This window comes from Mustela nivalis, assembly GCF_964662115.1.
Source record: "Mustela nivalis genome assembly, chromosome: 6".
Classification (NCBI taxonomy): Eukaryota; Metazoa; Chordata; class Mammalia; order Carnivora; family Mustelidae; genus Mustela; species Mustela nivalis.
Window position 1 is genome coordinate 71,508,105 of NC_139025.1, and position 70,980 is coordinate 71,579,084.

At 44.3% G+C, this 70,980-nt stretch overlaps 4 protein-coding genes and 1 pseudogene across 7 annotated transcripts; all 5 read left to right on the top strand.

Moving 5' to 3' along the window:
- The first annotated feature begins 5,680 nt into the window (after positions 1-5,680).
- LOC309866695 (granzyme B-like) lies at positions 5,681-9,110 on the top strand. Its single transcript, XM_082734479.1, has 5 exons — positions 5,681-6,058; positions 7,057-7,204; positions 7,653-7,788; positions 7,993-8,253; positions 8,834-9,110. The coding sequence occupies exons 1-5, from the start codon at positions 5,998-6,000 to the stop codon at positions 9,002-9,004; spliced, it is 777 nt and encodes a 258-aa protein (XP_082590605.1). The 5' UTR covers positions 5,681-5,997; the 3' UTR covers positions 9,005-9,110.
- A 15,457-nt stretch (positions 9,111-24,567) lies between these two features.
- Positions 24,568-26,031, top strand: LOC309868091 (cathepsin G-like; annotated as a pseudogene). Its single transcript has 4 exons — positions 24,568-24,662; positions 24,909-25,044; positions 25,435-25,500; positions 25,874-26,031. The product of its transcript is annotated as a cathepsin G-like (transcript).
- A 1,316-nt stretch (positions 26,032-27,347) lies between these two features.
- GZMH (granzyme H) lies at positions 27,348-30,920 on the top strand. Of its 3 annotated transcripts, none has more exons than XM_082734483.1 (5): positions 27,348-27,616; positions 28,949-29,096; positions 29,624-29,753; positions 29,956-30,213; positions 30,647-30,920. In XM_082734483.1, exons 1-5 carry the CDS (start codon positions 27,562-27,564, stop codon positions 30,788-30,790), a joined length of 735 nt encoding a protein of 244 aa, XP_082590609.1. In that variant the 5' UTR covers positions 27,348-27,561; the 3' UTR covers positions 30,791-30,920. The 3 variants fall into 3 exon arrangements, with proteins under 3 accessions (XP_082590609.1, XP_082590610.1, XP_082590611.1); XM_082734484.1 differs by having other exon boundaries at positions 29,956-30,036; XM_082734485.1 differs by having other exon boundaries at positions 29,956-30,021.
- An 8,229-nt stretch (positions 30,921-39,149) lies between these two features.
- Positions 39,150-42,072, top strand: LOC309866694 (cathepsin G-like). The gene is made up of 5 exons (XM_082734478.1): positions 39,150-39,330; positions 40,211-40,349; positions 40,834-40,969; positions 41,142-41,396; positions 41,813-42,072. The coding sequence occupies exons 1-5, from the start codon at positions 39,159-39,161 to the stop codon at positions 41,999-42,001; spliced, it is 891 nt and encodes a 296-aa protein (XP_082590604.1). The 5' UTR covers positions 39,150-39,158; the 3' UTR covers positions 42,002-42,072.
- A 22,147-nt stretch (positions 42,073-64,219) lies between these two features.
- Positions 64,220-66,780, top strand: CMA1 (chymase 1; the record flags this gene model as incomplete). The annotated part of the gene is given in 5 exon segments (XM_082737555.1): positions 64,220-64,274; positions 65,031-65,181; positions 66,005-66,132; positions 66,135-66,205; positions 66,685-66,780. Coding segments are annotated over 5 exon segments (501 nt in total).
- Positions 66,781-70,980: the final 4,200 nt, after the last annotated feature.

Below are 70,980 nucleotides of genomic sequence, written 5' to 3' on the forward strand. Positions count from 1 at the left end.
TATCTGCTTGCCCACAAAGATCTCTATAGCAGAATATCTTAATGATCTTGACCACTTTCATAATGAGGGGAAAATAGCTGACTTCAAACAGTTTCTGTTTGAATGCTAAAGATCCTTCCTCCTGAAACAAATATGTACAAAAATCATGCTCAGAAAGAAAAAAATAAAACAAAAACATACAGTATATATATATATATGTATGTATATACACACATGTATATACAACTATATACACAGGCACATATAAATATATCCTAGGCACTAAACCACCAGGGAAATGTAAGCATACATAAATGTTTATGTCCATACATATACATATATGAAGACATTTATAGAGCTCTGGATAAGATCACAGACTTTGGAATCAGATCCCAGCTATGTTAATGAGCACACATGTATAGAGGTGTAATTTGTGACAATAACAACATGGGGTGGGTGTTGAGCTGAATAGAAGTTAATAAAATGAATTCAACAAATTACAAGGTATAAGATCTGTTGTCTCTTTTTTGTATTTTCAATTTTTGTAAAAAACAATCTTTTTACTTTGAGGTAATTGTGGATTCACATGTAATTCACATGGAAAAAATAATACAGCAATATCTCATAGACACTTGATCTGGTTAAGCCAAGGGTAACATCTTGCACAACTATAGTACAATATCTTCACTGGGTTACTGATATGTAACACTAATGCAGGCAAAGCACAGAACAGTTCTATCATCACAAGGATTCCTCCAGTTGTATTTTTATAGCTACACCCACCTCCCTCCCTCACCCTCACATCCCTGACAAGGAGAAACCACTAAAATGTTCTCCATCACGATAATATTGATATTTCAAGAATGCCAAAACAATTCAGTTATGTTCATCTTAAACAGAAAGTAAGTCCATACAGGTTTTGAGAGATTTATATCACAGTATTTCTCTTTTCTTGAGCAGCTGTAAGTGGCATGGGGCTCAATCTCAGGACCCTGAGATCATGACCTGAGCCAAAATCAAAAGAGAGACAATCAACTGAGCCACTTAGGTGCCCCAGTGGAATTGTATTTTAAGCTTCAGTGCCAGATGTTCATTGAGACATAGCCTAAGAAAACTTGAGAAAGAATAAAAAATTGTTTCTATACACCAGCAATGAACAATCAATAAGGAAATTCTAAAAACAGTTCCACTTACAATAGAATCCAAAAAAATAAAATACCTAGAACTACATTTAACCAAGGAGGTGAACAAATTATACACTAAAAACTACAAAATGCCACTGAAAGTAGTTAAAGAAGAACTACTTAATGGAAATACATGCCATGTTCCTGGATTGGAAAGCCTATATTGTTAAGATAGCGATACTCCCCAGAGTCATCTACAGAGTCAATGCAATCTTTGTCCAAATCCCAGAGACCTTTTCTGCTGAAATGGAAGAGCCAATTCTAGAATTCACCTGGAATTGCAAGGCGTCCCATATAGCTAAAACAACATTAAAAAAGAAAAACTAAGTGGGAGGATCAGACTTCTTGGTTTCAGGACATATTATGAAGTTACAGCAATCAAAACTAGTGTGGTTCCAACTTAAGGACAGACATAGAGATGAATGGAATAGAACTGAGAGCCCAGAAATAAACCCAAACATCCATGGCCAATTGATTTTTGACAAGGGTGCCAAGACCGCACGGTGGAAAAAGAATGATATTTTCAATGAATGTTGCTGGGACAACCAGATAATGACATTAAAAGCATGTAGTTAAACCCCTACCTCATTCCATATATAATAATATACAAAATGGATCAACAGCCTAAATATAAAAGCTAAACCATAAAACTCTTAGAAGAAAACAGATGGCAAATCTTCATGACCTCTGATCGGACACTGGATTCTTACATTTGACACCAAAAACACCAACTACAAAAGATAAAATAGATAAATTGGACTTCATAAAAATTTTAAAATTCATACACTAAAGAATAGTATCAAAAAAGTGAAAATACAATCTACAGAATGATTGAAAGTATTTGTAAATTATGTATCTGGTAGAAGTGTAGTATCTGGGATAGACAAAGAACTCTTATAACTCAACAACAAAAAGATAAACAACTAGGGCATGTGGGTGGCTCTGTTGGTTAAGGATCTGCCTTCAGCGCAGGTCATGATCCCAGAGTCCTGGAATCGAGTCCCACATTGGGCTCCCTTCTCAGTAGAAAGACTGCTTCTTTCCCTTTCTCTGGCTCATTCTTTCTCTCCCTTTCTCTCTATCTCTTTCTCCTTCTCACTTTCTCAGAGAAATAAATAAAATCTTTAAAAAAAAAAAAAAAAGACAACTCAGTCAAGAAATGGGCAAAGGACTTGAATTGACATTCCTCCAAGGAAGAGATACAAATGACCAGCAAACATAGGTAAGGATGTTAAACATAGGGGTGCCTGGGTGTCTCCGTGGGTTAAAGCCTCTGTCTTCCGCTCAGGTCATGATCCCAGAGTCCTGGAATCAAGCCTTGCATTGGACTCTCTGCTCAGCAGGGAGCCTGCTTCCCTTCCTCCCTCTCTGCCTGCCTCTGCCTACTTGTGATCTCTGTCAAATAAATAAAATCTTTAAAAATTTTTTTAAATATGTTAAACATAATTAGTCATTAAAGAACTATAAATCAAAACCATAAGATACCTCTCCACACACTAGAATGGCTATAATAAAAAAATGAAAAATAACAAGTATTAACAAAGATGTGCAGGGGCGCCTGGGTGGTTCAGTGGGTTAAAGCCTCTGCCTTCAGCTCAGGTCATGATCTCAGGGTCCTGGGATCGTGCCCCACATTAGGCTCGCTGCTGAGCAGGGAGCCTGCTTCCCCCTCTCTCTCTCTGCCTGCTTCACTGCCTACTTGTGATCTCTGTCTGTCAAATAAATTTTAAAAATCTTAAAAAAAAAAAAAACAAGGATATGCAGAAATAGAAACCCTTGTATAGAAGCTGATACAACAGGCCACATATCTCATGATCCTTTTATATAAAATATTCAGAATGCAAATCCATAGAGACAGAAATAAGATTACTGGTTGCCAGTGGACAGAGCAGGGTTGGGGAATGGAGAAGTGAAAGTTATTAAGTACACATTAAGTTGTGGATGGAATGGATGGATGTCCTGGTGTAATGAAAAAGATTTGTAAGTAGAAAGAGGAGGTAGTCCCACAACACTTGGAATGTACAAAATGCCACTGGGCTGTACACTTTAATGAATTGTGAGTTATGTGAAATTCGCCTCAATTGTTATGTGGGTCATAGCCTTATGTTTAACATAATCCTCTTTTAATTTAAGTAAATGCAGATATATATGGGAGGAAAATATTTTAGATCACACTTCAAGTCATTAAAGATGACTATCAATGAATGATGAGAAATCATTTTTTTAGTAGGTTCCACACCCAGAGTGGAGCCCAATGTGGGGCTTAAACTCACAACTTTGAGATCAAGACCCTGGCTGACATTAAGCCACCTTAACTAATTGAGCCACCCAGGCGCCCCAGAAATCAGATAATTGTAGGGGCACTTGGGTGGCACAGTCAGTTAAACATTGGATTCTTGGTTTTGGCTCAGGTAGTGACCTGAGGGTTGTGAGATCAGGCCCCATACAGCTCGTACACAGCATGGAGTCTCTTTCCCTCTCCCTCTGCCCCTCCCCTCTGCTATCTCTCTAAAATAAAAATGAAATAAATCTTTTTTAAAAATATTTTATTTATTTATCTGACAGACAGAGATCACAAATAGGCAGAGAGGCAGGCAGAGAGAGAGAGAGAGAGGAGGAAGCAGGCTCCCCGCCAAACAGAGAGCCCGACGCGGGGCTCGATTCCAGAACCCCGGGACTATGACCCAAGCCGAAGGCAGAGGCTCTAACCCACTGAGCCACCCAGGTGCCCCTGAAATAAATCTTTTTATAAAAGGAAATCAGGTAATTTTAATTTTCTCTTTGCTTAAATTGTTTTTGAAATGTCCCAACAATTTTAGAAAATAATTGCTTGCTAAATTTTTTAATAACTAGGAAAGAGAAATTAATAGTCATTAATGGCATGACAAAAACACTTCAGTTATGGGATAAAGTGAGGATAAAACAAAACTATGTTGTATGTACAGTATGATTCCAGGTATTTAAAATGCATTGCTGGAGTTGCCTGGGTGGCTCAGTGGGTTAAGTCTCCGCCTTCAGCTCAGGTCATGGTCTCAGGGTCCTGGGATCGAGCCCCACATCGGCCTCCCTGCTCAGCAGGGAGCCTGCCTCCCCCCTCCTCCCCCGCCTGCCTCTCTGCCTACTTGTGATCTCTCTCTGTCAAGTTAAAACAAACAAACAAAAAACATTTAAAATGCATTGCTGGGACTCATGGGTGGCTCAGTTGGCTGAGCACTGGACTCTTAGTTTCAGCTCAAGTTGTAACCTTGGGGTCTTAGGATCAAGTCCCACCATGGGTTCCATGCTCAGCTTGGAGACTGCTTGGGATTCTTTCTCCCTCCCCATCTGCTCCTCCCCCTGCTTGGTTGCTTGCTCTCTCTCGCTCTCTCTCTCATAAATAAATAAATCTTTTTAAAAATAAATATATTGCTTAGATAACTGTTTGTAGGAGATAGGCAAATAAATGACATTTTTCCTTCCTACTTTCCAAATTTTCTCAATGGACATGTATTATCATTATAATCAGAAAGATACCTTTATTTTTTAAATGTCCACAACTGGGCAAGCTAGTTTCAAAAAATTAGAGGTTTGATAAATATACTTGATTTGAGAAGGAGAATATTTACACCAGAATTACATATTCTGATAGATAATATTCCTCACAGAAAAACTGTAAAGGACAGAAAATGTAGAGATGGAAACTTGTATCAACAGACTCTACCTACTTAGAGATACTTAGCTGTTCTTTAAACAGAACTGAGCTTAGCTTTTTAGAAACAATGGCCCCTCACATCCAATGGCAGTGAGATCAACAGCAGTTTGCTTAGTAAAAGTTGAGTCTATTATGTGACAAACCTGCTATCTCAGAAGTGTGGCTCTCTGGGCAGAGGCCAGAGAATGCTAAAAGGACAACTCTTGGTCTTTGCTTGCCCGGTGTACTTTCCCACTTCACATGGTATTGGCAATCTAGTAATTGGAACTTCTTTTGGGAACCAACCTTTCCCCAGGCTTAGTTCATGCGTTTTAGGTGGTTTAGACAGGACTGAGTCCAGTCTACCCAAAGGAGGAATGACCTAGGCTTCAGTCAACCAGTGGATTCAATGTCTAGGGTCAAGATGGTTCATTAACATAAGCTAAGTGTCAAATGCAAGGCATTTGTTAAAAGCATTGACAAAAGACGTGGACTCTGAGCATTTGTAATTTTAAAACAGATGTTAAAATCCCTAGAAAAGAAGCCAGGGTGATGAAGGGGTTGCCCTATGGATTTAGTAAATAGTGGTCACGCTCTCTTACTGTCTTGTGCCTCCCTCTACCATGGCCCTGACCATGCTGGACCCTGGTTGTTGCTATTTCTGTCTCCTCCACCGGACATGCTCTCTGAGAGACGGAGACACATCTCTGGTATGTTGGATCATTCAGATAAGGAGCCCAAATACACAGCTGCTAAAGAAATCATCCTGATGGACTCAGCACGGAGCTGAGGCAGTGGTGGCCCTATCACTGGGGACTCAGGTTTCTGGGTTCTAGAAACCCTCCAGGCTGATACCACATCCTCCAGTCCCCACCTTGTACACTCGCTGTCCTGTTCTGGGCTGGAACAAGTGGTCTACTCTGAGTCAATTTGTGTGGGTTCTGATGTGGTCACAGCAAAATTCTCACACAACCACCCCAAGAACGTCATCAGACAGAGGGGTGGGGGCAGGGAAGCTGTCATAGAAAGCCTTCTAGGATGAAACACCACAAACCAGAGAGGAGTTCAATGTCAGTGAGCCCATCTGCACCCGCGTCCTTTCCTGGGAGCTAAAAGCACAGAGGAAGCGCCAGTAGCCCCGACCTGGGCAGCCTCCTGGGAAAGATGCAGCCACTCCTGCTCCTGTTCCTGCTGGCCTTTCGCCTGCCTTCTGGGGCCCAGGCAGGTAAGTGACCACCCCACCCTCAAAGGCCCAACCCCCTCCCAGTGGGCACAGCCCTCCTGGCCCTTCTGCACACCCCTGATCCACCTATCCACCAGGAACATTCTGCACCCTGTTGTCATCTTGCCTCCCACTCTCAAGTAGGGTGCTGGGTAAGCCACCAGCAGAAACGACAGAGCAGAAGACTAGTTTCTAGAAAAGCCAGTGGGTACTGTCCCCTCCCCAGGCTCTGCCTTTGCCATCTGGAAATGGAGATTTCCTAGAAGTACATAGCAGAGGGTGAGAAACTGGAAAAGAGAACATCATAAATCCCCCTGCAGAGGACAGAGCAGACCTGGCTTCCCTGTGGGATGAGCCAGGTACTTCCCTCAGCATCTGCTTGGGAGAGAAGCCCAGGCTCAGCAGACCCCACTGTGGGATGGACCATGGTCCCCAGAAGACTGCTGTTAACTTGGCTCTATCCCAAGGCTCTTCATCCTTCTCTCCAACTCTGCTTTTCTTCCCAGGCTGTTAGCGGCTCCCCTTTTTCAAACAGGACCTTGGCAGACATAAACTTCTCTGCTTTCCAGAATCCTAGCAGCACTGGCTCTATCAGCCTTCATCTGGAGGCTCCCTGGGGAGGCTTGCCCTCACACAGCCAAACAACACTTACCCTAGGTATTTACTACATGTCCCATGGAAACAGGCCTTGTGAGACAATACCTATATAACTAAACTTGGACCCTAAACACAGGATGATGGGGGCCTTAGAAACTCGCTAGAAACAAAGCAAAGTCAAGAGAGGGACTGCTCAGGATCCCCTAGGATGTCTCTGTCCCTACGACAGGTATGCTCCTCTCTGATCATGTGTAGAAGAAAGATTCACACACAGACCGAGACACAGTCTTTTTCCCACTCCCAGGGGAGGGAGTGGAGGCCCCTCCCACGCTCTCCCAAATTCGGGCTGTGCCGGCCTGGTGCATTCAGTGGGTACACAGGAACAGAACAGAATTTTCCCTTAGGAGAGATCATCGGGGGACATGAGGCCAAGCCCCATTCCCGGCCTTACATGGCATATCTTCGTATCAAGAATCAGAATAAGGGGAGAAAGTGTGGTGGGTTTCTGGTACACAAGAAGTTCGTGCTGACGGCCGCTCACTGCTATGGGAGGTAAGGAGCGACCATGAGCCTGTACCGCCCTGAAAACCCTGGCATGGAGCCCTGCCTTCTGCCCTGGGCACTCTGAGGAATGCATGAGCCGGGGGACTCCTGAAAGTGGGTGAGGGAGGTCAGGTAGGTGGTGGGGAGAGGGGAGGCCGGAACCAGGTGCATTGCTGGAGTAAGAGAAGAGCTGGGACCTGCTTTGGCATCAGAATGCAATCTCATCTCATTCACATGTTTCTCTGGGTAACTGACCCCAGTCACCTATGGCTCCAGAATCCTACCTCAGCCACTGAGAAGCAGAAGGCACAGACAGCTCAAACCTGGGAATCTCCTGTTGCCTCAGTTACCCCATCACCTCCAGCGCTGCCCACCCCAACTGCCACCTGCCCTTCACAGCCCCTGGGCTATATCCTGTGATTCCACACTCCCACACCCCACTCTGCCCTCTGTGTAGCTCCATCCAGGTCACCCTGGGGGCCCACAACATCATGAAACCAGAAACGACCCAGCAGGTTATCCCCGTGAAAACAGCCATCCCTCACCCAAACTATGATCCCAAGAGCTACTCCAACGACATCATGTTACTGCTGGTAAGGAAACCTCTTTGCTGCCCTTGTTTTCCTGGGTCCACACTGGTTCTTCCTCCCACTGGGACCTGTCCCCTCCCTCCTTCCATCCTGGCTTCCTGGCCAGTGTCCCTAGCTCAGGGCAGAGAGAAGACAGTACAGCCTCATCGGGGCATCCAGGCCCCAAGGCCACTAGCTGAGCTGGACTCTCTTGCCTCTTCCCAACAGCTGGAGAGAGAGGCCAAGCAGACTGTAGCTGTGAAGCCCCTCCGCCTGCCCAGGGACAAGAACCGGGTGAGGCCAAGACAGGTGTGCACAGTGGCCGGCTGGGGGAAGATGGCCAAGATAGGCATGTACCCAGACACTCTGCAGGAGGTGAGGCTGGAAGTGCAGGACGATGGCAAGTGCAAATCCCGCTATCCCAAGCATTACGACCGCACCATTGAGCTGTGCGTGGGGAACCCAGATGAAAAGAAGTCTTCCTTTCAGGTGAGATTGGGTGTCTGCTTAGCATGGGTCTAGGGGCAGGGGTGTTTGGGGAAGACCTGGGATCTGGAGACCCAAGCAGTGATCTTTCTCGTGAGGAAAGGAGGGGGAACAGCTAGAGATAGGGGGAACCCAGACCCTCTGCGAGTCTGCTGAGGGTATAGGATGTATTCAAATGAGGTGCTCCTACAGGTTGAATTTGCCACACTCTGCCCCATGTCGGGCCACCAATGCTAGAAACCTCTGCTCCTTGGGCATGCAGGAGTGAAAACCAGGTGGCACCTCAGAGCTGGTCCCCACCTGGGTTACCAGGCTTGGCCTCTATGCTGAGTGTCAGCCCTGCCCACCAGCTTCTGGGTACCTAAAGAGGAGAGTGCAGCCTGCAGTCTTTCAGCACAGGACCTGGGACCCAGGGAAGGAGAGGGAGCTGCCACCTGGGGTGAAGTGAAGCACTGACAAGGTCCGGCCCTGTCCTGTCCTCCCATCTCCTATGGGGTTCACACAAGGCAGCCTTCTCAGAGGGGCTGGGGAGAATGGGGGCAGCAGGAGAACTGATTCACTCCTTCCCTATCTCTGTCCACAGGGGGACTCTGGAGGCCCTCTCGTGTGTAACAATGTGGCCCAGGGCATTGTGTCCTATGGACAAAATGATGGGACACCTCCCCGGGTCTACACCAAAATCTCACCTTTCCTGCCTTGGATAAAGAAAACCATGAGAAGCCCCTACTTACAGGAGCCAGACCATTTGCTCTAGAGCTGATCCAGAATCACACTCGAGAGGGTGGCAGGGAAGGCAACAGCAATGGAATAAATGTGTCTTACCTGAATGTCAGCCATCAAATAAAGGTCTCTTAACTGAATGTGAAGGGCTGGTTTCTTGTTTATTCATTGACCTTCATTCCCTGGCATCAAATCTGTTCTTACAAGGCCAATTACACAATTCTGCTATTTTCTGCTTTCTCTTCTTCATCCTCCACCCCTTTCCCCCAACCCCATACAAAGTTCTTTCCAGCTTCTGCTTACCTGCACCTGTCTCTCAGACCCTGCCCTTCTGCCAGCGCCAAAGCTGAGTACCACCAGGAGAAACCATGAACCTCTCTACGCCTGGGGCTCAGGGTGAACTTCTTACATCCTTCCTCTGTGTTCTCTGGAAGGGAGGAAGGAAACACTGTGGGCCTTGGACACCAAGCTGGCCCAGGCTAGGACACCAAGCTGGCCCAGGGTAGGACAACAGCTCAAGGATGTAGCCCTATGAGAGGAGTATCACAGTCACAAGGCCTGAGAGCACCAGACAGCCTCCATGGAGAACAGGGCTGGTCAGGTGGCTCTACAGAACTCTTGGTCCCATCTGTCACCTGGCCAGGCCAGCTCAACCCCTTCCATGTGTCAGGGTCTACTAGCTGCCGGGTCACTCAGTAGCTTAAGTCCCTCTCAACCTGTCCCTCTTGTCACTGCCAACCTCTAGGCTGAGATTCCCTGTTGGTCACCTTGGGCTAAATCAGCCTTTGATTTAAAAAGAGCTCCTCTGTTCAGTAGGACTGAAAAGGACAAATTTTTTCCATCAACCAACCAGCAAATGCTAACTAAGCACCTGCTAAGTGCCAGGTATTGAGTGGACAGAATGCAAGCTCTATCACCTGAGTCCAGGTGAACCTGATACTGTTGAATTTCACCTAAACCAACTAAACCCTTCTCCCTCCTCCACACAAGCCCATGTGACCTACGTCTCTGTGGGAAATGCACAGGAATCAAGTATTTATAGTTATTTTTATTATAGGCTGTATCAATGTTATCACATGTGACTCTAGAACAGCAGTGTATGGGATTTGGAAATAGCAGTGTATGGGACTTTAGTCATTTAGTTCCTAGATATGAAGTTACTAAACTTTGTTTCCTAGAGCATGCTCTTCACCTAAGGGACAGGGCAGCCTTATTTTCATTTGCTTCAAAAGTAACAGGTATAAGGGACACCTAGGTGGTTCAGTCTGTTAAGCATCTGCCTTCTGCTTAAGTCTTGATCTCCAGATCCTGAGATCAAGCCAGTGGGGAGTCTAGTTCTCCCTTTCCATCTGCCCCTATTCCCCCACCCACATTCACTCACAAATGTGACTCTCTCTCTCACACACAAATAAATACATAAAACTTTTTTTTAATAAAAATAAATAAAATAGAGAAAGGAGCAAGATGGCAGACAGTAGGAGGCCCAAATATCATCATGTCCCAGGAGCGTATCTAGATAGTTACCAAAACATTTTGAACAGCTACAAACTGAAGAGGAAAGAGAAGAGAGGAAGAGCAGCAATTCTAGGAACAAAAAATTGACCACTTTCTGGAAAGTGGGACGCCCAGAGAAGTGAATCCAAAGTGACAGAAAGATAGACCTCAGGGGAGGGGCCAGCTCCAGGGAAGTGAGAGAGCAGCGGAGCACAAAATTGGAACTTTTAGAGGTCTGCTCCACTGCAGGATGTCACTCTAGAGGCTATGCAGGATGTGAAGCCCTCGTGGAGACAGTGTGGTCTCAGGACCTGCAGGGTAACAAAAAGACCAGGGGTGTCTGAGTAGCAGAGCTCCCAGGTATCAGAGTGGGAAGCCGGCTGCAAAGACAGAGCCAAGGAGTGAGCTCTCAGCTCAGGGTTACCTTACACCATGATCCAAGTCACAACCAGGCCACTGCTCTTCAAACAAAGACCCCATGAGTGGACGAACCCGGGAGACTCATCTTCCTCCTTAGGGAGAATTCCAGGGAGGAGCAGCACAGGAGTGAGGCAGGAATCTGCTAGGTTTGGAGACTCCAAATGGGGCTGTGCACCAGAAATAGAAACAGTTGGTCACAGGCCAGGTGAGCTCGGAGAACAGCTGGAGACCAGGGAGACTGGGAGTGATTGACCTCTTTTCTCTGAGGAGTGGGGCCCCAAGCTCTTGTCTCCTCTGGGCTGGAGACTGGGAGGCTTCCATTTTCATCCCCATTCTCCAGAGCTCTACGAAAGAGTTCAGGGAACAAAAGCTCCCGAGCACAAAACCAAGCAGACTGCTTAGCCTGGCCCCTGGCAACAGGCCTCTCCCTGAGGAGATCAGCAACAACATCAAGTCAAGACCAACTTCACCGATCAATGAGAACTGTGAAACTCCACAGCTAGGGGAAAGCAATGCATAGAATTCATGGCTTTTTCCCCCATGATCCTTTAGTCTTGCAAAATTAAATCTTTTTAATTTTTTTTCTTATTTTTTTATTTTTCTCTTTCCTATTATAACATTTTTATTTTTTTAAGATGTTTTATTTATTTATTTGACAAACAGAGATCACCAGTAGGCAGAGAGGCAGGCAGAGAGAGAGGAGGAAGCAGGTACCCTGCTGAGCAGAGAGCCCAATGTGGGGCCCAATCCCAGGACCCTAGGTCATGACCCGAGCTGAAGGCAGAGGCTTTAACCCACTGAGCCACCCAGGCACTCCCTTATTATAACATTTTTAAACTATTTTAACCCCACTGAGCCACCCAGGCACTCCCTTATTATAACATTTTTAAATTATTTTATCTTATCAATACTTTTTTTAAATCTTTTTTAAGTTTTCACTGTCATAATCCTTTTTGTTTTTCTTTTCTTTTTCCAAACAACTTATCAATTCCCTTTTTAGAATCTTATTTAAGTTTCATCTTTACAGTCATAGTCGATCCCTTCATCATGTTTACCTTTATTTTTGTACATATAAGTTTTTCTTTCTTTAAAATTTTGGAGTGGAGTCTTTTGGGTTTTCCACATTGGGGAGGGTATGTGCTTTGGTGAGTGCTGTGAAGTGTGTAAACCTGGTGATTCACAGACCTGTACCCCTGGGGATAAAAATATATGTTTATATTTGCAAAAAATAAATAAATAAATAAATGTAAAAGTAAAAAAAAAAAAAAAATTGGGGAAGTAGTTTCTTCTAACACACCAAAATATACATAAAATCAAGTGTGTGTCTCTGTTCTATACACCACTTTAATATACATATATATTTTTCTCTTTCCCCCCTTTCTTGTCTCCTTGGTTTCAGGTATTTTCTGATTTAGTTTATGTATATTTTTCTGGGGTCACTGCTACCCTTTTAGTATTTTTCTCTCTCATTCAACTATTCCTATATGGATAAAATGACAATGCAGAAAAATTCACCACAAAAAAAAAAAAAAAACAAGGAGCAGTACCAATAGCTAGGGACCTAATCAATATGTACATTAGTTATATGTCAAAACTAGAGTTCAGAATAATGATTATCAAGATGCTAGCTGGGCTTGAAAAAAAAGCATGGAAGATACTAGAGAATCACTTTCTGGAGAAATAAAAATCCCTTTCTGGGGAAATAACTAAAATCTAATCAAGTTGAAATAAACAAAAGCTATTAAGGAGGTACAATAAAAAATGGAGGCTCTTACTGCTAGCATAAATGAGACAGAAGAGAAAATTAGTGATATAGAAGATCGAATGATGGAGAATAAAGAAGCTGAGCAAAGGAGAAACAAACAACTACTGGACCACAAGGGGAGAATTCAAGAGATAACTGATAGCATAAGACAAAACAATATAGATTAACTGGGGTCCTGGAAGAAGAAGAAAGAGAAGGGGCAGAAGGTATATTGGAGCAAATTATAGCCGAGAATTTCCCTAACTTGGCAAGGGGAACAAGCATCAAAATCCAGGAGGCACAAAGAACCCATTTTCAAAATCAATAAAAATAGGCCCACACCCCATCATCTAGTAGTAAAACATACAAGTCTCAGAGACCTGGCAGGCTAGAAAGGACTGGTATGATATACTCAGATCACTAAACAAGAAAAATATGCAGCCAAGAATACTATATCCAACTACACTGTCATTGAAAATAGAAGGAGAGAGGGGTCTGGATGGCTCAGTGGGTTAAAGCCTCTGCCTTCAGCTCAGGCCATGATCTCAGGGTTCTGGGATCAAGCCCTGCATAGGGCTCTCTGCTTGGCAGGGAGCCTGCTTCTTCCCTTCTCTCTCTGCCTGCCTCTCTGCCTACTTGTGATCTCTGTCTGTAAAGTAAATAAATAAAATCTTTAAAAAAAAAAAAAAGAAAGAAAGAAAGAAAATAGAAGGAGAGAAAGGTCTGGGTGGTTCAGTAGGTTAAAGCCTCTGCCTTTGGCACAGGTCATGATACCAGGGTCCTGGGATCGAGCCCCGCATCAGGCTCTCTGCTTCCTCCTTTCTCTCTGCCTGCCTCTCTGTCTACTTGTGATCTCTGTCTGTCAAATAAATAAATAAAACCTTTTTTAAAAAAGAAAATAGAAGGAGAGATAAAAAGCTTCCAAGAAAAACAAAAAGTAAAAGAATTGCAAACACTTAGCTAGCCCTACAGGAAATATTAAAAGGGGTCCTCTAAGAAAAGAGAGAGCCTAAACGGAACAGACCAGAAAGGAACAGAGACAATATACAATAATAGTCACCTTATAGGCAATCTGATGACACTAAATTCATATCTTTCAGTAGCTACCCTGAATGTAAATGGGTTGAGTGCCCCAATCAAAAGACACATGTTATCAGAATAGATAAAAAAAAAGACCCAATGATATGCTGTCTACAAGAAACTGATTTTAGACCCCAAAACACCTCCAGATTTAAAGTGAGGGGATGAAAAACAATTTATCCTGCTAATAGACATCAAAAGAAAGCTGGGGTGGTAATCCTTATATCAGAGAAATTAGATTTTAAGCCAAAGACCATAAAAGATGAGGAAATTCTGTGTCAGAATTAAAGGGTCTATCCAACAAGATCTAACAATTTTAAATATCTATGCCCCTAACACAGGAGCAGCCAATTATATAAACCAATTAATTAAAAAAATCAAAGAAACACATCAAAAATAATACAATAATAGTAGGGAACTTTAACATCCCACTCAATGAAATGGACAGATCATCTAACCAAAAGATCAAAAAGGAAATAAAGGCTTTAAATGACAACTGGACCAGATGGACATCACAGATATATTTAGAACATTCCATCCCCAAACAACAGAATACACATTCTTCTCTAGTGCACATGGAACATTCTCCAGAAGAGATCACATCCTGGGTCACAAATTAGGTCTCAACTGGTCCCAAAAGATTGGAATCATTCCCTGTATATTTTCAGACCACAGTGCTTTAAAGCTAGAACTCAACCACAAGTAGAAAGTTGGAAAGAACTCAAATACATGGAGGCTAAAGAGCATCCTACTAAAGAATGAGTGGGTCAGCCAGGAAATTAAAGAAGAATTTTTAAAATTCATGGAAACAAATGATAATGAAAACACAACTGTTCAAAATCTTTGGGACACAATAAAGGAAGTCCTGAGAGGAGAGTATATAGCAATACAAGCCTTTCTCAAGAAACAAGAAAGGTCACAAGTACATAATCCAACCCTATACCTAAAGGAGCTGGAGAAAAAAATGCAAAGAAAACCAAAACTCAGAAGGAGAAGAGAAATAATAAAGATCAGAGCAGAAGTCAACGATATAGAAACCAAAAGAACAGCAGAACAAATCAACGAAACTGGGAGCTGGTTCATTGAAAGAATTAATAAGATTGAGAAATCCCTGGCCAGACTTAAGAAAAGAGAAAGGACCCAAATTAATAAAATCATGAATGAAAAAGCAATCACAATCAACACCAAAGAAATACAAACATTTATAAGAACATATTATGAGCAAATATACACCAGAAAATTTGACAATCTGGAAGAAATGAATGCATTCCTAGAGACATATAAACTACCACAACTGAACCAGGAAGAAACAGAAAACCTGAACAGACCTATAACCAGTAAGGAGATTGAAGCAGTCATCAACATATCCCAACAAACAAGAGCCCAGGGCTAGACAGCTTCCCAGGGGAATTTTACCAATATTTAAGAGGAATTAATACCTATTCTCCTGAAACTGTTCCAAAAAATAGAAATGGAAGGAAAACTTCCAAACTCATTTTATGAGGCCAGCATTACCTTGATCCCAAAACCAGACAAAGACCCCATCAAAAGGAGAATTACAGACCAATATTCTTGATGAACACAGATGCAAAAATTCTCACCAAATATTAGCCAATAGGATCCAACAGTAATTAAAAGGATTATTCACCACGACCAAGCATGATTTATTCCCGAGCTGCAAGTTTGGTTCAACATTGGCAAATCAATCGATGTGATACAATACATTAATAAAGGATTATCCTACCTGACGATACAATACATTAATAAAGGAAAGAACAAGAACCATATGATACTCCCAATAGTTGCTGAAAAAGCATTTGACAAACACAGCATCTTTCTTGATCAAAATTCTTCACAGTGTAGGCATTGAGGAAACCTATCTCAATATCAGCAAAGCCATCTATGAAAAGCCCACAGTGAATATCATCCTCAAAGGGGAAAAACTGAAAGCTTTTCCCCTAAGGTCAGGAACACACCAGGGCTGTCCACTATCACCACTGCTATTCAACATAGTACTAGAAATCCTAGCTTCAGCAATAAGACAACAAAAAGAAATTAAAAGCACCTGAATCAGCAAAGAAAAAGTCAAATCTGACTCTTTGCAGATGATGTGATACTTTATGTGGAAAACACAAAAGACTCCACCCCCAAACTCCTAGAACTCATATAGGAATTCAGTAAAGGGTCAGAATATAAAATCAATGCACAGAAATCAGTTGCATTTCTATACACCAACAGCAAAACAGAAGAAAGATAAATTAAGGAGTTGATCCCAATTACAATTGCAGCCAAAACAATAAGATACCTAGGAATAAATCTAACCAAACAGGCAAAGAATCTGTACTCAGAAAACTACAAAGTAGTCATGAAAGAAGTTGAGGAAGACACAAAGAAATGGAAAAAAATGTTCCATGCTCATGGATTGGAAGAACAAATACTGTGAAAATGTCTATGCTACCTAAAGCAATATATCCATTTAACACAATCCCTATCAAAATACCATCCATATAGAACAAATAATCCTAAAATTTATATGGAACCAGGAAAGACCCTGAATAGCCAGAGGAATGTTGAAAATGAAAACCAAAGTTGGAGGCACCAAAATTCCAGACTTCAAGCTCTATTACAAAGCTGTAATCATCAAAACAATGCAGTACTGACACAAAAACAGACACGTAACTCAATGGAACAAAATACAAAGTCCAGAAATGGAACTCCAATTCTATGGTCAACTAATCTGCAACAAAGCAGGAAAGAATGTCCAGTGGGAAAAAATTTCTTCAATAAATGGTGTTGGGAAAATTGGACAGCCCCAAGCAGAGGAATGATACTGGACCATTTCCTTACACCGCACATAAAAATAGACTCAAAATGGATGAAAGACCTCACTGTGAGACAGGAATCCATCAAAATCCTTGAGGGGAACACAGGCAGCAACCTCTTCAACCTCAGCTGCAGCAACTTCTTCCTACAAATATTGCCAAAAGCAAGGAAATCAAGGGCAAAAATGAACTATTGGGACTTCATCAAGATCAAAAGCTTCTGCACAGCAAAGGAAACAGTCAACAAAACCAAAAGACACCCACAAGAATGGGAGAAGATATTTGCAAATGACATACCAGATGAAAGGCTAGTACCCAAAATCTATAAAGAACTTATCAAATTCAACACCCAAACAACAAACAATCCTATCAAGAAATGGGCAGAAGACATGAACAGATATTTCTGCAAGGAAGACATCCAAATGGCCAAAAGACACATGAAAAAGTGCTCAACATCACTCGGCATCAGGGAAATACAAATCAAGACCACAGTGAGATACCACCTCACACCAGTCAGAATGGCTAAAATTAATAAGTCAGGAAATGACAGATATTGGCAAGGATGTGAAGAAAGAGAAACCCTCCTACACTGCTGGTAGGAATGCAAGCAGGTGCAGCCACTCTGGAAAACAGCATGGAGATTCCTCAAAAAGTTGAAAACAGAGTTACCCTATGACCCAGCAATTGCACTCCTGGGTATCTACCCTAAAGATACAAATGTAATGATCCGAAGGAGTACATGCACCCCAATGTTTATAGCAGCAATGTCCACAATACCCAATCTATGGAAAGAACCTAGATGTCCATTAACAGATGAATGGATAAAGATTTGATATATAGACATATATATATATACATATACATATACATATAGATATATAGACATATATATGTCAATCTCTCTCTCTCTCTCTCTCTCTCTCTCTCTCTATATATATATATATATATATATATATATGGGATACTATGCAGCCATCAAAAAACAGAAATCTTGCTGTTTGCAATGACAAGGATGGAACTAAAGGGTATCATGCTAAGCAAAATAAGACAATCAGAGAAAGACAATTATCATATGATCTCTCTGATATAAAGAATTTGAGAGGCAGCGTAGGGGGTCATGGAAGGTAGGGAGGGAAAAAATGAAACGAAATGGGACCAGGAGGGAGACAAACCATGAGAGACTCTTAATCTCATGAAACAAACTGAGGGTTGCTGGAGGTTGGGGGTAGGGATAGGGTGGCTGGGTTATGGACAATGGGGAGGGTATGTGCTATGGTGAGTGCTATGAATTGTGTAAGCCTGATGATTCACAACTGCACCTCTGGGGCAAATAATACATTATATGTTAATATTTTAAATTTTTAAAAAATAAATAAATAAATAAATAAATGGAACATATTTTATGATGTAGCAGATTAGAATGTCATTGCACAGATTCTAATGGTATGAATAATCACAATATTCAATTGTCCAAAGGCAATGGGTGACTCTAAACACACACCCAGTTCTACAAGCCAGAGACAATCTCTGTCATGACTGCAAGCTCCCACCTATGCAGACTCAAACTAAAACCAGAGAGGTTCACATCGTCTGGAAAAATGGAGAATCACCTCTTCTCTTCAGGCCACCATGGCTCCTGCTGCATCCACAAAGCCCAAGACTTTCTAGACTCTTCAACATTCAGAAATTGCTGGCTTGGAGGCCACACATAGAAGATGTGATTTCTTGCTAAACAAGGATTTCCTTGTGTTGAGCTTGCCTCACAAGATGCTTCCAGCAGCCATACCTCTAAGGTTTTGCCATTAGTGTGGGCACTGCCTGAAAGCTGAGCCTAAGTTCCAGCCCTCAACTAATGCCCCACTGCACCAAATATACACAACACCACCCCCTTCTGTGACATGGGGTAAATACTCTGCGGTCATGTAACCCTCAAAGCCATGCCCCTTCACATATTGTGAGCAAACCCTGAAGAAACACCATCTCTTAAAGGCCTTGGGCACTTTTACAAGGGAAGAGCAATGAGGTCCCCTAACTTCTGAGCTGGAGCTGAAAAAAAAAAATCTGGGTATTTAAGGCATACTAAATTCTTTCGTTAAAAAAGTTCTTTTTCCCTTGATTAAAAGTTTTCTTGATTAAAAAAGACAAAAAGGAAAATGCAGAAAACAAAATTTAAAATACTATTTTTTAAAGTTACCCAGCCACACTCATATTTAGCTTACATATAACCTTTACTTCAAGGAAATGGTTCTGTGGTTTAAAACAAGTTTGAGAACACTCGCCGCTGTCTCTTATCCTCCTTGGAAAGATGGGAGATAGACAAAGTCCCAGGAAGGCATACAAACTGATTGAAGGTACCAGAGTCAGGACAGAGCCTGGACTGAGACCAGATCTCTTTAACAGCCAGGCCAGCAAGAATCCTTACATATGCCACTCTGTAATGAGCTTCTGCTCAGACACCTCCCTGCAGGGAAAACCTCTAGGCTCCTGTGACAGTGTTTCTGTGACAAGTATTCAAAATATCTTCCTTGTTGAGCTGAAGTCTACTCATGGGCACAACTGGATTGGGGTAGGGAGCACCTTAAACATGCCAATTTCTTCAAATCTCCTTTGTCTGGGGAAATATCCCCCTACTCCCAGCTTTGAGGAAACAATTCTTCTCTTGCTTAACAATCTCTGTCATGAAAATTAAGAAATGAAACAAAATAAAATAGTTCAGTAGTGACCTCAAGGAAATGGTTCTCTCTTCCCCCCAAGATCTGCTGCCACGATACCTCCTTCCCCACAGACTCACTGGAAGAGTCAGGTCACAGTGTGACTGGAGAGAGAGATGCAAAGCCAGCTTCTGGTGGGGATAGACCTGAAGGAAGGCCACATCTTCTTCATTTGTTCTTAGGAACATGTTATGGGATGTCTCTGCCTTCCAGTACCACACTTCATGGACTTAGAGAACTGTCAGGGTTTGTTACCTATCTGTACCCCACATGACACTGCTTTGACCATGAAAGATGTGCAGCTCTAAGTTCCTTTTTTTCATAGGCTTATTGCTAGATGACGTTTCTCATCCCCAGCAAGTGAGCCTCGGGTAGGACAAGGAAAGCCACATCTAATCACACAAGAGTCAAACTGGTATTTGATAAAGACAAAAAGGTGAAAGTAGATGGAAAAGAAGAGACATTACTTTAGGGGAAACAGCAATAAGAGTAACAACAACAAAAAAAAAAGAATAACAATGAGGGGAAGTGTTTGACTATTAAAAAAATAATAATAATAACAAGCTTCCCACCAGAAACAACAAAATTCAGAAGACAGTCAAATGACATTCTCATTTTTTTAAAAGATATGTTTATTTATTTTAGAGAGAAGAGAGTATACAAGAAAGGGGAGGAGCAGAGGGAGAGAGAGAATCTTCAAGCAGACTCCCTGATGAGCACAAAGCCCCATGCAGTGCTCAATCCCAGGACCCAGAGATCATGACCTGAGCCCTTAACTGACTGAGTCTGCCAAGTGCCCCTTAAATTACATTTTTAAACAGTTGAAAGAAAAAAAGGAATAGGCAACCTATTTCTGGTTTTCAGCTTAGAATTCTCCATCCAGTGAAAATATCGTTTTAAAGGAAGGCAAAATGAAGACATTTTCAGAAAAACCAAGATAAGAGAATTGTAGCCATCAGAACTACCTTGTAAAAAATACTAAATGCAGTTCTTTAGGCTAAAGAGAAATGATCCCTGTTGAAAGCAGGAAGGGAAAAAGAGAAATAAATGTATAAAATGTGACTAAATATAAAAGATTTTATATGTAAATTTTGTTCAAAGATTACTGATTATTTAGGGCAAAAAATTCTTTAGGAATAATGGTATACAGGGGCGCCTGGGTGGCTCAGTGGTTTGGGCTGCTGCCTTCGGCTCGGGTCATGATCTCAGGGTCCTGGGATCGAGCCCCGCATCGGGCTCCCTGCTCTGCAGGGAGCCTGCTTCCCTCTCTCTCTCTCTCTCTCTCTCTCTCTCTGCCTGCCTCTCTGCCTACTTGTGATCTCTGTCTGTCAAATAAAAAAAAAAAAGGAATAATGGTATACAGTAAAATGTATGACAAAAATAATTCAAAAGGTCGGGGGGAAGTTATATGGAAAGACATCATGACAAGTTTCCTATGGGAAGTGGTATAACATTAATTCAAAGTACACTGTGATATGTGAAGAATCATACTACAGTCCTAGAGTAAATGCTAAGATAATATATACAGGTATAAATAAAAGCCAACAAAGAGACAAAACGGGTGCCTGGGGGGCTCAGTCACTAAGTGTCTGCCTTCAGCTCAGGTCATGATGCCAGGATCCCGGGATCAAATCCTGTGTCCAGCTCCCTGCTCAGCAGGAAGCCTGTTTCTCCTTCTCCCACTCCCCCTGCTTGTGTTCCCTGTCTCACTGTATCTCTGTCAAGTATATAAATGAAATTTTTTTTTTTAAAGACAAAATGGAAAACAACAAAATAGGGCAGGAAAAGAAGGACAAAGGAACAAAGAAGAAATCACACAAATACAAATCAAATCCCAATAAGACATTCTTCAATCAATTCTATCAGCAGCTCTATTAAATGTAAACAGATTAAACTCTAATTAAAGGGCAGAGATTATTAATCTAGATAAGAAATGCAAGACTGAATTTTGTGCTGTTTACAAGAGAGACATCTTAAATTTAAAGACATAGATAAGATGTAAGTAAAATTATAATGTAAAATAAGTATACCCTGCAACACCAATCTAAAAAAAAAAAAAGACCTGCCCATGGAGAATTCTGTTTAAATTTAAAAACAGTCTTTTTGTGCCAATGTCTACCTCACCCTCCTCAACCTGCTCTGATGAATTGCACCAGACTGCCAACTCAGTGGAGGCTCCGTCTCCCTGCTTGAGCTCCAATACCAGCCAGTAGCCCAGCCCCTGATATGAACATCCACCTCACACCACTTGGGTGTCCGCTTCCTGAACTGGGCTGCCCTTCTCACCTCACATTTATTCTGCCATCCTAAATTGGGCTGCCCAGTGCAGGGCATCCAAGCCCATGTGGGATAAGGAGAGTGTCCACATAGGAGGCCTGCTGTAGGCACCTTCCTCACCTCACACAGGTTTGCGTCGCCACCCTCCAGTTCACTGTGACTCCCCACCCTGCCAGAGTCGATATTGGCTTCATTGCTTCTTAAGACAGTGCGGATCAAGATGTTCAGAAGGGACAATATTTTCACATGACTCCCATCTTTATCTATTGCAGGGAGACTATCAGAATAACTTGTTTAGGAAATGGTACAGGGATATGAGAAATATAGTTCCCCAGACAGTGGTGTGAGGATATTGTTCTAGCTCCCTGGCCTCCATTCCCACTTCACATGGTATCTGTAGCTCATTAATGAGAGTAACTTTTGAGAGACAGTTAAACCTCTTCCATTCTCAATATGTTTGGTCATAACAGAGCAAACCTCACCCTATCCACAGGCTATGACCTCAGTTTAAACCAGTCACTGGTTTCAAGTCCTCTGACCAACTCTACCTACAGCTAAAGCAGTATGGCAGATTGTCCTCTGCTGTGGTTGCCACTATATGTCTCCCATCCCACAGGCTCTTCCCACATGACTGAAACACTTCTCCCACTCAGAAGTGGGGTCAAGGCCCCTTCCTTTTTAACCTGGATGGAGGTTTTTGATTGCTCCAAGCAATGGAATATAATAGAATGCAATGCCATATGACTTCAAAGACTAGGTAATAAAAAGAACACAGCTTCTGTCTGGCTTGATTTGGGGGATACGCTCACTCTGGGGAAGCCAACCATCATGTTATGAGGAAGATTAAACAATCCCATGCAAGGACTGCATGAGAGGACCTCACAAAGAGGAAATGATGGGCCCAGAAGACGAGCATCAACCACTGCGCATGGGTGAGTGAGACTTCAGGTGATTCCAGTCTCCAGGCTTCAAGTCTTCCCTGACACCAAGAGGAGCAGAGGAGAGCTATCCACAACTTGCAGATTCGTGGGAAAGATAAATGGTCATGGTGGTGGTGGTGGTGGTGGTATCATTGCTGTTGTTTTAAACCACTCAATTCTTCAGTAAGTGAAGCAAGCCCTCTTCAACATTACTCCCACACCATTCATTCAATCCATCCCTCCAACTGTGGCCCTCACCATCCTTATCAGATCGTTGGTGATTTTGACTCCTCCACCAGAAGCAAAGGATCTCACCTCCAATACCCCCGAGTCTCAAGAAAAGGCAACTCAATGAAGAATTATCCTGATAGTCTACAGAGAGCCCAGGAATAGAAAATGTTCTTGGGTGTATCATCAAGAGGCTCAGATTACTGCAACTCAGGGCCCTACTACACACGGATGCGACATCTTTAACCACCCCACCCATAGTCTGTGGTTCCTATTCTCTGCTGGTGTGGTCAAAAGCTGCCAGCGCTGATGTGGTGACTGATAAATTGTTTCACTCGGGCCTGGACTTGATCAGACAGCGATAGGAGGCACTCAGACAGAGCCTTATGTGATAAAGACTACAACACCAGAGAGGAACACAGTGGTTAGAGGACTAGGAGGAAGTACTGCAGCTCCAACCTGGGCAGCCTTCCTGGGAAAATGCAGCTGCTTCTACTCCTTGTGGCCTTTCTTCTGGCTCCCAAGGTTGAGGCAGGTGAGTGACTGTCTGCCCCCCGCCCCCCTCAACAGAGGCCCAGCCTCATCCAACTGTGGCACAGCCCTGCTCAGATGCTCCACTCAGGCACATCCTGGTCCTGCTGATTTTTGATCCCACATCAGATCTGCCAACCTCCCTCCAAGATGGGCAAATCTGAAGCAGGATAAACACTCAGCATGAATGACAGGTCAGAACTCCATTCCCCGGAGGGCGGGGGCAGGGAGACTGTAGGTCCTACCCTTGTCATCTGGAAATTGGGTTCATATACAAAGGCATCTAGAAGAGTTGGAAGGTAGGAATGAGAAATAATTAATCCCCCAGGAACAGGTATTTTGGAGAAAGGGGCTGGCTTCTGTAATCAAAGCTAGTCCCACTAACTTTCTTTTTTGTTTTGTTTTTTGAGAGAGAGAGCATGTTGATGGGAGCGAGGGGCAGAGGAGAGAGAAACTTAATCAGACTCCACACTGAGCGCAGGGCCCCATTTGGGCCTTGATGTCACCACCCTGAGATCATGACCTGAGCTGAAACCAAGGGTCCAAACCAAGAGTCCTTTGCTTAAGTAGGCCCACTAACTTTCTAACTCAATGTCTTAAAATCTATCTTCAATCTCCACCCACTTCTCCAAGTTTTGTCATTCTTATGCTGCCCAAGGAAGGAGCCAAGGACCCAGCTGGTCTCAGAGATGGTGGCATCCTGGTCCCCTTAATACTTAGGTTTGGTAATTTTTCAGCCACAGTGGGTACAATGGCTTTGGCAGGCCCCATATTTACTGGTACTTGGAACCACAACCGGCACTCCCTCAAAGGCTGATTGGGAGTCATTCTTTCATGCAGCTAAGACACTTCCTGGCCAGCTAATACGTGTCAGGCTCTCATGAAGATCAAACACAACTCAAAACATAAACATGAGCATTTTGAGTTCATGTTCCAAACATTACAAATAAGGAGCAGCTCAGTAAAGTCTGGGAAACAAAAGGGGATAGTGGACCCAGATATCAGAGAAAGGATTTTCTGGGATATATGGGGACTTCACTGTTTCTTCCAAATGCAAATTCCATCTGCCACCATATGTGTCCACTGCAGGAATTAAGAAACAAGAACTGCTCTTCTCTTTGTTAGAGGGAGAATCTGAGTCTTGTGGGTCATTTGGTAAGCCAGGAATGCTGCCTGAGGAACCCTTCTCGGTTGCTGTTGCCTACTACAGACCCTACTCTCAGCAACCCCAACTCCTTCCCACCTGTTTTAGTTCATACCCATCTCTCCTTCTCCAGCCTTTGGCCCCATGAGCACAGCAGGCAGGCTAAACGATTTCTTTCAGGGAAAATAATCGGAGCCATGAAGCCAAACCTCATTCTCATCCCTTCATGGCATTTCTCCAGATCCAGAATCCAAATAAAACCTGTGGGGGGTTCCTGGGACATGAGGACTTTATGCTAACAGCAGCTCACTGCAAGGGGAGGTAAGAAGCAGTGCCTGGAAGCCCACCCTTTAGTTAACTCCATATAAGGATCCCTCTTCCAAGAACTGCCACCCAGCCTAGGCTGTCAAGAAGCAGGGGGTTCACAAATGCTCAGCCCTGGGGCCCCATCAAATAGAATTCCTCTCCATCCCCGTCTTGCCCTGCCCTGAGCTGTCCCATTTCATCCATGGCCTTTGGGCTATACTTCCTGTGATCCCCCCCACCACCTACTCACTCTCTGTACAGCTCCATCAGGGTCATCCTGGGGTCCCACAACATCAAGGAGCAGGAGAGAACCCAGCAGGTCATTCCAGTGAGAAAAGCCATCCACCACTCAGACTATAATCCTAAATATGTCTTCAACGACATCATGTTACTGCAGGTAGGGCCCTTGATCCACTGTTTCTTGCACTCTTTATTCCTGGGGATTTTGCATCCCCTGTGATGTCATTCCTGTCCCTCATTCCCAGTATGACATTTTCACTTGTCCTGGGGCTATGAGAAGGGCTGCCCCATGACTGTCCCTGGAGTCTTTGTGAGCCATTGGTAGATTAGAATTCCTTTCCTCTGCATTCAGCTGGAAAAGGCCCACCTGACTGCCCATGTTAGCCCCCTCCCAGGCTGCCCAAAAGGAGTGCACAGGTGTGGCCAGGGATGGTGTGCAGTGTGGCTGGCTGGGGACACCTCAGCATGAACAGCACCTCAGGGCCTGGAAACTGCATGAGGTAGAGCTTGAAGTCCAGAGGAACAAGCAATGCATCTCATGCTATAAAAACTCTACAACGGCACAACCCAAATGTGTGTGGGGAACCCAAAAAAGAAGAAGTCTTCTTTTAAGGTGAGATCCCCAGCACTATCCATGCCCAGCCCTGGGACAGCCAAGTTTTGAGGAGAAGGCACAGTGATAACTAGCTTTATTTCTATGTCCTCAGCATTTCTATCCAATCCAGTCTCTGGTCCTATCTCCCTGGGGGGTAGGGGGTGGTGAGAGATAGTCCCACAGCTACTTATGGGCAGAGGCTTTCTGAGGGAGAAAAGGGAGGGGAGTATCAGGGCCAGGCTGGAGCCCAAGGACCAAGGGAGGCCACAAGGCCTCCCCTGGCCCTGATCTCACCCACAGTCCCCTAACAGAAACCACCTACCTCCAGGGGTGGCAAGGAGGACAGGACCGAGAGAAAGTCCAACTCAGTCCTTTCTCCCTCTCCCTACAGGGAGACTCCGGGGGCCCCCTCGTGTGTAACGTGGCCAGGGCATTGTCTCCTTTAGAAAAACAGATGGGGAACCTCCACGTGTCCACACCAGGATCTCAAGCTTTTTGCACGGGATAGAAAGAACAGTGAGATGCTTCAACCTGCAGGGACCAGACTGAGATACACCCAGGATCAATCTGTCTATCTTCTCTGGGGCAGAGGCCAGAATTGCACTGGGAAAGGGGGTGGAGAGGAGGTTGCCAAGGCTTCATAAACTTCCATCTCCCCCACTCAAATTAAATCCTCTTCTTTTATTCACCATAACATTTGTTAGTTACCTACTGCGTGTCCAGCCACCATCTGTTCGCATTTCTCTAGAACAAAAAGTCATGTTGCTTTGGTATGCAGCTCCTTCCAAATACACCTCCCAGGACCACTTTCCCCTGCCAGGCTGAATGTAAGCTCCATCAGGAAAAAGGAGACACTGCCCCAAGAAAAATGACCCTCTCCTAGAGGATGCTCCTATCTCATCCATATTGCCTTCCTACCTTATCCCACACCTACACCCCCACCCCATCCTACCCCAATATGGCAACATAAAGGAATCTACATGTGGAAGGACCACCTAAGAAGCTCTGGGATAGGGGGCCACTTCATCCTAATAGAAATGGGTGGGAAGATTCTGGAAAGCTGTAATTCACCCCATGCAGCACTCCCTCCCCCAGAGTGGCCACTTGGGAGCTTGGAAGAGTTTCTCAGGAGGGCCTTTCAGTACTCCCAGGCCTAGCCCAAGTGCCAGTCACAGCCTTGCCGTGGTCCCAGAGTCCAGCACAGCATCTGGTGTCCTTACGCCCATCTTCCCACAGTCCTAAACAACATTGAAAGTACTCTTCCATCTTGGTCTGATCCAGCCTCTTCCCACCCCATGCTCTTTCTCTCTCTCTCTCTCTCTCTCTCTGTGTGTGTGTGTGTGTGTGTGTGTGTGTGTGTGAATGTGTATGTTCATTACAATAAAAAGTTGTGTTTAAAAGGTATCTTATGGTTTCAAAGGTGTCCTATAGCCTATAGTTAATTGAGTAAATTTTTTCTTCCATTTTTCAACCTCTAAGTCTCTTCCAAAAGAATGTATTCAGAAAAAATAATCTCATTTTTAAAACATCCACCTCAGAAAAGGCAGGCTGAAAAGAAAAAGTGGTTGGCTGAATGCCTGCCATTGATGAGTGTGTTTTGACTGTGGGAAAATGTACACTTACCACAGATTCTTAGTCTGCTCCAAACGACCATTGGTACCTCAAGCTCTCTGGTATACCCAGACCTAGCTAGCTCAGTAATTATTCCTGATTTCCTCAGAAATGGAAAAAGGGCCAAGAGATGAGAAATGGAAATATGCTTGAGTCAGTCACTGAGGGGCTTCTGAGGTACCAGCCCTCCTGCTGGCAAGAGCCACAGCCTTCACTTTCTTGTTCTTTCTTCTTGCTGTCACCTTATGACTCAGCTGTGGCAGTGCAAGTGTGATAGCTGCACCATTCTCACCTAACCCAAGCCAGAGAACTTCAACAAACCACCTTAAATGATGACACCCAGCCGTAGAGACACAGAAGTTGAAGAGGCTTAAATCAGTGAGCCACCCTTCTAACACTCCCCTAAGGGCTCTGTATCTGGAAGGAAGAAAGATCAGCAGCTCTGAGGTGGGCAGACCTTCAGGGAAGATGCAGCCTCTCCTGCTTTTGTTGGCCCTTCTTCTGCCCCTTGGGACTGGGACAGGTGAGTGACCATACCCATTCCAGAAACCTGAACCCATCCCACAAAACCCCCTGTACTCTTGACCCTTCTGCCCAGCACAGTCAGGGATTGTCCTCAATTTGAGTCTAGAACCTTTCTGAACCCCAGCTCCTACCCCGAACTCAGACCTACAGGTCCGATGCTAGACCGACGCTCAACAAAGATGGCCGGCAGAAAGGGTGCTCACTAAAAGGGTTAGTAGGGGTTAGCCTCCTTCTTAACACTTGGAAAGTGAGTTGTTTAGAGAAAGGCATTTGGCAGAAGATATGAAGCTACAAAAGACAGGCAATTAAAAGCCCTGAATCTAAGCCAGGAAAGGTAAGCTCACACAAACCGGCTACAGTAGTGGGAGGTGTCACTGGACCCAGCTTAAAGAACCAGTTAAATTTCCCAGTGCTCTCCACCCTCTCACTCCTGCCTGGGAGAGGGGCCTGGGTACAGTCGATCTCAGCAACAGCTAGATGATTATACCCAAAGCTCTACCCCAGGCCTGTGGAGCCCACTGTCAGCACCACTTCCTCCTGCCTGTGCAGGGCCCTCAGCTGCTTCACTGTCTTTGGCTGTGCCCTCCCTGACTCCTGTGGCCTCGCATTCCAACAGCACTAACTCCACCCAACCTCAGCCAAAAGGTCACTGATAGCCATTCCCTTGTGCAACCTAAAAATGTCTACTGAGACCATGTGCTAGCCCCTAGGACATAAGGATTTTAGAAAATACAACTCCACAAACTCATAGGTAGTTTATTAGAAAATGACACCCTGGGATGTTAGCAGAGGCTCAGAAAGACCCAGGAGATTCACTGAGAAGCAAGGTATCAGGGGAGTCCTGTCCATGATCTTTTGGGACTCCATCATTTTGAAGATAGATCTTTTTATTTTTTAAGATTTTATTTATTTATTTAACAGAGAGACAGAGAGAAAGCATGAGAGGAGAGAAGGTCAGAGGGAGAAAAAGGTTCCCTGCTGAGCAGGGAGCCCGAGGCAGGACTCCATCCTGGGACTCCAGGATCATGACCTGAGCCAAAGGCAGTCGCTTAACCAACTGAGCCACCCAGGTGCACCTTGAAGATTGATCTTATCTCCTCCATACATGTATCTGAAGTGGAATGTGGAGAACAAGTAATGATCCCTTCTCAGGGGTGTTCTGAGGCTCGAGGTTCAAGAAAGAACATCCTGTTACATGAACCTGGGAGGACTGCCCATCCTGGGGTCCACAAGGGTGCTGTAGCCCCCACCCTCGATCACTACCTTCCTAAACCTTCCCTCCTGACCACAGCCACCCCCAGACACCGCATCTTCCAGCCTTTTCTTTCAGAGGAGATCATCGGGGGCCATGAGGTTAAGCCCCACTCCCGGCCCTACATGGCATTTCTTCAGTTTCTGGATAACGGCAAGAAGAGGAGGTGTGGCAGTGTCCTCGTGCACAAGTACTTTGTTCTAACGGCTGCTCACTGCCGGGGAAGGTGAGGGGCAGCAGCCAGCCTACACATCTGAGATCCCAACAGGGACTCCTTGTCCTATCCCCAGTGGTTGCAGCCCAGGGAAGCACCCGGGGCTCCTGGTAACTCAAGCCCATGAGAGCTCATCAGAGGAGCCAGCTGAAAGCATGGCTGGGGTGATGAAAGCCTGAGAAGTAGGACAGGTAAGCTTTGGGGTCAGAGGGTCCAATGCGAGAGTAAGTGGCACAGCTGAGAAGAGAGGGACCACACCAGGCAAAAAAAAAAAAGCAGCCATGGAGGATGGAAATATCCACTAGAGCCAAAATGCAAACTCAGTGTAATTTCATGATATTGCCTGAAGGCTAAAGAAACCTCGAAGAAGCCCTACCTTCAGTGTCGTTGAAAAAACGTGGATCCAGGACCCATTTGTCACCTCGATTTCCCCCCTTGGCTTCAGCCCTGCCTTGCCCTGGCTGCCACCTGCCCTTCACAGCCCCTGGTCTGTATCCTACGACTCCATACCCCCACACCCCACTCTGCTGTCTGTGCAGCTCCATGAGGGTCATTCTGGGGGCCCACAACATCGAGAAAAAGGAGAGGACCCAGCAGGTCATCCCCGTGAAAAGAGCCATCCCCCACCCAGACTATAAGAACTTCTCCAATGACATCATGTTACTGAAAGTAAGGAAACCTCCCTGCTGCCCTTGCTCTCCTGGGTCCACTGGTTCCTCCTCTCCCTGGGACCTGTCCCCTCCCTCCTTCTATCCTGGCCACCTGACCAGTCCCTGGGACTCACGGCAGAGAGAAGACAGTGCAGCCTCATCAGGGCATCCAGACCCCAAGGCCATTTTCTAAGCTGGACTGTCTCGCCTCTTCCCATCAGCTGGAGAGAAAGGCCAAGCAGACTGCAGCCGTGAAGCCCCTCCGCCTGCCCAAGAGCAAGAACCCGGTGAGGCCTGGACAGGTGTGCAGTGTGGCCGGCTGGGGGCGGGTCTCGATGACCACCCTAGCAACCACTCTGCAGGAGGTGTCACTGGAAGTACAGAAGGATGCGACATGTGCATCTCTCTTCCCTCGCTATTACAGCGGGGCCACCCAGATTTGTGTAGGAGACCCGGAGGAGATGAAGACCGCCTTCAAGGTCAGGCTTCCAGCATCTATCCAGACAGGCCCCAGGAGAGAGAAATTTAGGGCAGACTGGGGTGTGGGAGTGGCCCTATCTTCCTGACTCAGCCTGAGAGCCCGGGCAGCAGGGTCCACAAATCCAGTCTTCGGTGTCCCCTCTAAGTGGGTCAGGATGGAGGGGAGGAAGGACTCATCATCCAGTAGTAGAATCACCCCCCCCACACACACACACACACACATTCAAGGTTCCCTTAGGACTAGAGAGAAAAGTTTGACCCTGGAAAGAACAGTCAATACCAGGCTAGAGCCCAAGGACTGAGAGAGGGGACAAGGCCTGCCCTGGGCCCAATATCCCATGCAGCCCCTAACACAGACCCCCCATCCCCAGGGCAGTGAAGAGGGCAGGTCCACTGGGAAGCCAGCTCAGTCCTTCCTCTCTCTGCCCACAGGGGGACTCCGGGGACCCCCTCGTGTGTAACAACATGGTCCAGGGGATTTTCTCCTATGGAAAACAGAACGGGACCCCTCCAGGGATCTTCATGAAGGTCTCCCACTTCCTGCCCTGGATAAAGAGAACAATGAAGCGCCTCTAACAGCAAGCATGAGATTGACTCCCCTCTGTGCTCGGCCATCTTTTCTGGGTCAGAGGCAAGAATCCCTTGGGACTGAGGGAGATGGGGAGGAGGGATGGCAGGCCCATAATAAATGGATCTCTAAAGCGAATACGACTGAGGTCTTACTTATTCACTGAACCACTTCGGGTATGAAGCAGCACTGCCCAGGCTGTCTTCTGTTGCCAACTCCAGGCTTTGCTGCCTCCTTTCTCCCCCCACCCCCACCCTCCCTAACCCCTATGCTGCCTAGTTTCTCATCAATTTCCCAGTAAGACCTCTTTGGTGCTATGGTCTCTGCAAAGGTTCAGCCTAAACTCTTATTATAGAAAAGTTTCTCTCCCCGAAAAGTATCCTCTCTGGGCCTTAGAAATTTCTTAAATTCTCTAAGCCAACCACCATCACCAACCCAACAATTTGGTCAGTAGAAAGAGAGTAACTCCAAGCAGCCAGGGGACCATGCCATAGGCAACCCATTTCCTGTTTCAAGGGGCTCTCTCTCTCTCTCTGCGGGGGAGGGGAGTGGAGGACAGGAAAGCAGGTTTCTCCTACAGCAAGGACTGTGTGCAGCTCCCCCAGCCTCACCCAGGTTCCCTTCCATGCCTTGCCCAGCACTGAATTTAGTCAACCTTCCTCCCTAGTTGCCCATCCCACACAGCCTCTGTTTTCCATCCTGACACCTGTGTTGCCAGCCCACCGATGCCCATCAGAGGGACCCACCTTCCAAAGGGTAGGACTGGCTGAGTCCCTCCCTCCAAACCAGCATCCCATCCCCCAGGGGCTTAACCTCTCTGGCCAGTGGAGTCACTCTACAACCTCAGCCCCTTTCAGCCTAGCCTGATCTCAGAACTCCAGCTCCCTCTGCTGGCAACCTGGGTTATGGCAGCTTTGTGAGCCAGAGCACTGCAGGCTGCAGACCATCAGTAGATCAAAAGTTGATCTCTCTGTTTGTGCCAGGCACTTGACGGGCTCTGTGCCTGCCATGGGGAAACATAGTGAGAAATGTCTCCTAAATTCCCCTTCCACCTCCTTCCACCAAGAAGTTCAGGTTTGGCACAAATGGATCTGTATTTAGAATTCGTGAGATGTACTATATGTTGGCTAACTGAACATAATAGAAGGGAAGGGAAGGGGAGGGGAGAAAAAGGAAGGGAAGAAGAGGGAATGGAAGGGAAGAGAAGGAAGGGAAAGCAAGGAAAAGAAGGGAACAGAAGTATCCATGAGAAAGCCTGTCTTGAAAATAACTGAAATCCCTGAATTTTATCTGTAATGCACATTACACTTCCACATGCATGACTTTGGTTCCAGAAGGGCAATCTTAAATGGGAAGAAGTTTCTAATCTATGCATGGTAGAGGCCACATCCTGAGGTGAGGAAGGGAGGGACAGCCTTATTTTTATTTCCCATGTAGAAGAGATGAAGTGCAGTCCACAAACCCTTGAAATGCCACATTTCAGGTGCAACATAGTTAACTATTACCAGATAAACTTATTTGAGGGTCCTGTATCCTTTTTTTTTTTTTAATAGTTATGAGTGGGGCAGTGGTGGGGCTGGGAGGACGGGGAAAGAGAGAGACGGAGAGAATCTCAAGCAGACTCCCTGTGGAGCTCAGAGCCTGACCCTGGGATCATGACCTGAGCCAAAATCAAAAGTCAGATGCTTAAATGACTGAGGCCCCCAGGTACCTGGAGTCCTATATCCTTCAAACGACACCAGTAGTGAGTCGGACATGACAGAACACAGTAAATTCACAATAGCTGGACAACCAGTCAAACACTGACTCAAGTGGGACCACCATCAAAAAGGGAAAGAATTTCACTGAAAAGGATAACAAATAAATCACATGGATGTGAAAAAGCAAAATCCAGTCCCTTGAAAAATAAGGTGAAAAGCATATAAAAGCCAATTTTTCTCACATGATTGTGTGTCCATCCATCTGCCAAGTCTTCCCTGGAGCTCAGAGCACCAACAGCAGCACAGGGTAGATTAAGACTGAATGCACGTGTGGAGGTGAGCAAACGAAGAGTTGGGGGAGCATGAGCCAAGGGACAACTTTGGGCCCAGCAGTAAAAACAGCACCCTTAGGAGAACCCAGCACACCAAAGAATTGTAGAGACCTCCAAAAGGCACCTTGAAGAGCTCCATGGAGCTCCAGGGTATGTGCCTGAGCCAGTGACAGAGTGGCCAAGGACATCCACACCAGAGGCAGAGGTGTGTAGCCTTGAAGGATAGAGCCTGATGAGTCAGTGTTTGCCTCACACCTGATACATGCACTTGATGGAGTATAATACACACTAGGAAGAAAAACTACCACCTTACAATGACCGTAGGAGCGTCATGAAGACTGGGCTGCTGTGGATATTTCCTCAAAATGATTTCCAAGTCAGTTCACACCTGTTTCTGTCTCTTGATTTTGTGAGTTTTATTTCCAGAACTTCATTCTATATAAGGTTTAAGTGTGTGTGTGTGTGTGTGTGTGTGTGTGTGTGTGTGTGTGTGTGTGTGCAGGGAAGTTATTCAACAGGTGTTCATTCATCACACCATTCTTTAACAATAAACCTCCGACTGGAATAGGTTTGAATGGCCAAAATAGGAAAATTGTGAGGGATGCCTGGGTGGTTCAGTGGTTAAGCATCTGCCTTCAGCTCAGGTCGTGATCCCAGGGTCCTGGAATCAAGTCCCACGGCAGGCTCGAGTCCCACTGCTGAGCAGGGAGCCTGCTTCTCTCTGCCTGTTGCTCCCCCTGCTCACACTCACTCTGCCTCTCCCTCTCCTCTCTGACAAATAAATAAATAAAATCTTTAAAAAAACGAGGGAGGGGCAGCTGGGTGGTTCAGTAGGTTAAGCCTCTTCCTTCAACTCAGTTCATGGTCTCAGGGTTCTGGGATCGAGCCCACAACGGGCTCTCTGCTTGGCAGGGAGCCTGCTTTCCCCCCGCCTCTGCCTGCCTCTCTGCCTACTTGTGATTTCTCTCTCTCTCTGTGTCAAATAAATAAATATTTTAAAAAATTTAAAAATATAAAAAGAAAAAAATTTAAATAAAATAAAAAACGAGGGAAATGGTAAAGTGTGGCACATTTACATGAATATGCTATGCAACTGTTGACATTTACATTATCCACTGCTCTAGAAAACTAGGCTAAGGAGATGAAAGAAAGCAAACTAAGCTTAGAACATTAATAGGAAAGTTATAAAAAAATAATATTTGGAAAAAAGTAAAAGCTCACTCGTGCAAATCAAAAGAATAAATTTTTGCTTCTATGAGAAAAATTCACAACAACTGAGATTCTGTATGGACATGGAGAAGATGGCATTTTCACACCTTATACACAAAGTTTCTTGAAAAAAAAAACAAAAAGAAGAACAAACGAGTCGTTGACCTACCTATCAACTGCATGGAGAAAACTGGGCAAGGTCAATCCTTATAGATTTATTACAAGTCAAATCTTAGAAACAACACCAGTGTACAGGACTAATGTGGGTATTTGTCATTTTTTTAATTATTTTTATTAACATATAATGTAATACTTGCCCCAGGGGTATAGGTCTATGAATCATCAGGCTTACACATTTCACAGCACTCACCATAGCCCATACCCTCCCAGGGATTCGTTTTTTAAAAATTATTTACTATTGTACACTATGGAAACTTGAAAGTTATGAAATAGAATTATATTTTGCCCCATGGAAGAATGTTCCCAGGTATACCTAAATCAGAAGTACATGGGAGCAGTATATGCTATTCTCCAAAAAAAAAAAAAAAATCAAATTTTTGCTTATACATATATTTTCCTTTTAGGCTTTAATTGTTCTTCCTATATATCCATTTTCCTAATTTTTCTGCAACTTTATATATTATTTAAATAACTTAGGGGCGCCTGGGTGGCTCAGTGGGTTAAGCCTCTGCCTTCGGCTCAGGTCATGATCCCAGGGTCCTGGGATCTGGCCCCGCGTCAGAGCTTCTGCTTGGCAGGAGGCCTGCTTCCTCCTCTGTCTCTGCCTGCCTCTCTGACTACTTGTAATCTATGTCAAATAAATAAATAAAATCTTTTTTAAAAATAACTTAAAAACCTGTTTATTAAATACAAATGAGATTTTAAAACAATATTCATTAACAGATATTTAATTAATTCATTAACAGATATTCACTAACAGAGGGAGATGTCTGTTGGATAAAAACTAAAGGATTCAAAACTAAATATATTATAATCATACCTCCATAAATATTGAAAAAATACAGGTGGAACTACATCTGTTAACAGTGGTCAACTGGGGGGAGGGGGGTGGGGGGGCTGGGTGAGCCTGGTGGTGGGTATTATGAGGGCACGTATTGCATGGAGTACTGGTGTGGTCCATTAATAATGAATTCTGGAACACTGAAAAGAAATTTAAAAAATAAATAAAAATCTTTAAAAAACAGTGGTCAATTGAGTGGTAGGATTAAAGCTGACTTTTTTTCCTTCCTATTTTGTAATGTATCCAGTTATTACATTTTATAATTAATAAAACAATTTTGGGGTACCTGGGTGGCTCAGTCGATAAAGTAAGTCATGATCCCGGTGCCCCAGAATGGAGCCCCATGTTGGGCTCCCTGCTCAGCGGGGTGTCTACTTCTCCCTCTGACCCTCCCTTCTCTCATGCTCTCTCTCTCTCTCACACACTCTCTCTCTCAAATGTCAGGAAAAGGTAGGCTTAAGCAAGTTGGTACATGTGTTAATTAAGATAACCTTAACTGTTCCACCAAATAAAATAGCAGTTCAGTGACTAACAAACAACAGAAACCTATTTCTTGCTCACAAATAGTCCAAAATGGATGTTCCTGGTGAGTAGTGCCTCCTATTATTCTCAAGTGTCCCAGATGGGACCATAAATTACATGTGTGCCCATGACTGAGGAGTCCACACTCGGGCTCCTAAAGATGGCTTCCAAGCTCCCTGCATTTATCTGCGTCAAATCTAGGCAGGGGAAGAACCTGAATGGTCAGACATGGGAGCACGTGATAGGCCACGTCTGGAAAGTACCCACAACATCTCCACTCATATCCCGTTTGCTACAACAGTCACATAGTCACACCTACCATCAAGTAAGCCTGCACAAAGGTGTGCACCCAGGTCCTCCGGAAGAAAAGGAAATTCTTTTGCTAAACCACTAGCCTGCCTCTACCACAATTCTTACAGTGTTTGCTGTTTGTACAGATCACGGGCCCAAAATTTTGTTCTGCCTATAAAACTAAAGCAAGGCCATTATAGAAAAAAAAAATGGCTAATATAAAAGGGAAAATAAGGGGCACCTGGGTGGCTCAGAGGGTTAAGCCTCTGCCTTTGGCTCAGGTCATGGCCTCAGGGTCCTGGGATCGAGCCCCGCATCGGACTCTCTGTTCAGCAGGGAGCCTGCTTCTTCCTCTCTCTCTGCCTGCCTCTCTGCCTACTTGTGATCTCTGTCTGTGTCAAATGGATAAATGAAATCTTTAAGAAAATAAAAAAATTAAAGGGAAAATAAGAGTCATAAAATGATTGCTATGGCTGTTGCTCCTTTTTAACAGAATCAGTATCAAACTGTATACACCATTTCACGTTCTACTTTTTCCACTTAATATCAGATGGTGCAAAGTGCTCCGTGCCACCAAGCAGTCTTTAAAACATGATGCTATTTAATGTCTGAATAGCATCTCACCCGTGAATATATCAGAATCGGCATTACTGATCTCTTGTTGTTAAAGAGTTGGAGGGTCCAAGCATTGGGGGAAGAGAGTCTCAGGGACATGTCCACCTAGAATTTCCTTTGTCACTTGTTCTTTCCTGCTGGAGCACGGACAGGCCAATTCTTGGCAAGAAAGGTTCTCACTCCCAGCAGACATGTGCACGTGGGAAGACAACAATGCAGACATCACTTCCCCTCACACTGGCACTCCACAGAACAATCACAAGTTCATCAGCAGAAACTTCCCAAGGAGCTTCCACTGTGTCCTTCTCGACGAGATACTAAGGGGGCCCTGAGAACGTCCAGAATGCCTCAGTAGTACAATGGTCTCCCACAATGCCAAGAGCAACCAGATTGGTTTCTGACCAGAGTGGCATCAAAGGGATGGAGAGGGAAGTGGCCTGGTCTCAGCAGGCAACGGCTGGCCCAGAGGTTTTGCACTTGGGTGGAATACGGGGCCTGGGAGGAGGTAGGAAACATCCTACTTTAATGTCCCAACATCCCAGAGGAGAAGACTATTGTAACTGACGGAAATGTAATAAAACAGTCAAAAGTAGATGTAACCAGCTAGGAATATTGTGAAATGTATCGCAGTCTTCCTTGTTCCAATATCACAATTTTTATTAAAATAGAAAATAAAAACATTAAAAACATATGTGCCCCTGTTTGTTCTCCCACATTCCATTCCCATCTCCCACAGAGACTGTCCAAATGCTCTCTCTAATCCCCAGCCCTGGCAAACAGACTTTTCAAAAATTTTTATTGCAAAATAGACACACATGAAAAGTACTCAAAACTTAAACAACAAGGCCAAATTTCAGAAACCCCACATGTGTCTCTTCCCTGTAAAAATGCCCTCTCTGCCCTCCAACCCCAGAATTAACTTACCACTGTGACTTTTTTTTTTTTAAGTTTTATTTATTTTTGAGAGAGAAAGCCTATACAGGTGCTGCAGGGAGAGACAGAGAGAGGGAGAGAAAAATTTTAGCAGACTCTGTACTGAGCCCCTCCATCTCGCCCTCCCCCCCACTCCTACTTACACTGTCTCTCAAATAAATAAAATCTTTTTAAAAAAGTTAGTTAAGACTAATGGTTTTAAAACAAAGTGTTGAAAAAGTTAAGTAACAATAAATTAAAATTACCCCAATGCTAAGGCACTAAAAAAACCATTATATTATTTTCTCTTTTTTCTACATATTACCTTTCAGACGCATAAAGAAATTTCATGAGGTTGCCATCATTAAACATGTATCAGAGAAGGGATTAAGTTCTTTGCAGCTGTGAAAATCATGCATCTCTCTATACAAGGAGAGGGGTCTTCATTTCCATAAGATTTTCAAATGGGGCTCTCATAGCCGTAAAAGTTTAAGAATTGTATTACTTTTTAATTCTGACATTTTTGAAAAAAGTATACCATATTACAATGTTTTTTCTGTGCACCCACAGAGTCTTCTAAGTATTTCTGAGGGTGTCTGTGTTACTCTACAGCGATCTGTGATGTCTTAATCTCCACGTGGTGTGCATGTCCTTTATGTATTATAGGTGGTTCTTTATGGATTATAGACAGCCCAGCAAGCGTGCATTTCCTTCTCAGAAGCCCCTGGGGCAGAGAATGGGGATTGGACTCATATCATGGATAAAAAGGATCTTAGCTGCTTTTCCTTTAGCCACGGTCTTTTCTGTGCGCAGGGAACCTTCTGGGACACAAAAGCCCTCATCTTGAGTAGCAAGCAGGAAAATAGGGCCGCCTGGGTGGCTCAGTCGTTAAGCGCCTACCTTCGGATCCAGTCATGATCCCAAGACAGGTCATGATCCTAGGGTCCCGGGATCGAACCCCATATCTGGCTCCCTGCCCAGCGGGAAGCCTGCTTCTCCCTCTCCCACTCCCCCTACTTGTGTCCCCTCTCACTGTGTCTCTCTCTGTCAAATAAATAAATAAAATCTTTTAAATTTAAAAAAAAAAAGAAGCAGGAAAATAGAAATCTTCAACTGTGTCATAATTTTCACTGAGTGTTTGTTGGGGGCTCAATTGTCCTGTGAAAGTAATTATCAGCAGCAGAATCTTGTTCTTCCCTTTTTCCTTCCCTGGCAATGCCCTGCACCCACTCAGAAGAGCTGCTCAATCTGCCTTCACAACTTCTAGAAAGAACTGAGAGCAGCTAAGGTATCAGCAGGGGGCCAGAGGGTCAAGACAGGCAGGCTTCTTCCTCCCTCTTTTGCCTCCTCCGACGTATTCCTGGTGTCCTCAACACATCCCACCCTCACCGCACACCTGTCTTTCATTCACCCATGTCCATCCCTCACTAAGGTATAAATTAAATAAGCAATCTAGGAAACGTGTCTTTATTTAGAGGAACTCTGAAGATCCAAAGGATTGAGGCTCTACCCTGGAGAGGTTGGAAATGGGGGAGACGGGCAGCTACCAGCTTTCACGCATTGTTGGGGTATTATCGAATTTGGTGGGTTTAGGGTTCTGAGACCGGGCACCCCAAGCCCCTTCCCAATTACCCCAGGTTCCCACTTAGGCTGCCAGCACCGACTCAGCTACGGCGTTGGCTCAGACTACTCTCTTCCCCCCAGATCACTGGCAGTTGGTGGGCAAGCCTCCTGGGCAGCCTTGGGTGATGAAACCTATCATGCCAGCAGAAGCATGGAACTGTTCTCAAGCCCTCCTCCCGCCCCCCAGACTTCCTTCCTCTCTTGGGGGCTACAAGTCAGGCAGGAGGGAGCACCCGCAACACCTGCCTGGGGCAGCCTTCCCAAGAAGATGCCACTGCTCCTGCTCCTGATGGCCTTTCTCCTACCCCCTGGGACTGGGGCAGGTGAGTGACTGTCCCCTTTCCTAGGACCCTGGAGCCAGACCACCTAGACACCTCCTCACTCTGTATCGTCGGGCAAGTTATTTGAATTCACAGCTGCCCAGATTCCTCATTTATAAATTAGGAATGATACCAATGCATACCTCCTAGAGTTCTACAAGACTTAAGTTAGTATACTTTCTAAAACTCTTGGGGGGCGCCTGGGGGGCTCAGTGGGTTAAAGCCTCTACAGGTTATGATCTCATGGTCCTGGGATCGAGTCCCACATCCGGCTCTCTGCTCGGTGGGGAAACTGCTTCCCCCTCTCTCTCTCTGCCTGCCTCTGTACCTACTTGCAATATCTGTCTGCCAAATAAATAAGTAAAATATTTTTTTAAAGTTTTTTAAAATGTATAAATAAATAAAACCCTTGGAATTGCCCCAGCACATAGTACATGTGAGATCAACGTGCTCTCTAAATTCATCCTGCTGCCCACCACTCCGAGCCTAACCAATAGCACAGGAACTACCATCAGCTCTTGTCTAGATTCTGGAAAAACAGACCCATGCTGGTCTTGAGCGGGCCCTGAGCAGGCCTCGGAAGGACCTGAGACTCTCCCCGAGGAAAAATGTCTCAGGGAACTTCGGAAGAGAGTGGTGCTGCTCTCTGGGGAGCTGGAAGGGCACTAAGGTCTGGGACGGGAAGCCAGCCGTGCTTCCTGCAGAATGCAAGAGGCTTCTCCAAAGTGTGGTGCCCTGGAGACCCAGCTCTCACCCCCAGCTCCTCCTTGCCCTGCATCATCTCTCCCCTTTCCCATCAGCCAGCCTTTCTGCAGCCACCACCCTGGTGCCCACAGTATGGGTTCCGCAAGTGCAGAGGTAAGTGCCAAATGCTTCCTTCCAGCGGAGATCATCGGAGGCCGAGAGGCCAGGCCTCATTCCCACCCCTACATGGCATATCTCCAGATCGATGGGCTCAAAGTTTGCGGGGGTTTCCTGGTGAGAAATGACTTCGTGCTGACAGCAGCTCACTGCTGGGGAAGGTAAGCAGCTGGGGGCAGGGGCGGGGGGTGGGGGGCAGACAGCCAGGACTGTGGACCCATGGGAGCCACAGGCCAGCCGTGGGAAAGCAGGGCTCCAGCCATGAAGGAGTGAAAAAGAGACCAGTGGGACTTTGGGGGCGGAGAACAGGCCGGGGTGAATGCAGAGAAAAGGAGGACATGATCAAAAAGACCAGGAGGAGATAAAGGCACATGCTGGGGTTCAAAATAGTTATTTCGGCTATTTCTCAACTTATTCCAGGGGAAGCAAAATGCAGTCACTGGGTGCTCCCACCACCCCAAGCTCAGGGCTGAGGAGAAGCACAGAGGGCTGGGGCCCTGAAAACTGCTCCCCCGCCCCCATCCCCATCCACTCAACTCCCTCAGCTACAGTTTTACCACCTTGGGGGGTCCACCTGCCCTGCAGAACCTGGGGTCCAGAGCTCCTGAGGCTCACACTTACCTCTAGGCTACCTCTCCTTTGCAGAACTATCACTGTCACCCTGGGGGCCCACAACATCCAGAGACAGGAACGGACCCAGCAGCGCACGGGGACTCTCAGAGCCATCCGCCACCCTAACTATGATCCCCAGACCAACAGGAATGACATCATGTTACTGCAGGTACCGCCCACCCCACCCTCTGGTTCTCCTGCCCAGCCAGTCGGCACCCAGTGCTGGGAGCTTCGCCATCCTGGGATTCTGGGGAGGAAGCAGGGGCCGAGTCCCAGGATGGGGATAGACTGTGGGCCTAGGAGCACAAACAGTCCCTGAGCGGCTGCCCTCCTCCCCGCAGCTGGCAAGGAGAATGAGACGGACGTCTGCTGTGCGGTCAGTGACTCTGCCTCGTGCGAGGGCCAGGGTGAGACCCGGGGCCAGGTGCACTGTGGCAGGCTGGGGCCTGCTGGGCCTGAACAGGGGAACAAACAGACTTCACGAGGTGCAGCTAACCGTGCAGAGCGATTCAAGGTGCTCCAATCGCTTCACTTTCTACGACAGCCAAACACAAATTTGTGTGGGCAACCCAATGCAGAGGAAGTCCGCCTTCTTGGTAAGGCCATGGGCATCTGCCAACACTGCCTGTCACCGGGGTCTGGGCAGGCTGGGCAGTAGGAACAAGCTACAGCCCCACTAACCCCACACCCCCTGCCCCGTCTGGTGTGTCAGAGCAGAATGAGGCAGGGGCTTCTCCCATCAATCAGGTGGGGGCGGGGGTGGCGACGGGAGGAGCACCGGGTACACAACATATGTATGTGCAGGGTTTTCCTGCAGAAGGGGAAGGTACGTTGACATGGGCTGAGTGAGAAGCCCATGTTGACATGGGCTGAGTGAGAGTGAGAAGGCCTGAAGCCCAGCCATGGAATGATCCAGAAGGCTAACTTCCATACCTCCACTGCCCTCCCTCTGAGAGCCAGAGGGAGCAGCAGGGAGGCCCTGCTTAGGGTCTCTTTCTCTTTGTGTCCACAGGGTGACTCCGGAGGCCCCCTGGTGTGTAACGGTGTAGCCCAGGGCATTGTCTCCTATGGAGATAGGAGAGGGTCTCCTCCAGCTGTCTTCACCAGGATTGCAAGCTTCATGCCCTGGGTTAACAGAACAATGAGACGCCTCAAACAGCAGTGCCAGACCAGCCCCTCAGACCAGCCCCCCACGCTTTGAGTGACTCTGCCCTGGGGTGGCTCCAGGGAGGGTGTCAGAGCCTTAATAAATGTCCATGTCTAGAGTGGAAAGAACGGATTTCTCTTGTGTTCATTGAATGTCCTTCGGAGCACAAAAAAACACGTGCCAGAAAAGTCTAAGCTTCTCCAGGAAAATGAGGTTCTTCCCCAGGACCAATTAACCCCTCCCACAACATCATGGGGACCCAAGGAGCTTCTTCCCTTCTCCAAGCCATCCAGTCCCCCATTTCTCCTCCCCCCACCGCCTTGGAGAAGGATGGAAAGACATCTCTCTGGGCAAAGCTCTCTACCCTCCACCCTAAAGGAGAGTCCCCTACTAGATATTAAAATAAACTCTGAAATCGTATCCCGGTGCTATGTACAGGACAGGCAGACCGAAGGGACAAAATTGAAGTTGCATACAAAGCTCAATTTAATATTTGATAAAGGTGGCAAATCGCTGGGAAACAATGAACTTTTAATAGATGGTATTAAAACAACCAGATTGTTACGGGGGGGGGGGGGCGGTTAGAGATAAAATTAGACCTATTCCTCACACTAAAAGCCAAAACAAACCTCAAATACATAAGATACCTACATTCAAAACACTGGGTGCCTTGGTGGCTCAGTCGGTGGTTAAATGGCTGCCTTCAGCTTGGGTCATGATCTCAAAGTGTTAGGATAGAGCCCCGGGCCCTGAACCCCTGCGTTCCTGCTCAGCGGGGAATCTGCTTCTCCCTCTCCCTCTGGCCATCCCCCTGGTCCATCTCTCTCTCTCCCTCTCAAATAAATATAATCGTTTTATAAATAAACAAATAAATGCAAAAAAATGAAACTATACACGTAAAAAAAATTAAGATTTGCTTGCTTAAAAATAGCTACCAAACACTCACATTCATGGCATCACTATTTACAATGGCCAAGAGATGCAGGCAAGCCAAGCGCTTACCCAGAGCCAGTGTTCTTCTCTTAAACCCTAAAGCCACACCAACCCCCACCAGAGTACAGACCGCTGCTCTCATTTTCTTATTTTTGATTAGACTCTAAAGTTATACAAAACTCCACACAAAGTGTTGACTAAAATGACTTGTACCCTAAAAATTAGCCCATGACTATTATATCAATATTATATTCAAATAAAAGATTATACTAAAGTCACAAAATTTAAACCATACTTTAAACACCTTCTTAAGATAACTGTACAGAATCATCTGGGAGGGTTTTTTACATCCATCGAAATGCTAATTACTTCTTACAGTGTGATGTATACCATCCGAAACTTTTGCAGTTTCCATAATCTTAAATGGAATAGTCATTGAACACATATTTTACCAAGTCTAACTGGCTATATATAAAAACACTTCAGTAAATGTAATCATTATTGTATGGCTATTTTTTTATCAGAAAGTCATTTGCCTATGATATTCCGTGTAAGCCGTGTATCAACAAACTTTTAATCAATGTTACGTCTTTGACAATACTTAGGCACTCCCTACACTTGCTACCATCTACCCATAGGAATTACCTATTCTTTGCCTGCTCTGGGGATAACAGTCTTATTATTAAGTGTTTGAGTTGGCAAATAGGAAGAATACTTGGTGGTGGAGAAGGGGGAGGGGAGAGCGATGGAAGAGTCCATTCAGCCCTTCCTCTCTGCCACATTTACTTAGAGCCCCACAGCACCACTCTGGACTCAGTGCCAAGGAAACATCAGGGCAGACCCAACTCACCTCCAGGTCTTTTTCACCAGTCAGCACTTCCAAGGGAGCCCTTCACTTTGCCTCCAGCTGCCCTGCTGGGAAGATTTCTACAGAACTCACAGTGTTCACCTCCAGAAGACAATTCCCAATGAGCCAATGAGGGAGCCATCCCCCACCCCCCTATAAGTCCATACTCTTCCCTATTAAGTAAACCTCAGCAGCAGAACTTTGGTAAGAAAGTATTTTTCACACTGAAAACTAGTGCAAAAGGACTCAGTTCCTCCCACTTTCCTTCTCCAGGTGCAGACTCAGTATTACAGGCCCTCCTGACTTAACCAAAAAGCCATAAAATGATGAGGAGCTCGGACAGAAACCTAACCAGGAACTTCTCTCCCAAACCAATAGCTCCTGCAGACTTGCTGCCTACAGAAACCTGTTGCCTCCACTCCCAGGGCAGAACATAAGAGTCAGGAGAAACTAGACCCTGGCAATTCACTAACTATAACTGGACACTAACTACAGCAGAGTTGCAGAGGGGAGGGCTGGTGACTCTGATAATGACGTCTGAGTGCATCTGGGGAAAGGAGGATGCCCCAAGAGAAAGTTGGACAGGTACAGAAAGTTAGACGGAGAATAGGGATATTGTTGAGAGGATGTTTAGGCTGACGAGACTGGGATTCTTCGAGAAGCGACTTCTCTCACCGCTGCTGTCAACAGGGATGCTGAAGAAACGGGATCAGAATGCAAAGGACCTGGGACCTCCCAGCCTGGACAGAAAGTGCAACTCACCTCCAGACAGCTGGTCCAAAGAGCACGGGTGCCGAGAGGGAGAGGACACTGAAGATGTGGGCACTACGGTCACCCCATCTCTGTCCACCGAAGCCACGCGATTTGCATTTACACTTCTTCCCTCCCAGGACGATGAGCTCCGCATCCATCCCTGTCAACACAGTCTTGGGAGAAACACTATGCTGCCCCTGCAAACAAGTTCAGAAGGTCAAAATTCACCCCAGTGTATTTCTCCCAGTACCAGGACACTAATTTGTAGAGTGCTACCCGGGTTCTTAGCCAAAGTAGATAACAAAAAGTAAAACATGATAATATAATGTGTAACAAATAATCACACATACCTAAGTTTTTTTTTTAAGACTGTTTACCTAGATGTTTTGAAATTTTATTTTGTTCTTTATTATTTCATTTTCTCTTATTGTATGCTATTTTTAACTACTCCACAATAAGATTATTTACTGTGGTCATTAGCAACTAACTGTAAGACTAATTAAACAACATGTATGGAAAGAGTATACTATCTTATTTTTCTGCCACTTAAACAGCAATTTTTTTCATCTTTTTTTAGGAGTTACATTTTGTTGGCTATCTTACTGTGTTGTTTTAGTATACAAAAAACTGTATGTCATTAAGTACATTATTATATCAAAAGACAGTATCAAATACATGAAGTTTAAGTAGACAGTGTCCACATAAAATTAATATAGCAATGCCATGTTATCTCTGCCTTATGACAGAGCAAAATCTTGTTGCATTTCTTTTTTCCTCTTAAAATGATATTAGGTGATCTGCTCGCCTCTAGAGAACACCCTTCTCTCTTTTGGGTAGGAACAGAATGAGCTACATTCAGACATCATATTCACTTTGACTTGGAGCTCTGCTCTTACCAAGTCCACATTACACTGATTCCCAGTCTCATCAACCTAACATCCTCTCAACAAACACACTTGAGCGTGCAGTCCTGAGGATTTTACTTCTTAGCAACAACAGTCAACTTGACTTGCAGGCATGAGTTTCCAGTTCTCCCAATAGAGCTCAACCATGCATCTGCAGGATTGCTCTGGTGGACAACCTGCCAGTCAATCAGAGTCCTTCATGTCACGTAATGTTCAAATTACCCTCCTGTATGAAAGGGGAGAAGAAGAAAGGGACCAGGCCCCGCCCCACAACACTTAATCAGAGCTATTCATTGGTGTGTTCATTTTTTTTTTAAGGTTTTATTTTATTTGTTTGAGAGAGAGAAAGAGAACATGAGTGTGGCTGGGGAGGGGGCAGAGGGAGAGGAAGAGCAAGAAGCAGACTCCCCAGTGAGCAGGGAGCCCTGCACAGGGCTGATCCCAGGATGTGAAATTGTGACCTGAGCTGAAGGCAGATGCTTAACTGAGAACCACTCAGGCATCCTTGCTCATTGGTTTTAAACATTTGAATACTAAGCATGGGTTCAAATTTTACTTAGGGAAAATATTCATGTCTTAAGAAAGTCACAGTCTCAAAGTACACTGATAGGTATTTAACCAGCTCCATTAAAATAGGAGACCTAGAAAGGAAAGGGGCCAGCACAGCCCTGGGATGAGTTCTCTTAAATCTTTGTGCTGTCAGGAAGAGAAATGTTAGCTTTATCTGGACAACCTGGGACCAGACCAAGAACTCAGGTGTGTTCGTCTATCAAAACCCTCCTCTCAAACTCTCCTACTCTGTCATTACCTTATCTTCTCCCTACTCTTGTCAACACCCCATCTCCACTTCGTTCCCATCCTCAGCCCCAGCCCCAACATTTAGCAGTTTTGCCTGAAACTACCCAGAAGTTGATGGACAACTAGGCTCTTGCCTAGTATGTTTTAGGAGAGAGAGACTGGTGCTTGGTACTCTTGCATTTATACCAAAAAACAAACAAACAAACAAAAACAACTCCAACCTTCAAAAAATAAAGTTCTACAAAGAGTAGGTTTGGGTAGATGTATGCTATGTTGGGAAGTATACACCTACCGACTCACAAATACAAGGCATGAGATGTCAAACTGATCCTCCCTCTTAAAGGATCTGACTTAGGGGAAAGGGATACCAATTCTGGCTAATATCAAAGCCCCCTCCACCACTCAGAGTCTCCTGGTGAATGTGGTCATGCTATCAACAGAAAATGTGGTTCCTGCAAAAACCTCACCACAAAGACCTTTCTGTAAAGGTTCATCTCTAGAGAATCAATAGAACCAAGAGGAAACTGTTGATCACTGAGCTTGCCCCTTCTACTTCACTTCTAGATTGAAAAGCCTGGAAAAAGAAAACACACACCATTTCAGAGCCATTCAGCCTTTTGAGAAGATGTTGCTGCTCCTGTTCTTGTTGGCCGATCCTCTTCTGGTAACCCTCTAAGAGGTAAGTGACCATCCTGTTAAAAAGAAAACCATAGGGGCACCTGGGTGGCTCAGTGGGTTAAAGCCTCTGCCTTCAGCTCGGGTCATGATCCCAGGGTCCTGGGATCGAGCCCCACATCAAGCCCCACATTGAGCCCCACATCAGCCTCTCTGCTCAGAGGGGAGCCTGCTTCCTCCTCTCTCTCTCTGCCTGCCTCTCTGCCTACTTGTGATCTCTGTCTGTCAAATAAATAAATAAAATCTTTAAAAAGAAAGAAAACCAGAAGCTCAAAATGTCTTCACCTAGATCAAGTCCCCAAACTAGGGCTTGATACCTAATCTAACTATAATTTCAAACTTACCCAAAAAAAAGTAGTCTTAAATAGTCAGTCAGGAATTTTTTAGTCAGTGCCAATTAATCTGCTACGTGGGCCCTCCCCATGCCCCTAAGGAAGACGAGGTAACCTGGATGATAAGACCCTTTGCTCGTTCTGTAAGAAAAAGCCACACTGCCTGAAACAATCCTCTTCTTTTGCTTTCTTGCCCTATTCTCCTTCTAGAAAAACCCTCCATTTTGTGCACCTCCTCAGAGAGACCCTCTGTTTTCTAGATGGGGTGTTGCCTGATTCATGAATCATTTAGTCAAGCCAATTAGATCTTTAAAATGTATTCTGCTGAATGTTACGTAACAAATATCCTCAGAGGCCTGGCTTATTCCAGCACTGACATTTCCACAGCGTCCCAGTGAGGCTATCTTGTATGATCCTTCCTTGCCTCAGTCTACCCCCAAAATGCACCAAACCCCAGATGCATTGCTGGATATACAGAGTACAGAAATTACAGGGCAGAAAAGTGCTCCCAAAGTGACCTGATGGGTCCTCTCCTTCCCATGGGGCACACCCTGTCACCAAAAAGTGACTTATTATTAGGCTGACACAGGATCCTGATGGCAGAGAAAGCTGAAAATTAGGGCTGGACTTCCCATTCTCCAAAACTGAAAGTGGTTATCTATTCCAGAATTATCAGAAATCCCTTGAATTGGAAATAAATAACCCAAAAACCTCATAAAATCTTGGAAACAAAAATGGTTTTGGCAATATGAATGTGGTCAAATAAGGATCATTTGGACATGGGGCCACAAAACCCTAGGGTCTACCAGCATTGATCTGGCAACATCTAATCCATCTAATCACAACCAGCCTAAAGTTAAGAGTCCCTGAGAAGATCCTCCCAGAGTGGTTCTCAGCCCCGCTACACATCGTAACTACCTGAGAAACTTATAAAACTCCCCATGTTGGGGCTTCCAGCTGCCAGTCCTGCATGTAAGGAGTGTGGAAGCTGACAAACCATCCAAACGACAAGTAAAAAAGCTGAACAGACTAAAAAAATCAACTCTTCTTGGGACCATAAGAGATAGAGGGACACAGGGCCAACCACTACCCCATAACTGGGGAGACTGACAGGCAAATACAGGGAGTCATGACTTCCTGGAACAAAGCAGAAACCACTGTGGGAACCAGTGCTGGTGCAGGTAAACCCAAGCTATAATTGACAAATTGCTGGAGGCTCAGTGTAGACAGTCTGAGAATTAAAAACTCCAGAAGACTGCTCATAGGGGGACCCCACACTTTTTTCGCAGTAAATACTGAAGAAAAACCTCCTCATGCTTCTGGCAGAGAGAGGAGGAAAAGGACCATTCTGAAATAAAACAGAACACTCTGGGGGCGCCCGGGTGGCTCAGTGGGTTAAAGCCTCTGCCTTTGGTTCAGGTCATGGACTCAGGGTCCTGGGATCAAGCCCCGCATCAGGCTCTCTGCTCAGCAGGGAGGCTGCTTCCCCCCTCTCTCTTTCTGCCTGCCTCTCTGCCTACTTGTTATCTCTGTCTGTCAGATAAAAAAAAAAAAAAAAAAAAAAAACCCACTCTGTTCTTCTTAAGAAGGTCTGCTCTCTGTGAGGACACCTGGGCAGCTCAGTCTGTTAAGCATCTGCCTTTCACTCAGAGCTTGATCTCAGAGTCCTGGGATCAAGCCCCCATTTTGGGCTCCCTGCTCAGAGGGGAGTCTGCTTCTCCCTCTCCCTCTGCCCCTCCCCCTGCTTGTGTGCTTGCTCACTTGCTCTCTGTCTCAAATAAATAAATAAAATCTTAAAAAATAAATAATAGGGATGCCTGGCTGGCTCAGTTGGTTGAGCGGCTGCCTTCAGCTCAGGTCATGATTCCAGCGTCCTGGGATTGAGTCCCACATCGGGCTCCTTGCTTGGCAGGGAGCCTGCTTCTCCCTCTGCCTCTGCCTTTCACTCTGTCTGCCTGTGCTCGCTCTCTTGCTCTCTGACAAATAAATAAAATCTTTAAAAATAAATAAATAAATAAATAAATAATAGTGAATTGATGGTGGAAAATATACTACAGTAATACTAATCAAAAGAAATACTAATCTTATATTAATTTCAGGAGACCAGACTGCAAAGCAAGGAAAGTTATCAGGGATAATGAAGGGATTACATAATGATAAATGGGTTAATTCTCCATGAAGATACAATAGTCCTTAAGATGCATGTGCCTGTCCATGGGAGCATCATACTTATGAGGCAAAAACTAATAGAATTGCAAAAAGAAAGAGGTGAATCCACCATCATAGCTGTTCACCTCAATACCTCTCAGAAATGGACAGATCCAGAGGTAGAAAATCAGTAAGGACATAGCTGAACTAAGCAAAACCATCAGTCAACTTGATACAATAAAAATCTTTAGTCTCCTTCATTCAACAGCAGCAGAATGCATATTCTTCTCATGATCACATGGAACATTCACAACATAAACCACATTCTGGGCGTAAAACACACCTTAGCAAATTTGGAAGAATAGGAATCACACAGTATCTGCTCTTGCACCACAACAGAATTCAACTAGAAATCAATAATACAAAGTAAATGAAAAACATTATAAAATATATGGAGATTAATTAATGCATGGGTCAAAGAAGAAATCTTGAGAAAATTGTTAAAATATTTTGAACTAAATAAAAACATGACTTATCTAAAATTAGTGAGATGCAACAAAAGCAGTGTTTAAAGGGAAGTTTATAGCAGCCAATGCCTGTATTATTATAAAAGAAGCTATCTCTAAAATCAGTCATCTAAGTTCCCAACTTAGGAAACTAGGAAAAGAAGAAAAATTTAATCCAAAGTAAGCAGAAGAAAAGAAATAATAGAATTAGAGCAAAGAGAAGAAATTGAAAACAGGAAATCAATAGAGAAAAGTCAATTAAACCAAAAAGCTGGCTCTTTGAAAATATCAATAAAATTAATAAGCATCCAGCTAACTAGGGAAAAAAAGAGGACATAGGTCATGAATACCAAAATTAAAAGAGGGGCATCACTACAAATCTCATGGACATTAAAAGAATAATCAAGAAATTCTTTGAGAGACATTTGGGTGACTCAGTGGCTGGCTCCTGATTTCATCTCAGGGTTGTAAACTGAGCCCCTTGGCATGCTCCACACTCAGCTTGGAATCTGCTTAAGATTCTCTCTCTCTGTCCCCCTTTGTTCCTCCCCCTGCTCCCCTCCCCATACTCTCTCTAATTAAATAAATAAAATCTTTATTTTTAAAAAGGAATTCTTTGGGGCACCTGGGTGGCTCAGTTGGTTAAGTAACTCCCTTCAGCTCAGGTCATGATCCCAGGGTCCTGGGACAGAGCCCCGCATCGGGCTCCCTGATCAGTGGGAAGCCTGTTTCTCCCTCTCCCACTCCTCTGCTTGTGTTCCCTCACTCACTGTCTCATTCTGTGTGTGTGTGTGTGTGTGTGTGTGTGTGTGTGTGTGTGTGTGTGTGTGTGAAATAAATAAACAAATAAATAAAACCTTTTAAATAAATAAATAAAAATAAAAAAGGAATTCTTTGAGTAACTCTGTGCCCACAACCTAGATGAAATGAACCAACTCTTTGAAAGACACAATTTGCCAAACCCAACACAAGAAGAAATAGATAATCTGAATTGGTCTGTATCTAGTAGATAAATTATCAATAAATGAATAATCTTCTGAAATAGCAAGCACCAAGCCCAGATGGGCTTGCTAATAAATTCTATTAAACATTTTAAGGAAAAAAATTATTTCAATTCTCTGCAATCTCTTTCCGAGGATAGAAGCAGAATACTTCCTAACTCATTCTATGGGGCCAGCTATACCCAAACACCAAAACCAGACAAAGACAGGACAAGAAGAGAAACTACAGACCAGTAACTCTCATGAACACAGATGCAAAAATCCTCAACAAAACATTATCAGATCAAATGCAATAATGTTTTTAAAAGAATTATACACCCCAACCAAGTCGGATTTACCCAGGTGTGCAAAGCTGGTTCAACAATTGAAAGTCACTTAATGTAATCCATCACACCAACAAGCGAAAAAATAAAAATCACATGATCTATCAATAGATGTAGAAAGAACATCTGATAAACTCTAACACCAGGAAATTAGAAACACAGGAGGAATTTCCTCAACTTGATAAAGAATATCTACCAAAAAAATCTACAGCTTAAAAAAAACCTACAGTTATTATCATATCTAATGTTGCAAAGCTAGAACTCTTCCAATTAAGATCAGGAACAAGGCAACAATGTCTCACCACTCCTTTTCAACATCATACTGGAAGTTCTAGCGGATGAAATGCTATAAGAAAGGGCAGGGAAAATGTATATGGATTGAGAAGAAAGAAAAAAATCTGTGTTTATTTGCAGATGATGTGATTGTCTATATAGAAAATCTAAAAAGAATGAACAATAACAAAAAGAGCCCCAGTTGAAACTAAGGTTTCAGGCCACAGGTTTAGAAAACAAAAATCAATCACTTTTTTATATGCCAGCAAAGAACAAATGGAATTTGAAATTAAAAACACAGTATCATTTACATTAGCACCCAAAAAATGAAATACTTAAGTATAAACTTAACAAAATATGTGTATGATCTAAATAAGTAAACCTACAAAGGTGAGTGACAGCAAAGAAAAACTAAACATATGAAGAGGTATTCCATGTTCATGGATAGAAAGAATCAAAATTATCACAATTTCAGTTCTTTAGCTCATTGGTCCTAGAAATGTGTTCTACTGACGCTAGAATGGAAGGTTGTCTGTGTATTTATCATCTTGTTCCATGGCTTTTAAACTGCTCTGCAAAGCCCCTGGATATGGAAAGGAAGGTAATCTATGGAACAATCTCAGGTCCCCAGTTCCTGACTTTAATCAGAAGAACATATCTCCAAAATTCTTTTGGTTACAGACATAGTATAAAATTTTCCTTCATAAAAGATATACCTGGCCTTAAAAAATTAAAATTTGGGGGGCTCCTGGGTGGCTCAGTGAGTTGAGCAGCTGCCTTCAGCTCAGGTCATGATCCTGGAGTCCAGGGATCGAGTCCCGCATCAGGCTCCCTGCTCAGCAGAGAGTCTGCTTCTCCCTCTGACCCTCCCCCTTCTCATGCTCTGTCTCTCTCTCATTCTCTCTCTCTGTGAAATAAATAAATAAAATCTTTTAAAAAATAAAATAAAGTTTTTGAAACCCACCAATGTAGAACAACTTCCTCCTATGGAATATGAAGAAACTGAGGCACAGAAAGGGGAGTGACCACCTGAGGCCATTCAGGGATTTATCTCCAGAGCCAGGAAGCTTGGTGTCTCAACTTCCAGGCTAGTACTCCCCAAGATGTAACCACTTTGAGCAGCAAGAGGGCTTTAGCTCTCTTAGTCACCTCCTTCCTCGCCAGCCTGCATCCCAGCCTCCCCCATCTGCCTACTCAGACAGACAACAACCTGGTCAGAAAGTATCTAGAATTCAAACTCTACCTTGTTCTATCCTATGTATGAAACCATAGGTACAAACAAAACACATACCACATGACAGTCCATATAATGCTTCCAGACATCTGCCCCACACACCTGCCCCACCCAACCCAGGCAAGTCCACTCCGTTCTGAGTTAGACACCCTCACCCTATAACCCCATCAATTCTTCATTTGTTCCCCAATAGATGGCAGGATCGCATTAACCACACAAGACCCTCTCTATAAAATATCTCAAAGTCTAGGGCTGGGATGTTCCCAGGACCAAGTTCTCTTGAATTCCAACCAGCGGATACTAAGATATCCTTGACAGGCAAAGCAAAGAAGCTCAATGGGAGAAGGGCCCATCCTCTCTCCCAGAGGGAAGCTTTAGTTAAGTCTCGGGCCCAAGAGTGAGCATTTTCCTAAAGCAGTCACCATTTTCTATAAGCTGTAACCTTGGGGGGAAAAGGTAGATGAAAGTGTCACAGGTCTAGGGTATCACCCTTATCTTAAGACTGCTTAATGTTTCCTTTGGGGGAAAAAAAAAATGTGACTTCCTTTATCAGCTTCCTGAAAAGCAATAGAGTTATAAAGGATAGAGAAATAAATGCCTTCATGCAAGTCAGAATTTCCCATGATCTTGATGAGGCTCATGATGAGAAAGTGATGAACTTGATAACACCAACGTCCTAACATGGCTTTCACTTCATTCTGTTACTCCCAGGATTCTCCCCAATTCAAGAAGCAGTCTGGGGAAAGCTGGTCACTCCACCCTGCGATTTGTTAAAGGCAAATCGCGACACTGGTTGGGACTTCCCCAATTTCCACTAGGACCAGCAATTCCCACAAAACTTTACAATAAATAAAAATGCTCACACACTCACCCCTCTCCCCAGGCTACTCTCCCCAGCATAAAAGTCTTAAAGGACATTTCATTTTCCTGCTGAGGGCCCAAAAGCAAAAAAGAGGGTGGGGGGGTTGGAGAAGGAGGAAAGAAGTTAAGTTATCCCCCATCCAACTTGACTTAGGTTGAGAAGACCTCTTTTTCCTGAGTCCTGGTATGCTCAGGGCCCCTGAAGGATAGGACCCCTGCCTCTTTCTTAGCATCTTGTCATCTGTCCACCTTCTCTAACAGATTCTGAACACTCTTTTGGAGCACCAGGGCCTGGCTTCTAAAACCTTGTTGTATCTCTGCTGTCTTACCCTGTCTTTCCCACCCTAATGCTATTTCAGTTTCTTCCTAAGTTTGGCATTACTCCACATTTTGCATACATTAAAAATATTTTTAATTATAATAACTCTATGACAATTAATTTGAAAATCTTGATTAGAAAACGGACTGATTCTTAGAAAAACATAATCCACCAAAATTTGAAAATAGGGGCGCCTGGGTGACTCAGTCATTAAGCACCTGCCTTTGGCTCAGGTCATGATCCCGGGGTCCTGGGATGGAGCCTGCATCAGGCTCCCGGCGCAGCAGAGTCTACTTCTCCCTCTCCCTCAGCCCCTTCCCCTCAACTCCTTCTGGTGCTCTTATTATCTTTCTCTCTCACTGTCAAATAAACAAATGAAATCTTTTATTCTTTTTTTAAAGATTTTATTTATTTGACAGCCAGAGATCACAAGCAGGCAGAGAGGCAGGCAGAGAGAGAGAGGAGGAAGCAGGCTCTCTGCTGAGCAGAGAGGCTGATGTGGGGCTCGATCCCAGGACCCTGGGATCATGACCTGAGCCGAAGGCAGAGGCTTTAACCCACTGAGCCACCCAGGTGCCCCCAGGCAATGTAATTTTTTTTAAGATTTTATTTTTAAGTAATCTCTACACCATGGGGCTCAAACTCACAACCCCAAGATCATGAGTTGCATACTCCTCCTACTGAGCCAGCCAGCCAGGCACCCCTGGACAATCTAATTTTTTTTTTAAGATTTATTCGACAGAGATAGAGACAGACAGAGAGAGAGAGAAAAAACACAAACAGAGGGAGCAGCAGGCAGAGGGAGAAGCAGGCTCCCTGCTGAGCAGGGAGCCCGATGGGGGACTTGATCCCAGGAGCCTGGGGGCGTGACCTGAGCTCAAGGAAGGCACTTAAGTGACGAACCACCCAGGCATCCCAGCAATGTAATTTTTTAAATGAGCAAAATATCACACATTTTGCAAATAAAAGTCTCAAAGTGGCCAATAAGAATGTAAAAAAATTTTTTCAGCCGTATTAATCTTCAGAGAAATATAACTTAAGAACTACAATAAGATACTGATACATACTGTTCGTGGCAGATCTACTGCCAATAGCAAAAACCCTGGAAATTCCAATATCCCACAGAATGGGTATACAAATTGTAGACTAATCGTAATAGAACACAAATCATACAGGAGAATGAAGGAACACCCTTCCAAAAAACCCATATGGATGAGTCTTCAAAAACATAACACTGAATAAAAGAAGCCACACACAAAAGAATACATACTGGTTGATTCTAATTATATAAAGTTTAAAAACATATAGGCAAAATTAATCTAAGGTGATGAAAGTCAGGATAGAGGTTACGTTTAGGAAAAAGAAAAACAGTGACTGGGAAGAGCAGAGATGAGCTTCTGGGCTGCTGTAAATGGTCTCTTTTCAGATCTAGGTTGTAGTGCTTGCTTTGGCAGCACATGTACAAACTTGGATCGGATCTAGGTTGTAGGTTCATGAGTACATCACTTTATTTTTTTTTAAGATTTTTTATTTATTTATTTGACAGAGAGAGATGACAAGCAGGCAGAGAGGCAGGCAGAGAGAGAGGAGGAAGCAGGCTCCCTGCTGAGCAGAGAGCCTGATGCAGAGCTTGATCCCAGGACCCTGGGATCATGACCTGAGCCGAAGGCAGCGGCTTAACCCACTGAGCCACCCAGGCGCCCCAGTACATCACTTTATGACAGTTAATTGGGATTTTTAACTAAAATAGTTGACATTTTATTTTCACATTTCACAATACAAATAAAAATTGATTTTTTTTTTCATCCCACTACATCCCCGCCAAAACTATTCTTGATAGGAAGGGGAAGCAAATCCTCCTTGTCCTGCTATTAGAAAACACCCAGAGTCACATCACAGCCCCATGATCCCCTGGGGAAGTACTACAAGTAATATAAAATGGACGTAAGGAGTGGCACCCGGGTGGCTCAGAGAGCTGAGCAATTGACTCTTGATTTTGGCTCATGTCATGATCAGGTTATAATCATGGGACAGAGCCCTGCCTCGGCCTCAGCGCTCAGTACAGAGTCTGCTTCAACCCTCCTTTGCTCCCCCCGATTGCCCCCCGTGCTTGCACTCACACTCTCTCTCTCAAATAAACAAATAGAATCTTTAAAAGTGAGATAAAATGGATATAAAGAGGGTCCCCTCTCTCCTTATTTGTCTGGTGGAGTCATTCCTGGCTGAGTGGGCACCATCATGGGGCAGGCGGGAGACGTCCCCACTGGGGACCCAGACAGCACTGTGGCCTTCCACAGGCACCCTCATTCCAGGAACAGCTCCCGCTGGCATCGTCCCAGGAGGAGGAAAGCCCCCGACATATGGGGTGCTGGCAATCATACCAGGGCAAGGACAACCTGGGAGACAAGGAAGAGGTGGGATCATTGCCCCTGCAGGAGGAGGAGCAAAGAATGGAGTAGGAGGTATCTTTCCTTGTCAAAGTGGAGTGGTTGTTCTGTCGACCAGGCTCTGAGCCTGTTTTTCCAACCATTTCTTTTTTTTTTTTTTAATATTTTATTTAATTATTTGATAGAGATCACAAATAGGCCGGGGATGGGGGGAAGCAGGCTCCCTGCTGAGCAGACAGCCTGATGCAGGGCTCGATCCTAGGACCCTGAGATGAAGGCAGAGACTTAACCCACTGAGTCACCCAGGTGCCCCTTTTCCAACCATTCATGATAAATATCTTTCACATTCTCTTTGTGTTTCCTGCCACTGCAGTGTGTCCATCTCACAGATGAAGACTCAAGGGTGAAGTATGGTCACAGTAGTCACAATAAAATTTAAGCATTTTGCTCTGCCGGCTGTTTATTGGGGGTATATTTAAGATCTGTGTACTTTATGGGGTTTTGTGAGGGGTTTTTTTGCTGAGAATAATTTACATGTAACATTGTGTGACTTTAAAGTGTATAAGGTATTGTTTTGATATATTTACATACTGAATACAATTAGCATTATAGCTTTGGATAAAATCTCTATCACATCACATAATTATCATTTTTTATGGTAAGAACATTTAAGATTTAGTGTCTTGGGGCGCCTGGGTGGCTCAGTGGTTTGGGCTGCTGCCTTCGGCTCGGGTCATGATCTCAGGGTCCTGGGATCGAGCCCCACATCGGGCTCCCTGCTCCGCAGGAGGCCTGCTTCCCTCTCTCTCTCTCTCTGCCTGCCTCTCTGCCTATTTGTGATCTCTGTCTGTCAAATAAATAGATAAAATCTTTAAAAAAAAAAGATTTAGTGTCTTAGCAATTTTGAAGTATATAATACAATGTTATTAACTGTAGTCACTGTGCTATGCATTAGATCTCTAGAACTTACTCATCTTGTAGTGGCAAGTTTGTACTCCTTCACAACATCTGCCCAATTCAGGAAGGAGTTGAGCAACTTCAAGAATCCGCAGAAATATGGTCTTCACAGTGTGATCTTGCATTTAAATGAGAGACATTTACCCTAGGAAATGCACTCCTTTCTTATCCTTATGACAGTCCTGGCTGAGTGGGCACCAAAAACTCAGTCCTTCACGGGAGATGTTGGTGCTTAGGTCCATTCACCATGGCAGTATCAATATACCAGCCAAATGTTCAAAATTATATCAATCACAGAGGGCACCTAAGGGAGCTATTCCTGGATGGTTCTGTAAAGAGATAAGGAAATGCAAGAAGGAGCAACTGAAAAGAAGAATGATTGCATGGAAAAACACCCTGAAAGGCTAAATCAAGAGTCCTGAGTAGCACCCCTTCAGTTAATCGAACCCACGGATGGGAAAGCATAGAAGATACCTTGAGGCTACGCCTCTGTCCCTGGTTGCTGTGCTGGCTCAGAGCAGTTGCCCGACCCCATTCTTGGCAACAACCACAAATCAAACAATCTTCAAGTAGGCACGTGAAAAGGACAGTTGGTACAAACAGGCCTCCTCCAACAGCCCACCAGATAAGAAAAGATCACAGCTGATAGATCTGATTCTAAGATGCAGAGCACTATCTCTTGCCAGCCTGGCCAGTGCTGATTGCTGATAGACTGGCAGCATCGCAAGGTTTATGAAAGAAGCATCCCAGATTTAAGGGACTACCTAAATCCTTGGGAAGGGGAAGCCTCAAGGACTGCCAAGCATGACGACTGGATAAATTTAGAGGGTATGGAAAGGAGATGAGACAGAGCAGAAAGCAACACAAAGCCAACTGTTCTCAGGTCTGCAGTGAGCCTACAACAGAAGCGAGAAAGTAAAACAAGAGGCTCTCCTGCCATCTCTCACCCTAGAGGGGGTTCTCCACCTGAGACCTTAGAATCCACCTCCCTCTCAACCTTTACCTCCCTGACCACTTTGCCCTCTAACACCTTCAAGCACCAGCACAATTAAAACAAACAAACAAAAAGAAAAAAAAAATCAAGAGTTCTTCAGGCATAAGACAGAGAGCCCGGAAGTCCTATAACTAAAGACTAAATGGACCAAACAGGTGATCTGAATGGAGATGTGGTAGGAATCATCACTCCTGCATCCGTCTGTAATTTGTTGACTACACTAATACCTGAATGTCTCTATGAATATCACATTGCTCTTAGTTTACTATTTTTTAGGTAGAGGCAGTTCTGGTGGCTCCACTTGGTCTTCTCTACCATAACAGCCCTCACGCCATGAGTCAGGCAACCATTATGGAGATTCTGCTGCTTTTTAGGATATCCATTCTACCTCCGCATTCTGGATTTTGGGAAATGGCCAAAGGTTGATTTGGGAACCACTGGGCCATCAGTGATATGGATGCTTGCCAAAACTTTGTGGATCAGTCCATAAGCCCCTCCTCTTGACTGGTGAGTCACGAGGGCATTTTGGGTCTTTGGGAGTTCATATCAGTTTAGAGCCAGGACCTCATAATAAAAAAACAAACTAAGGCATTATTATGTCCCAGATTTTTTTTTTCTCTAATTCATAGTCACTCAGTAAATGGCCATGGGTACCTTTGAAGGAGGCAAAGAGGAAGATGTATAGCACAAATTTTTGGCTACATAGCAAGGGCCTTCCTCAAAGGCACTTCACCCTTTTCATTCAAGGAGCTCTGGGTCAGTGAGTTGGCTCAAGGCTAGGAAATAGTTGATGTGCCTTGTGATATTTAAGACCTCTGTTCACCAGACCCAGAATGTTTCTACTTATACAAATCAACTTAGATCTTTGTAATCTGTCTATTTCAGTTCAGGGACCCCATTATCAACTAGCCAAGGTCACGGATCTCTATTTGACATCTGCCTCAACTGTGATACTCATTAGAGTAACCAAGCCCACTGCACCTCTGGTAGCCTGGCTTCTCCCACCCTGAGATGCCATCACTACCTTGGAACTCAGATCCAGATCCAGTAGCAGGAGTTCCCATGGTCACTCTACACCATAGAAAATAGCCACTGTAGCACTCCCCAAAAATGCCAGTGCTCCCCCTCTCTAATCTATCTTTCACAGCTTTGGTGGAAAGAATGTTCTCCATGCTCTCCTAGGACACACTTAAGGGGGGTAAGTAAACCAGTCTCACAATAATAAATTTTCTCTATCTTCTGATTTCCCCAAAGCTTAGAATACCTTTCTCTATATCAAAGAAGTCTGGCATCTCAACTTCACTTAGTATAGGCCACCTTTGGATCCATATTTCAATCCAACCAACTAGCCAAATAGTTAGAGCCACATGGACATGCTTGATCTAATATGTCAATATTGACATCTGTTTTTAGTGCATCCCATCAACAAAGTCAGCCTGGCCCAACACCTGCACCAATGCCTTTAAGACCTATTTCATTCATGTTTCTCTTGTTATAAATTAGCAAAAATCTTGTTTTGGTGTATACTGCAATTCCTTATGGGTCACATATATGGTATCTACTTAGAGTTGAATCTGGTTATAAATCCAGAAGCAGGGGCACCTGGGTGGCTCAGTGGGTTAAGCCGCTGCCTTCGGCTCAGGTCATGATCTCAGGGTCCTGGGATTGAGTCCCACATCGGGCTCTCTGCTCAGCGGGGAGCCTGCTTCCCTCTTTCTCTCTCTGCCTGCCTCTCTGCCTACTTGTGATCTCTCTCCGTCAAATAAATAAAATCTTTTAAAAAAAATAAATCCAGAAGCAATAAAGGTGAGGGGGCAGCCAGCAGTCTGCTGCAAAGTAACTACCTCAGGGAATCTCATTACAGATTCTTCAAGCAAGGGGAAGACTAACCTCCTCATACCAGAAAAGATGGGTTGCTGTTATAGACAAAGGAGGGATTGGAGGAGTTTAGGAGTTCAAGATCCCAGTTTCATCAGAATATGCCTACATATATTCCCATTCCAATTTTCAGAGTCTCAGTTACTGCTTTTACTTCATCTGAGGGGTGGGGAGGTGCCTGGCTGGCTCAGTGGGTTAAAGCCTCTGCCTTTGGCTCACGTCATGATTGCAGGGTCCTAGGATCAAGCCCCAAATCTGGCTCTCTGCTCAGCAGGAAGCCTGCTTGCCCCTCTCTTTCCACCTGCCTATCTGCCTACTTGTCATCTCTGTAAATTAAATTAAAAAATAAAAATAAAATAAAAAATCTTTAACTTCATTTTAGAGACCCTGCCAGTTTGGTGAGTCAAGGTATGTTCAAACCACCCATAGGATAAGACATTGGTTTGAGTTTTTGGAACCTTACACAGGAGGTTACATGAGAGAAGGGTTTCTTTTATGGCAGAGAAGATTTCTGGACCCTTACTTAGACCATAAGCTGGAAGTTAAAGCCCAAAGCTCATCATTTATTTTTCTTAGGTTCTTTAGTGCACCTAGAAGCAACCATCAACCCCATAATACTCCTTATTTCCACTAATATGTTCTATGTCACCAAATACTTAATCACCTAAAGTCTGCTTTTGATTACACATATCTACAAATGATAATTTAATAGGTTTGTTCTGTATGCCATAATGGTTACTTACAACTTACAACTAACATACTTTACCACTTACAACAGGGTAAGCCATGCCTTTAAATATATTTAGATTATGGGTGCCTGGGTGGCTCGGTTGGTCGGGTGACTGCCTTCGGCTTGGGGTCCTGGGATCGAGTCCCACATCAGGCTCCCTGCTCCATGGGGAGTCTGCTCCCTCTGACCTTCTCCCCTCTCATGCTCTCTCTCACTGTCTCTCTCTCAAATAAATAAATAAAATCTTTAAAATACGTGTGTGTGTGTGTGTGTGTGTGTGTGTGTGTGTATTCAGATTAGAGAACCTGTAATAGATAACACAAGCCAAGTTACAGAACCTAAGTGCAGGTTCTTCTGAACTCACTTCCAGTGCCAATATCTCTATTATGTAGAGTTCAATCAAGGAGAGCAGAACCACTATGAGTAGTGTAAAATAAGGGATTTCTTATAAGGGCTGCATCTATAAAATTTTTGTGGGAATTGGTGGAGAAATTCTCTCCAGATCCTTCTTCTTGTTGTTGTTGTTTTGTTTTTACAGACTAGGAAAGCAGAGTGATATAGGGAAATACCATGTGACTGAAGTCAAACAGATATGTGCTCAACACCTAATTCTCATATTTATTGACTTGTCAAGTGACTCAAATTCTGTGAGACTCAGTTTCCTTGGATTAAAATGAAAACAATAATATATCTCAGGGTTGATAGGGGTGAATGAGTTACTTGTAATTTATCATATTTCATTGATTCCAAGATGCACAACATTTTACATTTTAACCCCTTTACAATAGGAATGAGTTTTGTAATCAATGGCATGTTATAGTTTAATCAAGAACAACTTTTTCCTGGGGCACCAGGGTGACTTAAGTGTCTGCCTTCAGCTCAGGTCATGATCCCAGCACCCTCAGGAAGGAGCCTGCTTCTCCCTCTACTACTCTGCCCCTCCCACTGCTCGTGTGCTCCCTCACTCTTAAATAAATGAAATAAAATCTTTAAAAAAAAAAAAAAACTTTTTCCTTTCTTAACGCACATGAACAAAGGAGAGCCCTGAGTACTATCTCAAGTAATGAGAAGTGCAGATATCACTTGATTATCAACAACGTGTGACTCTCAGTGCACTAGTGGAAAACCCCAACATCCTCTAAAGAACACTGATTGTTCTCCTTTATATGTCCCATTCCTTTCTCTGTTTATTGGACTAACCCTTCATCCCACATCCCTTGTTAGTCAGATTACTGGAATAGAAAAAGCATAAGTTTCAGAATCTGATATATTAAATTTCAGATCTTGTTGCTATGTGACATCCTGAGCTTCGCTTGAGTGCTCTGTAATTGTGTATAATAATACTTACCCAGAAGGACTATTACAAATGAGATGATACATATGCAAAGTTTTATTGGCACCAAACATATTGTGGGTAGTCAGTAAATTCCCCATTTTTCCTTCTATCTCTCACTGCCACATTCTATTCTTCTACTGATTATTAGGATTAAAGAAAGGGCAAATCTTCTAGATCAGGGGTTGGCAAACTATGGCCCTCAAGCCATACTGGCCCACCACCTGTTTTTAAAATAAAGTTTTATTAGAACACAGTCACACCTATTTGCTTACATCTTCTCTATAGCTTTTGTACTACAACAGAGTTGAATAAGTTACCACAAGACAGTATGACTCACAAAGCCAATAACACTCACTATGTGGCTATTTACAGAAAAAGTTTGCTGATCCCTGTTCTAGATTCCTATGTCACCTAAACCAACCCCCCCACTGTTGGCAAGGATATGGAGAAAAAAGAACCCTCATATATGGTGGTGGGAATGTAAACCACTGTGGAGAAACGTATAGAGTTTCCTCATAAAATTAAAAACAGAAATACCATATTATCCAGTAATTCCACCGCTGGGTATTTACCCAAAGAAAATGAAAATACTAATTCAAAAAGATGTAAGTGCCCCTATGTTTACTGCAGCATTATTTACCATAGCTGATATGGAAGCAACTCAGGTGTCCACTGATAGACGAATGGATAAAGAAGATACCATACACACACACACACACACACACACACACACACACTCACACATGTGCATGGGCAACAAAATATTACACATCCATTTAAAAAGAATGACATCAGGATGCCTGGATGGCTCCGTGAGTTAAAGCCTCTGCCTTCAGTTCAGGTCCTAGGATCGAGCCCCGCATCTGGCTCTCTGCTCAGTGGGTCACCTGCTTCCCCCTTCTCTCTCTACCTGCCTCTCTGCCCACTTGTGGTCTCAGTCTGTCAAATAAGTAAATAAAATCTTTTTAAAAAAGAGAAAAGAATAACATCTTGACATTTACAACAACACAGATGAATCTAGAGAGTGTTATGCTAAGTGAAATAAGTAATGCAGATATAGACAAATGTATGATTTCACTTATGTGTGAAATCTAAAAAGAAAAAAAAATAGACAGACAAATAAATAAACAAAAACCAGACTCTTAAATACAGAGAACAAACTGTTGGTTGCCAGAAGGGCAGAGGGTGGGGGAATGGGCAAAACAGGTGAAGGGGATTAAGAAGCACAAACTTCCTTATTTATAAAATTTGTATTTATCTTTTATAGATATAGTTTATTTATACATCCTTACATTTTATAAATATATTCTATTTATACATCCTTATATTTCACAAATATTTTGTGTATATCTTTATATTCTTATTCATATTTTATAAATAAGTCACAGAAACAGAAAGTACAACATAGGGAATATAGTCAATAATATTGTAATAACTTGTCTAGGTGATGGTTTGTGAGTACCTTGATCATGGAGAACACTGAGTAATATATAGACTTGTTAAGTCACTATGTTGTACACCTGAAACTAATAGAAGGCATGTCAACTATACTTGAACAATAAAAAATAAAGGGGCACCTGGGTGGCTCAGTTGGTTGAGCGCCTAACTCTTGATTTTGACTCAGGTCATGATGTCAGGGTCCTGGAATCAAGCTTGCCTCAGGCTCCACACTCAGCAGGGAGTCTGCTTGAAATTCTCTTTGGTTCCCTCTCCCTCTGCCCCTTCCCCTGCTCATGTGTTTGCTTGCTCTCTTTTTCTCACATAAAGAAATCTTTTTAAAAAAATAAAAAATAAAATTTTAACCTACCCTTCCCCATCTGTGTTACTATTCTGCCTCAAGAGAGCTACATTATTTGAGGACTCTTGGAATCTGACCACAGCCTCAACACCAGCAGAGAAGAGAAGAGGATTCTAAGAATTTCTGATGAGGAAGATAGCCAGGCCAAAGTGAAAAACAAAAATGTGACTAGGTTGTTCTGTGGTTTCCAACCCTCCCCTTTCTTCTACTGCTGGAATTATAAAAGCAGGAGCAAGGGAGGACAGGGACAGAAGAATCTCACCATGGATACCATCACTGGGAAAATGCAGGCCCTATTTCTTTTGTTGGCCTTTCTCTTGACTCCTAAAGCTGGAGCTGGTGCATCTAGGGTATAACCACCTGTCAAAGAAGACCTCAAATGAGGCTACAAGATCCCACCGCAAGTATTCTAGGGGAAAACCTCCAGCTGGAAGAGTTAGATTCTTTCCCTGCGGTTGATGACAGTTTCCCTGGGATGAGAAGTCTTGGGTGGAGAGAGAATCAGAAAACTATCTTTGAAAGCTCCTCCTAGCCTGCTTTCTTCAAAAGAGCCACCATTCTCATTCACAGTTCTTCTTGGTGCCTGCTGTCATGCAGAGGAGGTCAGGATAGAGACAGGAAGAAATGTTTAGGGGCATGTTGGTGGCTCAGTCAGTTAAGCATCTGTCTGCCTTTGGCTCAGGTCATGACCTCAGGGTCCTGGGATGAGCCCCAAGTCCTTTCAGCTCCCCACTCAGCAAGGAGTCTGCTTGTTCCTCTCCCTCTGCCCCTCTCCCTGCTCATTCATGACTCTCTCTCACTCTCTCTCTCAAATAAATAAATAAATTCTTCAAAAAAATAAAAAAGGCAAAGGAACTTAAGTTTAAATGACAGCCCGGAATCAAGACTAACCGTAAGTTCTGAAAGTGGGCTGAGAGATGGTTGATGGGGCGGACTGGGTTCAAGAAAGCAAACAATAAGGACACAGGGAGGGCTGAGCTCCATTAGAAGACAGCAACTCTGTGGGCCCTCAGCTTCCACCTCCTTTTCCTCACCCAGTGCTCTGTCTGCAGGCAAGTGAACCTCTGTTTAGGGACTTGGGGTTCTCTGTTTCAGAGGAAATTATCGGTGGTGTTGAGTCCAAGCCACACTCCCACCCCTACATGGCCCATCTGGAAACCGTCACTCATAGGGGTTATGGCACCAGCTGTGGAGGGTTTCTCATAAGTCAAGATTTCCTGATGACAGCTGCTCATTGTAAAGGAAGGTAAGAAAGCTTTGACTTATTCTCTTTTCATGCAAGGAGCTGTAGGAACCAGAGTTACACACAGCTTCGAAGTGGCCTGGGGAGAGATTCTGGTGCCCTGCTCATTTCAAGATAGTCAGTGACATATTTTGCAAGGACCCAGCCCGTTTTCATTTGCCATCTCCACCTCCAGAGGCCACCACATCATTCAGGGCAGCCAGGCCACAGCAGGCCAACACTGGCCCTCTTGTCCTGCGGCCAGATGAGCTCTCTTCGTACCCTGTAGCTGCCACGGCCTGGCCCTTCCTGAACTGGCTAAGATCCCAGAGGGGGAGCTTCTGTTCCAAATAAGACCTGAATTCCTCAGGTTGCCCTGCCCTGGGGAAGAAGTTGCTCAGGATAGACCCTTTCTAGGAGACCAGCACATTCTCCTGCTTCTCTCCTCCTTCCCAACAGGAAAATTAGGGTCATCCTGGGAGCTCATAACATGAAAAAGGAAAAATCCACATGGCAGAAGATAGAAGTCTCAAAACAAATCAGCCACCCAAAATACAGCTCAATCACCAGATTCAATGACATCATGTTAATGAAGGCGCCATTAGATTTCTAGCTCATCTCTATCCCCTCTTCTTGAAACTTTCTCCTGACCTGTGCATTTCTCATTCTCTTTTCTAAACCATTTCCTTGGGGCCCACCCTCCCACTCCACATCACCACCACCCCACTAGGGAGCAACTCTTGACCCTGCCCGGGAAGCCCCTGCCACAGCAACAGCCCCCAATTTCTCTGGGACCAAAGATCCATCTACTCTTCCTCCCTCTCTCACAGCTAAAAACGAGAACCAGGTGGACCCACGCCGTGAAGCCAATCTACCTGCCCACCTGGTCTACCTTTATTCCACCTGGGACAGTATGCACGGTGGCTGGCTGGGGAAGAACCGGAGTGAGGGAACCGGCGTCAGACACTCTGAGGGAGTGCAGCTGAGACTCATGGACGCCAGCACCTGCAGGAGCTATCTGTTTTACAACAGTAACTTACAAATCTGTGTAGGCGATCCAAGAAAGACAAAATCAGCATACGAGGTGACTGCACACCAACACTTACTCCTCACAAAGCAGTCCCTGGGAGACAGCATCCTCCTGGGAGGGAGTGGGTCGGAAAGTCCCCTAGTACAGTGACTGGTGTCTGAGTCTGCAGGTTTCTAGCAACATCAGAACTGGAATCCTCCCTTTGGGCTCCATCCTCACATATTCACTCCCTGTCTCTAACCCTCCCTTCTAGTTGGCTGAACAGGGCTCCAGGACAGAAAGGAAGAAATAGAAGGGACAGGATCTAGAGTTGTGGTTCCATGCCAGAGAAGAATAAGACATTAATCTCCTAATTTAGGACTCCATGAGGAGCCAAGATTCCTGATCTGACTCAGGGGTATCTTGGAGCTGGCTGGGGTACTTACAGAAGCAGGATAAGGTGACAGTAGAGAGAGAAGGATATTCTCTGCTCACAATCTGCTTTCTCTAACCCACAGGAGGATTCTGGGGGCCCCCTGGTGTGTGCAGGGGTGGCCTATGGTATTGTGTCCTATGGATATATGAATGCAAAGCCTCCAAATCTCTTCACTTGAATCTCCCCATATGTCCCCTGGACTTAATAATATCTTAAAGAACATATAGTCATGGAAGCCTGGCTAGCCTGTGGGAGAATCCCAAAGCCAGAGGCCTCCCTGGTTTGACCCATGCTCCACAGAGCTGGCCCCAGCCTGAGCCCCAGGGAGGCTCTCAGCAGCACACGAAGCCCCTGCTGATTGAGCCCCAGAAAACATCAATAAACATGCCAGTTTCAGCATGTGCGTGTCAGACTCCTCTCTTCCAGGGAGCTGGTCTGTGCTGAGGAACTGTGGGTGCAGGAGAGACAATTCCCAGGCTCTCAGGAGGACCTCACACTGGGGTCAAAGGGGCAAATATTTTCCTCTGGCTACCACATTTGAAAGTGGTCATGGCTCATGGCTGGCCTCCTCTTGGCCTCTAGATGATTCACATGAATTTTTACCCAAGGTCACTGTCATAAAGGACATTTTTTTTTTAAGATTTTATTTATTTATTTGACAGAAAGGAAGAGAGCATGAGTAGGGCGAGGGGCAGAGGGACAAGCAGACTCCGTGCTGAGTGGGGAGTCCAATACATGACACAATCCCAGGACCCTGGGATCATGACCTGAGCCAAAGTCTCATGCTTAACTGAGCCCCCCAGGCGCCCCAAGGACATTTCCCTTGTGAGTGAGAGCCACAGTTACAGATGGAGGAAATTTTAGATCCCAAAGAAATACACATATAAAAAGGGGGCAATGGGTGAAGTTGCCCATCATTCTATGGACTTGTAATTCACCCAGAAGATCCAAAAGAAATGTAAGGCGAGCTGTACCTCTGCCTTTGTAGGTCTGCAATCTCTGAGTCGGCACCATATCCATGAAGAGGTCATTTACCCCAAGGCCATACAAAATTCAAGAGCAAAAACTAACTTCTATCAGGGGTCCACATAGTACGGTTTTACCTGCTTTACCTCATTTAATTCTCATGACACCATATTGGGGGGGGGGCGGAACTGTCTCGATCTACATACCATATCTTCTACAAAAATTAACTGAAAATGGATCATAAAACTAAATAAAGTTATGAAATTTTGAGAAAATCTTCATGATCTGGAGGTAAGCAAAAAATTCTTAGACATGAAACCAAAAGCACAATCCATAAAAGAATATCAATGTCTTTTTTACTCATCAAAATGTAAAAACCTTTGCACTACAGAAGGTATCTATCGTTAAGGGAATGAAAGAACAAGCTACAGACTGAAAGAAAATATTTGGAAATCACAAGCCTGAAAAATGATTTGTATCCAGAATGTATAAAGTACTGACAAAACTCACGAGGAGGAAAACAAAAACCCAGTTAAAATATAGGCAAAAGGCATGAGCACACTTCACCCAAAAGGATTTATGGTGGAATATGAACACATGAAAAATTCACTTTTATTAGCCATTAGAAAAATGCAAATTAAAAACACAATGAAACACTACCACACACCTATTAGAATGGCTAAAATTAAAAATACTGGGTGGAGAGGAGCAAGAATGGAGGAATGGTGGAAGAATGGAGACCTAAATATCCTCAGTCCCAAGAGCTCAGCTACATAGTTATTAAACCATTCTGAACAGCTACAAACTCAACAGGAGTCAAAAGAGAAGAAGAGTGGCAATTCTAGGAACAGAAAATCGACCACTTTCTGGAAGATAGGACACGCAGAGGAGAGAATCCAGAGGAGACATTCGGGAAAATAGACCACAGGGAGAGGGGCCGGGTTCCGGCAAGTGAGAGAGCAGCAGAGCACAAAATCCAGGGAAGTGTACTCCCTGAGGGACGTTTCTCTAGAGGTTAAGCAGGGGGTGGAACCCTTGCAGGGACAGTGGGGTCTCAGGACCCTCGGGGTCACAGAAAAACCAGGGGTGTCTGAGGGTAGTAGAGCTGCCAGGTATCAGAGTGGGGAAGCCAGCTGCAGAGACAGAGCAGAGCAGTAGGCTCTCAGCTCAAGATTAACTTAAACTGTGATCTGTGGCACAGACCACTACTCTTGGATCAAGGACCCCACAAGTGGCAGACCAGGGAGACTCACCTTCCTCCTCTGGGAGGAGCATCTCTGGAGCATGAGGCAGGAATCTGCTGGGTCTGGAGACTCCAAACAGGGCCATGCACCAGAGATAGAAATGCTCATTCACAGGCTAGGTGAGCTTGGAGCACTGCCGGAAACCAGGGAGGCAGGAGGGATTGACGACTTTTCTCTGAGGGCACACTGAGCAGCAGGGCCTGAGCTCTCAACTCCTACGGGGCTGGAGATTGGGAGGCCACCATTTCATTCCCGTCCTCCAGAGCTCTACGGAAAGCATTCTGGGAACAAAAGCTTCCCAGACCAAAACCACACAGATTACTTAGTCTGGCCCCTGGCGAGGGCGGTGCAATTCTGCCTTGGGAAAAGACATTTGATAGTCACCACAACAAACCCCTCCCCCAGAAGATCAGCAAGAACATCCAGCCAAGACCAAGTTCACTGATCAATGAGAAATGTGGAACTCCACAGCTAGGGGAAACCAACACATAGAATTCATGGCTTTTTTTTCTATGATCCTTTAGTCTTTTTTTTTTTTTAAAGATTTTATTTATTTATTTGACAGAGAGAGATCACAAGTAGATGGAGAGGCAGGCAGAGAGAGAGGGGGGGGGGGGGAAGCAGGCTTCCCGCTGAGCAGAGAGCCTGATGTGGGACTCAATCCCAGGACCCTGAGATCATGACCTGAGCCGAAGGCTGCGGCTTAACCCACTGAGCCACCCAGGCGCCCCGACCCTTTAGTCTTTCAAAGTTAAATTTTCCTTTTTTTTTTAATATTTTATTTATTTATTTGACAGGCAGAGAGCACAGTAGGCAGAGAGGCAGGTAGAGAGAGAGGAGGAAGCAGGCTCCCTGCCGAGCAGAGAGCCCGTCGTGGGGCTCGATCCCAAGACCCTGGGATCATGACCTGAGCCGAAGGCAGGGGCTTTAACCTCTGAGCCACCCAGGTGCCCCTCAAAGTTAAATTTTCTTAATTTTATTTTTTTATTCTATTTTTTAAAATTTTTCTCTTTTCTATTTTAACTTTTTTTACATTTTAATGTATTTTTAACGTTTTTTTTATTTTTATTTTAACGTTTTAATGTATTTTTTTGCAATTTTATCTTATTAATACTTTTTAAATCTTTTTTAAATTTTCATTGTTATAGTCATATCATATCCCTTCATTGTATTTAACATTATTTTTTGTATACTTATCGTTTTTTTTTTTCTTTAAAATTCTGTGATACAATTTCTTCTAACAGATCAGAATATACCCTAAATCTACCTCATGGCTTTGTTCTAGTCTCCAGCCTGATCACATTTTTTCCTTTTATTTTTTTTTTCAACCAACTGCTTATCAATTCCTTCTTTAGAATCTTTTTATTTTTTTTTTATTTTAAAAAATCTATGGAGTTTATTCAGATTTTCAGGGTTTTTTTCTTTTCAGTGTTCCAGAATTAATTGTTTATGCACCACATCCAGTGCTCATGCAATATGTGCCCTCCATAATACCCAACACCAGACAATTTTCATCCTTACAGTCATATTCCATCCCTTCATCATGTTTACCCTTATTTTTGTATATATATTAGTTTTTCCTTCTTTAAAATTTTGGCAGGTAGTTTCTTCTAACAGACCAAAATACACCCAAAATCAAGTGTGTGGCTCTGTTCTATTCACCAGTCTAATCATTTTTTTTTCTTTTTTCCTCCTTTCTTCTCCCCCTGGTTTTGGGTCTCCTCTGATATGGTTAAGGTATATTTTTCTGGGGTCATTGTAACCCTTTCAGTCTTTTGTTCTCTCATTCATCTATTCTTATCTGGATAAAATGACAAGTCAGAGAAACTCGCCCCCAAAAAAGAACAAAGTCAGTACCAATGGCTAGGGATTTAATGAATATAGACATTAGTAATATGTCAGAACTAGAGTTCAGAATGATGATTATCAAGGTGCTAGCTGGGCTTGAAAAAAAGCATGGAAGACACTAAAAAATCCCTTTCTGGAGAAATAAGAGAACTAAAATCTAATCAATTTGAAATTTTTAAAAAGCTATTAATGAGGTGCAATAAAAAATGGAGGCTCTTACTGCTAGGATAAATGATGCAGAAGAGAGAATCAGTGATATAGAAGACCAAATGATAGAGAATAAAGCTGCACAAAAGAAACAAATAACTATTGGACCAAAG

Coding starts and splice junctions, on each gene's coding strand:
- LOC309866695 (XM_082734479.1), top strand. CDS start 5,998: ATGCAGCCACTCCTGCTCCTGTTCCTGCTGGCCTTTCGCCTGCCTTCT. Junction 6,059..7,056: donor GCCTTCTGGGGCCCAGGCAG/GTAAGTGACCAC, acceptor ATTTTCCCTTAG/GAGAGATCATCGGGGGACAT. Junction 7,205..7,652: donor GCCGCTCACTGCTATGGGAG/GTAAGGAGCGAC, acceptor CCCTCTGTGTAG/CTCCATCCAGGTCACCCTGG.
- GZMH (XM_082734483.1), top strand. CDS start 27,562: ATGCAGCCTCTCCTGCTTTTGTTGGCCCTTCTTCTGCCCCTTGGGACT. Junction 27,617..28,948: donor GCCCCTTGGGACTGGGACAG/GTGAGTGACCAT, acceptor CTTTTCTTTCAG/AGGAGATCATCGGGGGCCAT. Junction 29,097..29,623: donor GCTGCTCACTGCCGGGGAAG/GTGAGGGGCAGC, acceptor CTGTCTGTGCAG/CTCCATGAGGGTCATTCTGG.
- LOC309866694 (XM_082734478.1), top strand. CDS start 39,159: ATGGAACTGTTCTCAAGCCCTCCTCCCGCCCCCCAGACTTCCTTCCTC. Junction 39,331..40,210: donor ACCCCCTGGGACTGGGGCAG/GTGAGTGACTGT, acceptor GCTTCCTTCCAG/CGGAGATCATCGGAGGCCGA. Junction 40,970..41,141: donor ATGACATCATGTTACTGCAG/GTACCGCCCACC, acceptor TCCTCCCCGCAG/CTGGCAAGGAGAATGAGACG.